Source organism: Vipera ursinii (genome assembly GCF_947247035.1).
Source record: "Vipera ursinii genome assembly, chromosome: 1".
NCBI lineage: Eukaryota > Metazoa > Chordata > Lepidosauria > Squamata > Viperidae > Vipera > Vipera ursinii.
Genome location: NC_139512.1, coordinates 157,179,557 through 157,251,645, shown reverse-complemented (window position 1 = coordinate 157,251,645; position 72,089 = coordinate 157,179,557). Strand labels below are relative to the sequence as shown.

At 43.2% G+C, this 72,089-nt stretch overlaps 1 protein-coding gene across 1 annotated transcript; it reads right to left on the bottom strand.

Annotated features, from left to right (window-relative positions):
• Positions 1-12,096: 12,096 nt before the first annotated feature.
• On the bottom strand, positions 12,097-69,819 carry GAD1 (glutamate decarboxylase 1; the record flags this gene model as incomplete). The annotated part of the gene is made up of 16 exons (XM_083379502.1): positions 69,729-69,819; positions 65,422-65,484; positions 52,703-52,861; positions 45,233-45,475; positions 37,799-37,889; positions 29,540-29,652; positions 22,676-22,791; positions 22,414-22,493; positions 22,170-22,224; positions 19,755-19,871; positions 18,584-18,648; positions 16,490-16,568; positions 15,693-15,842; positions 15,011-15,118; positions 14,199-14,288; positions 12,097-12,270 (listed from the first exon to the last, which is right to left on the bottom strand). Exons 1-16 carry the CDS (start codon positions 69,796-69,798, stop codon positions 12,097-12,099), a joined length of 1,773 nt encoding a protein of 590 aa, XP_083235628.1. The 5' UTR covers positions 69,799-69,819.
• Between the last annotated feature and the right edge of the window lie 2,270 nt (positions 69,820-72,089).

The window sequence follows — 72,089 nt, the reverse complement described above, 5'->3', positions numbered from 1 at the left end:
TAACATTCTTTTTTTTTTTGAAGAATCAGAAAGAAGCAACTGGGAACAAGGAATCAGTTTGAGTGCTGTAAATGTTAGAAGGTCCTCTGTGTTCCTTTTAAAACTGAGAATCAGGCAAAAATAAAAGTTTTGAGGGGGTTTTGGTGTTTTTGGGGGGGGAGGGTTACTTTGTTTTTTGATGCAGTGGTGAGCCTAATGCAGACATGTCAAACACAAGGCCCAGGGGCCGGATCCGGCCCGCGAAGTGGTTTCATGTGGCCCGCGAAGCCATCCTGGAAACAGTGAGGGAACGGCCCCCACTGCCTTGGCTCTGGCCCAGAGACTCTCCTTCTGCCAGAGACCCCCAGATCTGTCCCACTCCTGCCCAGGCCCTCATAGGCACCCTTGATGCGAATGATGTAGAGCTGGCCACGCCCACCCAGTAGGCCATACGCACTCTAGCCACGCCCACCCAGTAGGCCACGCCCACTCTGGCCATACCCACCCGGCCCCTTGAGGGCAACCGCAATGCTGATGCGGCCCTCAATGAAATTGAGTTTGACACCCCTGGCCTAATGGCAATAGCAACCTGTACAAAGAGGAATATGTGTCTTGGGCATGATAGAATTGTGTGATTCATTTCATTGGATGAATGCCAATGGGATAGAAAGAGTTGATGGGAGAGAGGGATGTTTTAGCAGTCTGTACCTTTGTGCATCTCTGCATGCAAAAGAGATAGTTTGATCTTGGAGGGGCTTTGAATCTTTACCTTTCTCTCTAAAAATGGCACACTGGAACTGGAAGTGGCTTGTGTCTAAGGAAAAACCAGGCATCTTTGAAAAGTGGCCTTCCATTATATCAGAAAAATATGTTTCATATTTTAAAAAAAATTGGAGAATTCTCTCCTGCTGATATGACAACAAAATTTGCAGATAGAAGTAGAAGTAGAGAAATAGAGATAGAGATGAAATAGAGGAGATATGGATACACACACACCAGTCTAAAGGACTGAAATAACTTGAATTTTTCCCCCCTTTTGGATAGTCTTTGGAATAAGACAAGAAGAGGGCCATGTTCTCAAATGTACTTCAAGGAGTGAAGCAACTAGAACTAAGGAGAAACTTCCTGACAGTTAGAACAATTAACCAGTGGAACAACCTGTCTCCAGAGGCGGTGAATGCTCCAACACTGGAGGTTTTTAAGAAGAGACTGGGCAGCCATTTGTCTGAAATGGTATAACGTTTCCTGCCTGAGCAGGGGGTTGGACTAGATGACCTCCAAGGTCCCTTCCAACATTATTATTATTATTATTATTATTATTATTATTATTATTATTATTATTATTATTATTATTATTGTTGTTGTTGTTGTTGTTGTTGTTGTTGTTGTTTGTTGTTGTTGTTGTTTTGTTGTTGTTATTGCTGTTGTTGTTGTTATTATTATTATTATTATTAATATTATTATTATTATTATTATTAAGGATCCAGGTTTTTTTAAAAAAATCTTTTTGTGATCATCCTGCTGGGGCTTTGGGATATAACTAAAGACATTTGTTGTCAGCAAGTTCCATCAATCTGCACTAAAGCTCTCAGAGTAGAGATATAGTTTTATTTATGTCAGGGGTCTTCAAACGTGGCCCTTTTATGATTTGTGGACTTCAGTTCCCAGAATTCCTCAGCCAGCGTGCCTGGGAGTTGAAGTCCACAAGTCATAAAAGGGCCAGGTTTGAAGACCCCTGATTTACGTCATGCTGCTTGTAAAATAAATTCTGCCCATCCAGGAGGGACGGTGGAAGTCATATAAAACCGTATACATGGAGAATAAGATCTATACCTCTGCTTTGAGAACTTAAGGGAAGACTGGCTGCCTGTGCCATCTACAGTAAATGTCCCTTATTGTTCCCAATAGTTGTCACTTAGTGAGCATGTGTTCACACTGAGTTACAATGTCAGTCCCAGGTGGTGTTAAGTGAATCACCCACAGTCATTAAACGTGATAACACATGACAGTGACTTCCTGCTGGATTCCTTATTAACTTTTCATGTCAGAAGCTGGTTGTGAAACTCGCAAATGGTGATCAAGCGATTGCAGGATGTTGCAATAACTGCATCTTTGGGGACCAGTTGGAAATCTTTTTCCCCCAGTGCTGTTGTAACTTCAATCACTGAATGAGTGGTTGGTAAGTGAGGACTACCTGTATAATCATCAAAAGCATGAAGGTCTATGAGTTCAATTCCCAGTAGAGGGTTTGAACCTTGTAGAACAACATCTAGCTAGCTGCATCTGAAGAATCTCAATTAAGAACAAAACTGGCTGTATGGCGCCTCCTGGTGGTCAATGTAACTGAAAAGTATTATCAGTTATCTTAATAAAACTTAACAATGGTACAATAATTTAGAGCCGGCCCACGGGCCGGACGCATCATCCGGAAGCCGCACCCATCCCATTGCCGGCAATGGCAAAACAGTCCGGATACGTCTTGCGATGTCACGTGACGTCACAAGTTTGACATCTCTGATTTAGAGTATTCAGAGTGCCTCACAAACATTTTCACAGTAGCGATGTATAGCTTCTATAGGTGTGTTCCAGCTCAATACTTTAGGAGTGAACTTAGGTGTGTGTAATGCTCTAGGCAGACCAGTCTCAAAAATATAAGAGATCATTCGCTGGATTTCTTATCTTGCTCTTGACAAGCTTTTACCCTGTCAAGACAACCAAAAATTCATATATGCCAGTTTCATGATTTGGAATTGTGGCCATTTTGACAAATGTCAAATGTGCAGCTGCCAGGGGGTTTCAAAGCAAATGACTCACAAAAATTGTTTTGTCTATTTCTTATGTATTCTATCTCATTCCCTTCATAAGTTACACCATAGGTTAAAACAAAAAAGCAGGGTTTTTCTGTCACTGTAATTTGTTGCTTCCTTTTTACAAAATTATCCAAATTCCCCACCAAAATCCCTGCAGTGTAATGCTTAGGGCAGCATTGTCAAACTGCTGGCCCACAGGCCGGTTTCATCAAACCAAAGCTGCACCCAGCCCATTGCCAGAAATGCAAAAAGAGTCACGATACGTCCTGCCACGTCATGTGGCGCGGTGTGGCAAATTTGACCCCCGTGGCTTAAGGGAAGTTGTGGGTTAATAATACCTTTTTGGTCCACTGCAGCCCCTATAGTTTGGAAGGGCTGGACTTTGGGGAAGGACTTTTGACAGAATTCTTTGCAACAAGAATTTAGACAGTTCATAAGCCTTTGTGTGTCACTTCGGTTCTTTGCAGTGCAGTTACTGTGTTCAGGGGATGATAGCAGAATTTACAGAGAGCTGAAAGACCAACAGGAACTTAACTGCTCTGATAAGCAAACACTCACTCACTGACACCCAGAGCAGATTCTCAGGTTTTTGGTTTTTTTTACATATGGTTGTCCTTTGACCCCTTGAGGAGTTTGGTACAGTACTGTCTCCTATAGTTTCCATATCTCCTGAAGCCAACAAGATAGCCCTGAACACAAACAAGCTCTCATCTAAACTTTCCATGGGACCCAAACATTTGCTATGATAGCAGCTGTGATAGCTAGATGCTTGACCAAACTTTGAAGATTGACGTTCTCATGATATTAACAGGGAGCCGGTTGGTATAGTACATGGGTAGGCAACCTTAGCTATGCTGACTCAGGAATTCTGGGAGTTGAAGTCCACGAGTCATAAAAGAGCCAAGGTTGTCTACCCCTGGTATAGTAGATAAGATCTGCCTTGAAAACTGGGAGATCATGAGTTCCAGTCCTCCCCTGGGCACCAAAGATGGCATGGTGACATTGTGCAAAGGCAGAATTTAACTCTAATAATAATTTAAAAATTACTGAGGAGCCATTTCTCACCTGCATTGTCAGCCATTATATATAGATTTAAATTTCATAACAAGAGTTTAACAACCAGGAAAAAGTATTGCTTATTGTACAGCAGAGCTAGGTTGTTTATCACAATAGTGAAATTTTGGGCACTTTTTGGATGAGGTGCTGAGAAATCACATTGTATGTGAAGTTTATGATGCTCTGTGGAGATTTTGGTCTGAATCAAAATAGACGTTGGCAGTGAAGCTGCACCAGGATAGTCCAGGATAATGAAGATTCCAGCTGTATCATATTCAGAATGTGTAAGAAGGATTGCTTACAACATTTGGTTTAAAACACAGCAGCCCCTCAACACAACAATTCATATGACAACATTTTCACCCATGTGTTTCATGTTACGAGTAATGGAAAGGGAAAAAAATCTTAGATACCTTAGTTCAAAGAATATTTAGATAGTTCTCACACCTTGGCAGCCCTTAAAAGTAATCATACATTTGCATTTTCAGCGTAAGGGATCCACAATATGGAACTAAAACCATAACATCTGGAAGGAATAAATAGAAATCCAAATGAGAGAAAACAGGAAAGAAGCTCATGTGGGACTTTGTTAAAAATTGGAAAATTAAAATGTCATCTCATCTGTATCATTTTAAAAGTTTTTTGTTCGCAAAATGTAGATTTCTGTATTTTGAGTCTATTTTACCATATTTGTCAGAATTCAATTTATGACTGATGTGGAAAAGGCTAGTGCAGGGGTAGGCAACCTTGGCTCTTTTATGACTCATGGACTTCAACTCCCAGAATTCCTGAGCCAGCCGGCTCAGGAATTCTGGGAGTTGAAGTCCATGAGTCATAAAAGAGCCGAGGTTGCCTACCCCTGGGCTAGTGCTTTTATCATTCAGGTTATGCTCTCTTCCCACAGGAAAAGGTGATCTAGGCTTTTCTCAAGAACCGCTCAGTGAGGCAAGAGCAACATTTGGGACAGCTGCCTCAAACTCCATTGTGCTGCCTCATGTTATCTCCTTTTCTAAAACAGCCAAAGAAGCAAAATAAGTGCAGATCAATGAACGTGTTCAGAATGGCCCCTCTCTATCTGAATTACTTTGAATTTGCTCTTCTCTTTAGTAGTTCGGTGTTGCACAATTATTAGTACCACTGATGTTTAGTTTAGCACAATTAGTTTAATGGCACAATTGTTAGCACAATTGATGATCAGGCACTCAGCGGCCTTGCCAAATTTCTTAGGCAAGGTAGGATGGTGGCAGAGCGTAAGGGAAAAGAAATTGATAGAAATTCACTCCCGAGAAAGACTTCCACTTTCATTTCATGATGGAAAAAAAATGTATCCTGAGTCCTAAAACAGGGCTTTTCAACCTTTTCACCCATTGTACCACTTTTAGGATATGGCAACATCCGAGTACCACCAGTCACCTAGCAAGGTGTCAAAAACTTGATGACCAACAAAAAAAGAAAAGAAAAAAGTGATGAAGTACAGGTAGTCCTCGACTTACAAAAGTGACTGTTCAAAGTTCCAATGGCTCTGAAAAAATGAATCAGTTGCCAAACATCTGGATGTAAATCACAAGACCCTGGAGATGCTGCAATATTCCAGCTGATTGGTGCTTCTTCTGGGCTCAGCAAAAGCGCCAGGATCAGCATTGAGCTCCAGTTGGAGCCAGGCGCTGATCCTGGCGCTTCCACTGAGCCCTGACAGCCCTGCAGCTCCAGCCATCTCTCGCTCAGGCTTGTGCGGTGCTGCCACCGATTCAGCTCATTCCCCTCCCCCACTACCACTTTTCTAGGATGGTCACGTACCACCTGCCAGGTGCCAGTGTACCACAGGTGGTACCCGTACCACTGGTTGAAAAGCCCTGTCCTAAAATATACTTAATTTAGATTACCACCCTGCCTCTTTAAATTACCAGGCAACAGGGAATTCTTTGGTTGGTTTCTGCCCCTTCTCTTCTTACATTGGCTGCTCCTGGGGGTGGGGTGGGGGCTCAAACAAATGTTGTACTTATTTGCATGGCCCCATTTTATAGGCAGTACATACAAGAGGTTTGCTATTCATGGCTCTGTTGAAAAATAATTTCTTCTGTCTTATCTTTCATTAAAAAAAATTATGGTGTAGAATAAGATTAAGAAAGCCTTTTCTATAGTGGAAAATAATTCAGTTGCTGTTGGTTCCTCTCAACCTAGATTTCTCATTTGAGACACAAACAACCAGGCTCAAATGATCCTACTTTAGACACATTATGCAAAGACTTAGATATTTGGGAAGAGTTCTAAAGCTGAGAAAAGTGGAAGGAACGATAAGGAAGGATGACAAGCAGTGATGTGAATGGGCTCAGTTACTGTGGTGATGGGTCCATCACTGGAATATCTGAAGCACCAAGTTAGAGACAGATCATCATGGAGAAAGTCTATTGATGTGATCACTAGGAATTGACACTGCCTTCATGGCACATAGCCAATCAATGTCATTACAGTCTATAATATCCAGATATTTATGTATGTGAAAAAACTGTTCTGCTCATATGAATCTGCCAACAGATTCTGATGCTAGCTTTATAAAATCACCAAAAAAAAAGAAAGAAGAAGAAGGTGGGAATACAGTATAAGCCAGGGCCTTTTCTGTGATGTCACTCCAACGATTGAACTTAAAATACAGTAATCCCACACTTGACAAATTTCAGGTGGAAAAGCATTTTTTGTTCTGTGTGGTTGCTAATGTCTGTTAGTATGATGCCTATATTTTTTTTAAAAAATCTCCTTTTTTGTGTTTGAGGGTAATGTCGTTTAATTTTTTAGAGGCTTTATATAGTATTTTGTTACGAAAAGTATTTCATCTGTTTTGGGTATCTTTCTGAGACTGAGCAGCTGTCAGAAATACTTTTAGAAATAATACCAGATCAGCTACATCCTAGACCTAAATGCAATCTAGATATGCTTTGTGCATATGAGAAATATATTCATACGAAGAGCAATGGGGGTGCCTTGTGCAGAGAGGTCATATTCCAGATAAACCCTTAAGGGAAAGATAAGAAATTTGGTTGAGAAAGTTATTGGAAAACACGAGAATTATAGTAAAAAGGTCTTTTCCCATGTAGGATTGAGGGTGTCTTGGTTTCGACGAGGTCCCACTCATCATCTTTAGGCTGGTGTCTTCGGTTTCGTGCTTGTGTGAGCGAAGCACAAAACTGAAGACACCAGCCTGAAGATAACGAGTGGGACCTTGTTGAAATGTCGCCAAGACACCCTCAATCCTACATATATATATATATATATATATATATATATATATATATATATATATATATATATATATATATGTTTTCTGAGGTTTTCGCGGGTGTTCGTATGTTAAACCCCTCCAAACCACACAATAAGCAAACTGACACCCACTATAAAAACATGGCACCACCACAAACACAAAGCCAAACAAAAGCAGCACAACTCACCAGCTCAGGTCTAAGGCTGGCAGCTGAGACCAGCCCATACACTCAAAACACACCTCCACCCAATCAGAACACACCCACCATTCAAAACACACTCCCACCCAATCAGAACACACTTAAACTCCCACCCAATCAGAGCACACCTCCACCCACGGAACACCCCCCCTCTGGCAGTTTAAAAAAGAGGAACAAACAGCCACATGCTTCTCCCAGAAGAAGGAAGCAGAAGCCACCAGCCTGATGATGACGGATGGGATTCCGTCGAAACGTCGCTCCTACACCTTTAGTATGGTGTGTGTGTGTGTGTACATATATATATATATATACACACACATATATGTATGTATGTATTTATACACACACACACATATATACACATTGCCTTGACCAATTTTTGGAATGGTGATTCTTCCCCACCTGTGTATGAGCGAGTGTTGTCATATAACCACCCAGAATACCAAAAGAGAAATTAATGCCATCACAAACATTGAGTGCTGGTGAGGGGAGGGCTTGGCATTTAAATCTCCTACAATTCCGTTGCGACAGTGTGATAAATTGAAAACATTCATTCATAACTGCTCACTGCTGCCCACCCCACCCCAGGAGCAGCCAATGTAGGAAGAGAGGGCTTCCCACTCAGCCTTGGTGCTCCACACACGCAAGAAAGATGATCTGCCCACAAATATAATGGTGAAGCCAGCAGTAAACATGAGTTGCTCTGTGGATAAAGTAACACGTAGAACAGTCTTGGGAATAGGAGCCTCCCTGATGATCCTGTTTTCCCTGATGAGAATTAGGTGTAAGAAACAAAGAGACTAATGAGCAGACTCTTACCAGCTCACTGTTGGCAAATAAAACTCTTTAATTTACCAGGCAATAGGGAATTCTTTGGTTGGTTTCTGCCCCTTCCTTGAAGGAACCATTGTCCCTGGGGCAGAAATATTTACAAAGGGAGTCAAAACCTGCAGCCCTCACACACGGGAAAGGAAGTCTAGCTGGAGTAAGAGGGACAGCTTCTGCACGGGCAAGATTTTGTTTAATTAAAAGGCACGTTGGCCCTGAGGAGGGAACAGTTCAAACCCAGGAAAGAGTCTTGAAATTCAGGCTGCATCCTTTGAGGCTGTCGCTCCAACTCTTTGGAGATGAATGGATGCTGAAAGCCCAAAGGACGGACAGTGTTCCAAGTTGGAGTGGTGTCTGTGGTTCTGGGGCAATTTATGACATCTTCAGAGCTTAAGAAAAAATCCAAAAACATTGCAGAATTTTTTAATTAAAAAAATATTTAAAACTTTAAAAAAATGTATTGGCCACTTTACTACAAACAAAGATCTAATTGGGGCACAGAAGGCTGGGTGGGTAGGAAAATAGAATAGAATAGAGCTGGAAGGGACCTTGGAGGTCTTCTAGTCCAGCCCTCTGCTCAAGCAGGAGGACCTATACTATTTTTGACAAGTGACCGTCTAGCCTCAAATAATTCTCAGCTTTTTAAAAACATTAATATCATTGGAATAATTCAGAAACAAGTTAGTTCTTCCACTATTTTTTTTAAAAGCCAGTTCTGTGAAAACGGTGCCATAAGAATTTTAAAAAATGTGTTATTATTTTTTTCTCATTCCATCCTTTCTTTAGTAGCTTAGAATAACTACTCCTACAGTTTAAGCTAGTGTGCAATTCTCCCAACATCTGACCAGCTTCATAGCTGACAGTTGGTTTTGGCCTCAGTGAAATGTGACATTCTAGTTTCTCATCAGTGATCTTTGGATCACTATTAATGTTTCTGTTTGGCGACCTCAGCAATTATAGAGCAAGTAATTGGTGGGAAGACCTTTGCTATGCTGCTTGATTTGCTAGCGAGCGAGCTGTCTTAATTTGGATGCCCTAATGATATTGAAAGAGTAAGCTGACATTTACAAGGTGGTATTCATGAAATAGTTATCAGCTTTGGGATGATATTTTGTCCATGGAATCATCCATTGCTGATATTAAGTAATCAATTGATCGGATACTAGTGCCAAGTATGGAAGGAAGGAAAGGAATCCCTGTGGATTTCACTCTGCTAGTCCTTGTGCATGGTCCATGACCACAAAAGATATTTAAACCGGGGGGGGGGGTCTGTGGTGAACAAAAGGTTGAGAATCACTGGGGTAGTACTTCTGACTTAGAAAGTCCTAGACCACTGCAATCATGGAAATTTCAGAGGAGGGGGAACCTACCGTCCCTCCAGATGTTGCTGTATTAAAATTCTCAACACTCCCAGCCCGCCTATGCAATATTTAAACGTACGTCTATCAACATCAGGAGCCTCAGCCACATGGCCTCAGCTAACGCTATGTGACCAATTGGCAACATAGCCTTATCTAAAGCTGGGATTCTAGAGCACAGCCTTGCACCCAGAAATAATAGGAATCTCCGATGGATCTTAGTTCTCCATTTCTAAATTGCGATCAGAGTTGATCAGTCAACAAAGAGAGGCTAGTCTTGTCCCTATGGCCTTGAATCAATTTTATAGAACGAATCATTTACTAAAAAAAGTGGTTTGGAGACTGGGAGGGACTGAAGGCTATGCAAAGAAAGATGTTTCTAGGCTGGGGGGCGGGGGGGGGGGGAAAGAAAGGCCCATGCCATAGTACATTTATAAAAATACAGATGTCACTCATTTTTTTATTTCCAAGAAAAAGCTTCAGTATTTGAACATCAGTTATAGATGGCAGATGTTAGACTCTTCTGAGCAGCTTCTCAATTGTTCCATCCACACAATGGTAAAATACCATATGGATACTTAATACATTGAAAATAGTTTAGTCACAGCACAATTCCAGTAGGGGTCATCACTTCAATACAAAAGAAAGAGCAAGTGAGTGAAGGGGATAGTAATATCAAGATAAAATCAGGTGGATTCTTAAAATAGACTCATTTCACACTTGGAAAAACCCTGGAACCAAAAGATGAAAAGCTACACCAACATTCATTAAAATATTGCTAATATTTTCAACAAAACACTGTTATAATAAAACCCAGGCAATAAAGAACATATATGGTTACCTGGGTTACAATTCTCTCTGATGTACACACATTCTATTTATCTCAGCGGACATGTGTGCAAATATGCATTAACTTAAAGTTTATTATGCATGAGAAATATAAAGCATTAAATGGAAGCTAAACAGCCACTGCAGGAAATTTAGGCTTTAGGTCAGCAGATGTCATTGGTTGGGGATCTTGCCACAGGATTCCTATAAACCAATGGCTGTGGATTATTCTGACATAGAGGGTCCTTTGCTTAAACATTCATGAATCGCTTAAAATGCATTCAGTGTGTAGTCAGATTGCCATATAATTAATAAAGTGACTTTTTTTTATTAAAGTGAAAGGAGTTCATTCGGCTTAAATCTAGATTAGATAGAGTATAGTATTAGAATGTAGTACTAGAATTTGATAAAGTAAAATTATCTGCTAAATTATTGTTTTAAGGGTGTATTATATAAATGTGCCGACTAATTTTTAATCTTCTCTTTGGCTCACAACTACACTGAATTACTAATAAACATTATTTAGAACTTTGATAATTATATAAATAGGCTACAATACAAATGGAAGAAAATACAAGACAGCTCTTTAGCATGGTAAATTCTTTGCATATAAAGAAGCAAATAGCACATATACCTAGAACTGAACAGTTATTTTGCTGGAAAACTATTACATTTAATTCCTTTCCCACCCCCATCCCATTTAACAGTAATGTACACAATCTACACAAGTGAATTTCTAAAAAATACATCAATATTATAATCTACTACAACAACTCAGCTACTACTATTCCCCTGATATGACAGCTAAAGAGGTATACATACAGGTAAATTACTTATTTGGATTTGCTTTCTTCTTTCTTTTTCATATATTAGAGAAGCATCAATAAATATTTTTAAATAACATTCACCATTTACTGTCATTCCTAAGAATCTACATTTTAAAAATGTTTTCTTCACCAGCAATACCAGGGATCTTTATCACCCGTAAACTGGTTGTTACGTTACTTACTTTTTGATAGAAAATACTTACTTCTTGATAGAAAGAATAGGCCTCTTACACTCCAGTCTGAAAAAAAACGCGAGAATCTAACATGCTGGATACGTTTATACTGATTTCAGTGGGACTTAAAAATATATCATATGGGGATGGCCATGTCCATTCAAATTAATACAGAGTAGAGATACAGACTCCAGTATTACTGCTGATGATATTTGAATAAAATCAGTAGAATCAATGCTTCAGTACTATACCTGAAATGGGAATGTCGGTCTATCATCTACCAAAGAGTGATCTAGTGAAGCCTCTTTGATATTAATAGAGCTTCAGAAGAGCAGTCCATGATAGGAAACACCTGGAATGCCTGCCATTGTTTATTTATATATTTTATTTATATACATATAAAGTGTTTGTTGTGTGTTTGTTCCGTTAAAATATGTCTACAAACACCATACATTATCACACTGTACATATAGTGGAGATTTCTTAGTTAGCTATCTTAATATAATTTGCTTTCGGGCAAACTAGAGTTACCAGGCCTAAATAGCTGAATGATAAATTTCAAAATAATATGTTTATCCTTTGGTAAAATAATATATATCAGTTCCTATATAGTTTTCAATAATCTATGGAAGCGGGCACTATTGTTTTTAAAGAGAGGGTCTCAGAAGAATCAAACACTTAAAAAGCAATCGTCTTAAAATGTATTCTACAGAACTGGTTAAAAAACAGCCAGTACTGGAAAAGAGTGCTTTAGAGAAAAACTGTGGTTCAACTCTTGCGGATTACAGATCTTGCCCCAATCGTTCTATTTCCTCAATCAAGAAGTCAATATCCGACTTGGAGGCCGCAGGATTTGAAATCACCATTCTGAAGAAGTTGACTTTCTCTCCCTGAGGCTGATATCCAACCATTGTGGTGCCTGTTTCCATCATCAGAGCTTTGATCTTGGGTGCCACCTTTAGATTCAGACAAGAAAGAAAAGAGGTTTGGGACTCAGGTCTTCCTGTGAGGGAGAAGACTAGCACATCAGCAATGAAGCAAGGCTTGATGTAGAGCAAATGCAGAATGGATGAAGAAGGCATCCGTATATCTGACGGGCAGTCTTTCAATGTTCTCCCGAAATTCTGGTATTTGCAGGGCCAACAGAACGGGAGAGCGCCAAGATATAGAAGACAGCGCTGATGGCACTTTGTTGCTTTTAATTTTTAATGTTTCTATAAAATATAGCCAAGTTACGAAGCTACACAAAACCACGTTGGACCATGTCGCATTATTTCCTCTCCTGACGAAAATCAGAACCAAGGAGGACCTCACCTCAAACACTGAGACAGTGTAAGATATTTTGGTACCTGGGATGGAAAATCCACCTAGCAGATTGGGTGGCGGTAAAAGTACATAAATAAATAAAAACAGCAATTTGCTGGTTTTTAATGGGTCTGACAAAAGCCTTGGCTATAAAATTAAGAAAATAGAGTCAGGGCAAAATAAGCAGACTCTCATCGCTAATATAGGTGAAATAGAGTAATTATTGGTTTGTAATTACAGAGCTAACTTTGTAATATCCATCCATTCCGTTTCTTAGTTATTTTTTTTAAAACAATATGTTGCATTTGGAGTTACATCTGAGGCATATTTAAAGCCAAGTAGAAAGAGATAGTTGAGGGGGGGGGTGTCTCTGATCAGGATCTGTAAATCAACAAAGAAAACCAAGCCAGCAGCACTGAGAGTTTGCAAAAGGGCAGAATCAGGAGGGGGGAAAAGAGAGGATCTTGCCACCCTGTCATTTCTTCAAGGTACTCCAGACAAGTAACCAATACCACGAGTACTATCTTTATTGCAAGGCTATAGTAAGAAAATCTTTCAAGTTTGAAAGCAGTTCTCCCCTCCCTTGCCTTCACTTTCCAGAAAACGAGACAAGTCGTTAACGGGTGTTATGTTTACAGCACCCAGTGCGTTCTTTTGTGTGAACCGCATTGGTGGTACTCCAAGTGAAACACAAGGTTCCTTCCAAGGTACTTCCTTAGCCTTCATTCCTTCTGTGGGCTGATATATCTGACCCCCAGGGGGAGAGCATTCTCAGTGGGTGCACCAATCCTTTGGAACCGCTTACCAGCTGAACTCCGGATGGCCCCCAACCTTCGCTCCTTCCGGCGTGATCTAAAAACTTATCTATTCGAACAAGCCGGCCTGGCCTGATGGGTTTGGGTTTTAAAATTATTTAACTAATGTATTCTTATTTTATTGCCCTGTACACCGCCCTGAGTCCTTCAGGAGAAGGGCGGTATATAAATCAAATAAATAAATAAATAAATAAATAAATATCTCTCTGGTCTGATCATTGGCCTGCCCGTGATTCTTCCATCTCCAATCTCCCAAGGTTATTCTCACAAATGATTACACGTCCCACAAACTCCAGGGCTTGTAAATGAACGAAGGGTGTTCCTATGTTATGAAGTTACAAGACAGTGGGAGGCAGGGCTTTTTTTCTCATAGAACGCTCAGAACGGAGTTCCGGCACCTTTTTTGGATGGAACCTTGTAGGGTAGGCAAGGCGGGTTGTATGACATGTGTGAGTTCCGGCACCTTTTTCTTTTACAAAAAAAGCACTGGTGGGAGGACATTTGGAAGGTGGGAAAAGTCTGGAAAAGTTCAGAAAAATCAGGAAATATGAATTTGAGAAGGAGGCGCAGGCTTGCCTCTGAATTGCTCAATTCACTTCCATATGGAGACTTTCAATCTTTTTTTCCCCCCTAGGTACTGTAAGGGTCTTAGTTTATATTTTCTGTTTTTGGAGCAATTATTATCTCACTTTGTTTTAGCTTTTTAATGTACATTGACTCAGAAAATCTTTTCGTAAGCGGTTTTACAAAAATAAATAAATTACCCTATGTAGTTTTTCTCTTCTTTCCTCAGAGTCTGGCATCCCTCTGAGACTTGGTGGAATGTACCAGAAACAAACATTTGTGTGTTCAGGCTATATATCATAAAACAAAATAAAGATTTATTTAAAAAAAAATCACAAAGACAGTTCATTAATATATTCATCCAAAGGATTAATTTCCCTTGCTTACACAGTTACTTTGTTTGCTATGCCTTCTGATTTTGTCCTTCAAAGCTTAGAAGAATGGAGCAAAATGCAAGTGAATGTGCCCGAAAGCACTTAGGACATCACTCACAGACAGCAGTTTGCACAGGAACAAATAGAGATGTTTTCCAATTCATCACCACCGCTTCACCTTTTTCTCCAGATTATTCTCATAATAAAAAAATTCTTGGGAAATATAAACAGCCCATTTGGAATGCCACCTTTTGATTGACAATCCTGTTCATGCCTGACCATAACCTCAAGACAGGGATCTCAAAATCCTGCAGAGGCTCAATCAAGCAGAAAGCCATTTCGGCTAGGATTCAAACCGTTGAACAGCATGTTTTCCTTTACTTAAATAACAAATAATAAGCAGGCCGCTAGAGTGGAACAAAATACATTTCAAGGCTGTAGTGATAACACCTTTTTAAGGGTTATGAATCAACTGAATTTCAGCATTATGTACCTCACTGATTTCAAAAGATTTCATATTCTTCACCTGTCTACCAGAGATCAAAAAGATAAAATAACAGTAACAGGGCTGGATGGAAAAATTTTCTATTGCATAAATGTATAATTTAATGGAAAGTGTTTTACGGTCTACAACTTACCTCTCCTTCAAAAACCATCTCAAAATCTTGCCTGTTTTTAATTTTATTATAGAGGTATTCTGCCAATTCAAGACATTTGTTGATCTGACTTTCGAATCCCACTGTACCCTGTTTTGAAAAGAGGGGGGAAGAAGTAATTCACTGTCATATTCTTTCTGCATCCTCTAAATAGTTTGGAGAGTAAATCTTTGAAATTTGGAGTCAGACTATGTATTTCTTTTGTTAACCAAAGCTGAACAGCAGTGGAAATATGGAATATTTGTAAATGTCGTATGCATGGAACAACTTCCTTTTAATGTTTTATTGTTGTCCATATTTTAAAAAGAAGTAGTTTGGCCTTTATGTGAGCAAAGTACCATTTTGCTACTCGTTAAAATTTCCCTTTTTTGTAGGCTTTTGCATACGCCCAGAAATGATATGGCAGGTAAAAATAGAGTTAAGGAATTATACATCAAATATTGGTAGAATAGGAATTAGGGCCCAAATTTCATGAATTGTTTTGCTTTGATATTTTGAAAACTGATTTCCCCTTTCTCCAAGCTTTTTCACCTGGGAGATATCAATATTTAAATCAACCATACGCGTATATGTTTTCTAAGAATTTAAAGCTGTGTTGAAAGGGTGGGAATTGATTTCTGGTTAAGCTTCTGCAGAAATGTTCTGCATGTTGCTGATCATTTACCTTAGCTTTCCACATCAGCCAGAATTTGAATATATCCACATGGCGTCCACATTGTATTGCTTTATCTCCAGTGTCATAGGTGATGTCATATTGCTTATCTTGTTGAAACAGATATCCTGCACACATCTGGTTGCAACCTTGAAGTATACCCTGTTGTAAAAAAAAACATGCCTGTTGAACATACGTCAAACAAGAGATAAATGCAGTGCTGCATGCATTAAACATTAGTGCATATGTGTCTTACTTAAGCTTCTAAAATTGGTGTTACCATTAAATCCTCTTATTTTTCTGAGTCAGTAGAAAGTCCCAGAGACAACAGACTCCACCCTGCAGCCCCATTTTTTTTCTCTCTGCTTCTTCTAGCAGAAAAAGAGATTCTGATTCTAATCAATCCCAGAGAAGCTCACAGCATGAAAAAAAAATCCAGCTGGGAAACACAGATGTCAGTTAGCCATTTGATATTTTACTCAGACCCCAAAATCTGCCATATAGTACTGAGAACGTATCCATGGCCACTTATTTCAGTCCACGCGTGTGGTAAGGGAACACTTCATGGTCAAATGCTAAAGACCCAACAGCTAAGAATGAAGACAAGAGGAACAACATTAATCTTTTCAGAATCTTTGCTACCCTCAAGATTGTGGACACAAACATCTACCTACCAGGAACCTCAGTTCCACTCACTGTAATTGACACTCAGGAGTGGCTAACAGGAAAGGAATTTTTTGCAGCTCATATATGGTAGATGTACTATTAAAAGAAATAAAGGGAGCGAGCATTCCATTTATGAAACAAACCTTTTCCCGAAGAAGAATGGCAGAACACTGCAGTAGGACTCCCATCATCTTGTGCGGATTCCATGTGACGGAGTTGGCTCTGCAAAAGAAAGGAACGTGTTTAGAAGCCATGGAATCCGAGGTGATGAATTCTTTTATCTGGCACCGGTGAGATCAGGGTAACCTCCCCACCCATAATGGAGATTATCCCATAGCTCAAACAGGTCAACCATTATCAAATTGACCAATTAAAATTCAATAACCCCATAATGAACACATTTGATAAGGTTAGATAACAGCCTCCTAAGCAGACCAAACAGAAAACATAACAAAATGAATTGATCCTACTTTATTGTAAGGCTATGGTTCGAAAGCATGCAAATGCAAGTAGATAAATAGGTACCACTTTGGTGGAAAGGTAACAGCATTCTGTGTGCCTTTGGCCTATAGTCATATTGGCCATATAACCATGGAAAATTTCTTCAGACAACACTAGCTCCCTTGGCCAAGAAACAGAGATGAGCACCTTGCCCCAGAGTCAGACATGACTGGACAGGGAAACCTTTACCTTACAGTAACAAAATCTTGCAAGTCTAAAAGGACAAATCTTCCATTATCCCCTACTACTATCTGATAAGTTAGAAAGAAGTTTCTTTCTCTGCCTGTTTTGCATCATGGCAAAACCGTGCCCACCCCATTGTCGGCGATGAGGAAAAAGTCGTGATACGTTGCGCAACGTCACGTGACGTTGCGAGTTTGACATGCTTGTCCTAACTGGCTTCCAACAAGCAAAGTTAATGGAGAAGCCAGCAGTGAAAGCTGCAAGTCGCTGTGACATGAGGTTTTTGCTTAACAATTGCAGCAAAAAGGGTTATGAAATCAGGCGCTCAATTAATGACCATACTGCCTAATGAGAAATGTATTGATCCCCATTGTGGTCGTAAGTTGAGGAGTACCTATATGAATAGGGGAAATATTCCAGGGGTAGGCAACCTTGGCTCTTTTATGACTCGTGGACTTCAACTCCCAGAATTCCTGAGCCAGCCATGCTGGCTCATGAATTCTGGGACTTGAAGTCCACGAGTCATAAAAGAACCAAGGTTTCCTACCCCTGCCTTAGACCTTCTTTGGGACTATCTGTCAACACTTCTATTAATTCTAGAGGATGAATATAGATAGTTGATATAAATGGGGTTTCCCCCCCAAGATTCAGCTGGAGGAACTACAGAATCAAAAGATGATTCCTTAGATTTTTCAAGAGGGAACTGTTGTGGATGCATTTCTAAATTTGGATATATTGTTTGCAAGAGATTCTGTGTGAAAATACAAGAACTGAAAAGCCAGGAGATAACACATTTACTGGCACTGTATCTTATAAGAATCTCGTTTAGGTATTTCTTAATAGTATAATGATTAAATATCACTTTGATCAGCTGGTGCTTTGAAGAAATGAAAATTGCCACACTGCTATTAGAACTGTGTCCATAAGAGGGCTCTCTCAAGAATTAAATTAGTGCATCAGCTTACCAGCAGAAAGCTGACAGTAATTAATTGGCATTCATTACACCAACAGCTTATCATTATTGTCTTTTAAATAGCAAAATTAATCCTAAAAGAACAGCTGCCCTGCATGTATTTCCATCCTTTGGGCAGCTTCTCATATTGCTCCCCCCACAAAATAAAACTATTTCAAGCCTCTGCCACTTTATAGGCAATCCTATCATGTTCATTTGTCAACATTTTGGTCTTAGTCCTGCAGCAACCTAGCACCAAGTAGGTTCCCAAATAATTCCAGTTAATTAGGACCTAGTGCAGGTTAAAGACATTCTCGCAGCCCATTTTTGCCAAGGTATGGATATCCCATTAAAATCATGGTTCACTGCACAATAGGCCATTGCACAATATTCACAATTACTATAGATTTTGCAAAGCAGATATAGCTGAATTATAACTTCCAACACTAAAAAGGTGGCTGAGAGGGGCAGGGCAGGGCTGGGACTTGTAATTCTAACAACATCTGGGAACTCTCTTCTTCCATCCTTGTTGGGGGAGAGGATACTTATGCTGATATATTTATGAAATATTTTTTTCCTGTAGAATTTTTAAATGATGTACCTTTCTATACCGTTCAGCTTGTGACGATGCTTTCTAGACATTAGTAACCCACCTCCCCAGGCAGCCTGGAAAAGATGAGAAAAATTGGTAAAGTCTTGGGAACTGGGAATTTTTTTAAAAAAGATACTTCATTTCAGCAGAAAACTCACTGTAATAATTCTCCCGAAAGAAGGAAGGTGTTAGACATGCAACTGGCAGAGCAACACAATAATTTATTTGCATTATAATGCTCTAACCAAGACATCACTACTCAAAAGCCTATCTCATTGGCTGAATTCTCATGACATATCTGATTTATGGGTAAATGACTTACATGATGATCCTGCAAGCAATCTAGGAAAATATAGTTTCCCTGGTCATACAGGTTAACTGCCTTAGACATCACTTTTTGCAGTGATTGGTAGGGTTTTTTTTTAATTTCCTGCTTTTTAAAAAAAATAAAAATAAACATGAGGGCAGTAACTGTTGTTGTTTTAATTTGGTAGGGTCACTAGACAGCTTAGCTTCCTCTCAACTGCCTTGTTTAAGCATGGCACACACCCAACATGAGTTAAAAGAAAAAAACAACAACACTGAGATATAATCTGACTGGCACAGACTTATCTGCAGAGCTGTTCTAGCCTCTCGTCTCTGTCTAGAACAGGGGTGTCAAACTCAATTTCATTGAGGGCCGCAACAGTATTGCGGTTGCCCTCAGGGGGCCGGGTGGGTATGGCCAGGGTGGGTGTGGCCTACTGGGCGGGCGTGGCTAGAGTGCATTTGGCCTACTGGGTGGGCGTGGCCAGCTCTACATCGTTCGCTTCAAGGGTGCCTATGGGGGCCTGGGCAGGAGTGGGACAGATCTGAGGGTCTCTGGCAGAAGGAGGGTCTCTGGGCCAGGGCCAAGGCAGTGGGGGCCGTTCCCTCACTGTTTCCAGGATGGCTTCGCGGGCCACATGAAACCGCGGGCCGGATCCGGCCCCCGAGCCTTGTGTTTGACATGTCTGGTCTAGAAGCTGAATAGTTAACACTGGCTAGTTTGGATATGATCCTATCTTGAAATAATTGGAACCTAACTTTGCACAATACAACTGATTTTGCTAAGAATGTCTTGCGGCCATAGCCATTGACTTTAATGGGGTTTATTCCAAGTAAAATGGGAAATTGGGATTATGCAGCCCTGGTTACTTACATCCACATGGAGCCAAAGATTATACTTATCACAGATGTCTGCTATCTCCTGAATAGGATCAAAGGCTCCATAAACTGTTGTACCTGCAGTTGCAGCCACATAAAGGGGAACGTATCCCTGTAAAGAAAAACAGGGAAGAAGCTCTAATGTGAAATACATTTTTTTTTCAGATGAGATTTACACTAATTTAAAGTACAACTAATCTCAAGTTCTTTTTAACTGCTGCATGTTCTTCCTTTGACTTCTCCCAAAAAAAACACTAAAGCAGACGATGGGGAAATACCTAGTAATTAACAATCAATTGTAAAAGCACTAATGCTCTGGAAACACACTGAATAATTGCAAGCACTGAAGAACACTTTTCACAGAATACATGTTATCATCCTTTTAGCAGAACACAAGATCTCCCTGCATTTGCTTCAAATTAAAACATACAAAGATTTGTTGCTTAACTCGAGTCTCTCTCGACTCCCTAGCTTCTTTTATATGACCCTTGCTCCTCTCCACCATTTTAGCATAAGAACATGAGAATTAAACGTAGCCATTTTAAGGCTACACAAGATGGGGAAAAATGCATTGGTGGGGAAGGAATCATCTGGGAAAAAAATTGATGGGTTGAACAAAAATTTGGAGGTTGGGCTTTACTTTGGATGACACAGCTTTTTTACTTTTACCATTATTTAAGGACTGCTCGAAGTTACAACAGCAGTGAAAAATAGTGACTTATGACTGATTTTTACACTTATGACCATTGCAGCATCCCCAAAGTCACGTGGTCATAATTTGGACACTTGGCAATCAGCACGTATTTATGATTAGTTGCACTGATCATTTTTAATCTTCCCAGTTGACTTCCAACAAGCAAAGTTGATAATGATGATGATATTGATTTGCTACCCATCTCATTTTGAAGCAACTCTGAGCGGCTTCCAGAAGTCAATGGGGGAAGCCAGATTTGCTTAACAACCCCATGATTCAGTTAACAATTGCAGTGTTTCACTTAAAAACTTTGGCAAAAAAGGGTATAAAATGGGACAAAACTCACTTAGCAATGGCTTGCTTAGCAATGGAAGTTTGGGGCTGAACTGTGGTCCTTAATAGAGGACTCCCTGTATTTATCTTGTTTACTGCACAATCCAGAATATCTGAATGTGACTTGCAATCCAATGTGTGCACTCAGGATGTAAAGCCGAGGAGTGCAACTTGTATCAACAGAGGGATCATACAGTATTTTTTTTTAATCCCATTTATATCCCGCCCTTCTCCGAAGACTCAGGGCGGCTTACAATCTAAGCACAAATCAATGTGCTTAGCAGTAGCCTTCATTCTATGTATATCCCTGCTTATTAGGGCTTTCGCCCCCCCCAAGCGGCATTTTTACAAAGTCAGCTTATTGCCCCCAACAATCTGGGTCCTCATTTTACCTACCTCGGAAGGATGGAAGGCTGAGTCAACCTTGAGCCTGGTGGGACTCGAACCTGCACTAATTGCAGGCAGCTGGTGTTACTTAAGGAGGCATTAGCCCACTGTTCCACCAAGGTTTCACATGGTGTTATATCGAAGACCCTGGGCTTGAGGCGGTTCAAGGGCACATCTAAAGGCTTCCAGCAGGACACAAGTGAGCCCTGACTACATTTTTGACACTCCTGAAGTAAATTGTAACCTTAAGAATGAGTTTGAGACCTATAGTAAATGCAGCTGCTCCTTTTTTTAAAACAACAACAACAACTAAAATTGGTGATGAATCTTAGTGGATGTTAGAAGTATTCAAGAGTTACTCTCGTGAATCTCACTATGAGACAACTGTAATAATGATACAGCTGGCAAAGAGAAAATAATCACACAAATCCAATGAAATATGCAAAGGAAAGGACATTACTTTGAGAACTCTTATCTTAGTTTAACAGTATTCTCCTAGGGCGAATTTGCTAAAAAAAAATTAGAGGTTCTAATCTTCAATGGTATGTAACAAAATTTCAAGAACCGCACGAGAACTTTGCTGAAGGATCAGGAGAATCTTTTCTAGAATTTGACTTCTAGCATGGAATAAGTTCCCCCTGGAACTTCCCATGTGGAAGGTGGAGAGGGCCATTTATGCTGCTTAGTGTCTACGGTCAATCATCTAGGTCATGATTGTCCAAAAGGTGATTTTTCCAAAAGGCAGTTGGACTGTCTTGTTTTCTTTTCCCTTGAAAACATTTCATGTCTCAACCAAGAAGCTTCATCAGTTCTAACTTATACTGTTGAGCCTATTAGTTTTTATTAACCTGCCTTTGAATAATGCAAACTGATACACATTTATTTAGAAGTAAGTGCTACTGTGTCCAAATGGTAAGTATATTCTAAATAAAATAAGAAAATTAAGTAAGAGATCTTTTCCTCTCTCTCTCTCTCTCTTTTTTTTTTAAAAAATACCTTTTGTTTGGCATCCAGGATTTTGGCTTCTAGATCAGCAGGTATTATTTTGCCCCTGCAATCAAAGTGAAATGTGAAAGCCAAATCTGACATACAAGAAAAAAGAATGAAAAAAGGACTAAACAGGAATGAAACAAGCCAAAACAGTAGGGCATTCACTGATGCTGTTATTAATGTCCTTATCATTGTTCCAGCCTAAATATAAACACAAAGACACCCAGGTAAAGATGTATAAATATCTCACCTTTCATTGCACTTTATTAAAATCACATTTTCAGTACCAAATCCAAGTGCAGCTCCAGCTTTCTTTATTGAATAGTGACTCTGAAACAACAATCAACAGATAATTAACCTCAGTTTGCTATGATTGTCTTTGAATTCCAAAATGCTAAGGAGAAAGAAGGGAAATGAATCAAAATAGACATAGTCTCTCCAGAACAAGGCTGATGACAAAAATCACAATATCCAGTAATTAAAATCATGATAATTGAACTTATCGAGCTCACATGTTCTGAGGTAAAAAGGACCAGTTTAGGCACTGCAGCCATGCCTTTGGTTTTGACTTCTGGGAAATATTTATAGCGCGCAGCCATGATGCTATACATATTGGATACAGCGCCACCTATAATGAGAGGACCCAACAATAAAGTATTAGAAAAGTTAAAATAAGAAATCTGACACAGTAATATGACAAAGGCATTCATGAAATAAGGTGCGAATGTAGCCAAAAAAGCATAAATATCCAATGAACCAATAGATAAAGGTTAATGATAATCACCTCTGTTTTACTCAAGGCTAACTCCAATTTTATGAATATTACCTTTTCTTAAGGTGGTTTGCAAAAATTCCTTCAAATTCAACCATGTTCTTCAGGAAGGGGTGAACTAGATATGATTTCCTGAAATCTCTGCTTAAATATTGAAACCCAGAAATTCTATTGGGCCCAATAATTTTGTGTTGGTTTGGATATCATCACGGTTACATGGAAGCAAAATATATGTTTGCATTTCTGTTAAAAGAGAAGCCTACTAAGATTTTAGCTAATGTGGTATTTTTAGACTACCTTAAGCCACGTAGTCAGGAAAGTTTAGGAAAGTTAACTTTGCTAATATTGAGGATTGCAATAATTAAAATGAGCAATATTAAAGCATGGAAAATCCATCACCATAAATCAGTATGTAATGTAAGCCCCGCTCAACACAAGTAAGAAGGTGAAAAACCTAAAATTTATGTAAATTCTAAAATAGGAGAATGTTCTTTGTTTGGCCTCTGAAGGAAAGCAATTTAGAGACTATAGCTCAAATCAAAAGGATCTAGTAACACCTTTTCAGAGTAACCAAGCTGAATCAAAAAGCATAACCTTTTGTGAACTAAAGTCCGCTTGAATTGATACCATGGAGTGCTTCTCTAGAAAAAAAGGCTTCCAAAGCACATTCTGAAGATGATAATAATAATAATAATAATAATAATAATAATAATAATAATAATAATAATAATAATAATAATAATAATAATAATTTAATTTCTATACCGCCCTTCTCCCGAAGGACTCAGGGTGGTGTACAGGGCAATAAATACAATAAAAATACAATGTACAAAAGTTAAGAAAGAATTAAATAATGTAGCCCAATTACAATAAAAATTAATAAAATTAATGTTAAAATACCCCAAACCCATCAGACCAGGCTGGCTTGTCTGTAAGTTTTTAGGTCGCGGCGGAAGGAGCGAAGGTCAAGATCTGCCCAGCCTTTCAGGAATGGGCTTCTAGTTTTGGTTTTTTCCTTTCATTTTCTGCCCTATTGTTTCCTCTCTAAATGATGGCTTTTAGCGTTCCGCAGAGAGCCATTCCTACAGTTCCTTCACAATCATCATGGAGCTTAGCTGTTCTAGGCACCAACACATGAGACAGGCAGATAGTGTTCTGGATTCATTACTTCGGCCATTCTCCAGACAGTTCTGTAAAGATGGGCAGGACTTTATCTCACACTACACTACAAGTCTGAATCAATTGGTGAGTGATGTGGTTAAGAGCACCTGCTGAGTTTTTGTTAGAAGTGACATTCGAATCCAGAAAGAAGTAGTGGAAGGAAAAACGGCATATTTGGCCCTCTGTAGTTTTTCTTCTAACATTAGTGACCACTCATTGTCTTCCATACTAACAGAAATACTAGCAAAAGCAAAGGACCTATTTTTTTTTATCTGAACACTAAGATTTTCATATTCTTTGTGGATTGTATCTAATGAAGGTAATTTCATTCACAGCACTTTTGAGTTGCATTTATGCCCAAACTAAATACTTTCTCCAAAGTTGGAAAATACTTCCCCAAATTCCCATGATGACTGAGAACTCTTGGTTTGAAATCCAACACAGTCTGGGGGAGGCTACTTAAGAGTAACTCTTTGCATTCAACAGAACAAAATAATAAAAATTGAAAATCTCACAGGAATGTTTGTGATATGGATTACTTGGCACATAACATTCAGTCTGTTAGAGAAATATTATTTAGAGGGAGCACTGTAGGTACAAAAAAACCCCCACGCCACCTCCATTTCTGCCCACAATTCAGAAAATCAAGTTGGTTTTATTTATATATTTATTTGCAAAAATGATTTCTTAATTATATTTTTCTTTGAGATTGCAGGACTGCCTGTGAATTTGCTGCAGTAAATGTGATATTCAGCTTGACTGATTCAAAGAAATCAATTTTCATAAGGCTTAATCATAGGGAATATCTTTGATTATGGAAGCAGTGGCTGATTGGATCTTTGGTGGAGGAGCTTGAACATTTATGTGAAGGCAGCCATTTGAGTAGAAGACATCAAAAGTAAAAAAGAAAATATTTACTTTATATTACTTGAGATCAGCACCGTCTTCGAAAGTCTGAATTCTCAGTAAGTTCAATCTGAGAACACCTTGGCTATTCAGTAATTAGCTCAAACATAAATTTGGTTCCCATAGAACTCTCAGTTTCCCACTCTGGCGTGTTACATGGATCTAGAAGCCATCTTGCAATAATGTTGGCTGTTACTTCTGAATGCTTGCCAAAGTTCTCCATTTGAAAGGATTCAACTACAAGTCCCAGAAACTGCTGGCCTGAACTTTTTTTGTTTTTGCTGAGCTCATGCGCCCTTTGTGAAAAACAATGAAAAGGAAGATTGTGCCACTTACTCACTTCTCCATCAGCCTCTGAGTGGAAGTATGGACTAGACCCCGGAGGACATGAGGTGGTTGCGAAAGGAAGCAAGAGACAGTCCACTCAGGAAAACAGGCCCATTAAGGCCATCTTGCTCCAAGGCTCCCTTAAACCTCTAGCTAGCACTGCTCTTAACTATAATGCAACCATAATTTCAACTACAGGTAAAAAAAATTTTTTAAATGCATTCTCTAAGACAGGGCTTTTCAACCAGTGGTATGGGTACCACCTCTGGTACATTGGCACCTGGTAGGTGGTACGCGACCATCCTAGAAAAGTGGAAGTGGGGGAGGGGAATGAGCTGAACCAGTGGCAGCACCGCCCAAGCCTGAGCGAGAGATGGCTGGAGCTGCAGGGCTGTCAGGGCTCAGCGGAAGCGCCAGGATCAGGGCCAGGCTCCAGCTGGAGCTCAATGCTGATCCTGGCACTTCTGCTGAGCCCAGAAGAAGCGCCGATCAGCTGGAATGTTGCAGCATCTCCAGGGTCTTGTGATTTGCATTCAAATTTAATTTAATTTAATTTAATAATATTTCTATACCGCCCTTCTCCCTGAGGACTCAGGGCGGTTCACAGGGCAAAAGTGAAATACAAAATACAAACATTAAAAAGAGATTAAATGATTGCCCAAGTTAAAACAATTGATATACAATTATAAAACCCCAAAGATAAAATTAAGAATACAAAAAATAAAAAACCCCACCAATCCCCATCAGGTTAGGCCGGCTTGTACAAACAAAAACGTCTTGAGATCGCGACGAAAGGAGCGAAGATCGGGCGCCATCCGGAGCTCTACCGGTAACTGATTCCACAGCTCCGGAGCGCCCACAGAGAAGGATCTCCCCCTGGGGGCCACCAATCGACATTCTCTGATCGGTGGCACCCTGAGGAGGCCCTCTCTGTGGGAACGCACAGGGCGCAGGGAGCTTGATGCCGGCAGCAGATGTTCCCTGAGGTACTCCGGCCCCATGCCATGGAGGGCTTTGAACACCATTACCAGTACCTTGAATCTCACCCGGAAGGCAACTGGCAACCAATGCAGCTCACGGAGCAAAGGTGTAACGTGGGAGTATCGGGAGACTCCCAACACAACTCTCGCGGCTGCATTCTGTACCAGTTGGAGCTTCCGGGTGGTCCTCAAGGGCAGCCCCATGTAGAGAGCGTTGCAGTAGTCCAGACGAGAGGCCACGAGCGCATGAGTGACCGTGCATAAATCATCCCGACTAAGATAGGGCCGCAACTGGCGCACCAGGCGAACCTGGGCGAAAGCCCCCCTAGTCACAGCTCCTATATGGTCTTCCAAGGTGAGCCGTGAATCTAGGAGGACTCCCAAGTTGCGAGCCCTATCTACGGGGGGTAATAGTTCACCCCCCATAGCAAGAGGTGGAATGTCCGAATAAACCCGGGATGAAGATATGCAAAGCCACTCAGTCTTGTCGGGGTTGAGTTGAAGTCTGTTCCTCCCCATCCAGATCCGAACCGCCTCCAGGCAACGGGACATCACGTTGAGGGCATCACTGGGGTGGTTTGGGGTCGAAAGGAAAAGTTGGGTATCATCAGCGTACTGATGATACCCAACTCCAAAACCACGAATGATCTCACCCAGCGGTTTCATGTAGATGTTGAACAGGAGAGGCGAGAGGACCGACCCCTGAGGAACTCCACAAACGAGAGACCTCGCGGTCGACCTCTGCCCTCCTGCCAACACCGACTGCGAACGTCCCTGGAGATAGGAGGAGAACCACTGTAAGACTGTGCCTCCCACTCCCAGTCCACTGAGACGCCGCAGCAAGATACCATGGTCGATGGTATCGAAAGCCGCCGAGAGGTCTAATAGGACTAGAACAGAGGAATATCCCCTGTCCCGAGCCCTCCAGAGATCATTCACCAGCGCGACCAATGCCGTCTCCGTGCTGTGCCCGGGCCTGAAACCCGATTGGTACGGGTCTAGATAATCCGCTTCATCCAGGACTAGAGGGAGCTGATGCGCCACCACACGCTCAACAACCTTCGCAAGAAAGCGAAGGTTGGAGACAGGACGAAGGTTGTTCAATACAGCTGGGTCCAAGGCAGGCTTCTTGAGGAGAGGCCTCACCACCGCCTCTTTCAAGATGGCGGGGAAGCTACCCTCACTCAGAGAAGCCGATATAACTGCCTGGAACCAGCTGCGTGTCCTCTCCCGGGCTGCATAGACCAGCCAGGAAGGGCACGGGTCCAATAAACATGTGGTGGTGCTCAGCCTCCCCATGATCCTGTCCACTTCCTCCGGAGTCACAGAATCAAACTCATCCCAGGTGGTATCGACAAGACCGCCCGTGTCCTGATCGCCAGACTCTGCCCAGTCAGAGTCCAGACCGGTCCGAATCCGAGCGATTTTGTCCGACAGATGCTGGTTAAACTCCTCGGCACGACCCTGCAAGGGATCCTCCCTCACCTCCTGATTTAGGAGGGAGCGAGTCACCCTGAACAGGGCGGCCGGGCGATTATCTGCGGACGTGATAAGGGTGGCGAAGTGGTTAGACCTCGCCTCCCTTATTGCAGCGAGATAAGACCTAATGTGGGCTCTTAGTCGCAATCGGTCGGATTCGGATCGGCTGGATCTCCAACCGCTCTCTAGGCCCCGTCTCCGACGCTTCATCTCCCGGAGCTCCGCAGAGAACCATGGAGCTCGACGGGATCTGCACCGGGTCAGGGGCCGCAGGGGTACAACTCGGTCAAGAGCCTCAGTGGCCGTCCTTTCCCAGGCTTCCACTAAGGCATCTGCCGAGCTGTGAGCAAGGGAGGCAGGTGGGGACCCCAGCGCCGCCTGGAACCTCTGGGGATCCATTAAGCGTCTGGGGCGGTACCATTTAATTGGTTCCATACACCCACGGCGGGGGGTGGCAAAACGGAAGACCAGCCGCAGGAGATGATGATCGGTCCATGACAGGGGCATAATAATTGGAGAGCCCCCACCAAGATCATCTAACCACCGTCTAGATAAGAAAACTAAGTCAAGGGTGTGGCCTCCCTCATGAGTCGGTCCCAAAATTACTTGCGTCAGGTCCATGGCCGTCATGGAAACCATGAACTCCCGAGCCAACTCAGATGATCCTCCCAGCGATGGTAGATTGAAGTCCCCCAAAACTATAAGTTTCGGGAACTCAATCACCAGCCCAGAGAGGACATCGAGCAGCTCAGGCAGGGCTGCTGCTGCGTGACTAGGCGAAAGGTACACCAGCAGCAAGCCCAACTGCGCACCAGGGCCGCATCTCAGAAAGAGAGACTCACACCCGACTATCTGGGGAACGGTGGCCTCCCGCGGACACAAGGTCTCCCTCATAACAACAGCCACACCCCCACCCCTACCCTGAGCCCGAGGCCGGTGCAGCACCCGGAAACCTGGTGGGCAAAGGTCAACCAGAGGAATCCCGCCCTCTGGGCCCAACCAAGTCTCCGTGATGCAAGCCAGGTCCGCCTGCTCACCCTCGACCAAGTCGCGGACGAGAGGAGCCTTATTAGAGACAGACCTGGCATTCAAATACACCAGCCGGAGCTCGGGAGGCTGCACACCCTCACTCCCGGGACCTTGGGGCAGAGCCAGAGGGTCGGAGTGCCCCACCGCTTGTAAGCAGCGGAGAGGCCTTCCCTGAGATCGATACGGACCTCTGCTCCTACATCTGCTGCCATTCCCTGATGCTTCGCAACTGATTCATACTTATGACGGTCAGTGTCCCAGGGTCATGTGAAGTGGCCAAAACCTGCTGCGACCACCCAGCAGATGGGGGGAATAAAAACCAAACACCCCCCATCCCAACCCCACTGCCAATCCTCAACAGAAATTCTCACAAAAATGAAAACCTCGGACAGGAGGAAGAGCACCAACGGGCAGGCATTCATGCATTTATAATCACTATCAAAAAGACCCTTTTTTTCTTTTCTCTTTCTGTTTTTTTTCTTACATTCACTATCCTTTTGAATTCCTTTGTTTGTTTCCTAATATTTGTCTTGGCTTTATTTGTTCAATAAAAATTATATATATATATATATATATATATATATATATATATATATATATATATATATATATATATATATATATACATACATACATACATATATATACATATATATACATATATATACACATATACATATACATGTGTGTGTGTGTCTGTGTGTATGTGTAATGAAACCTACCAGGTGAGAATATTCCATCTCCATCTTTATTAGACCATCCAATAATCTCTCTCATTTTTCGAAGTGTTAATTGCTCCATGAGTACAAAAACAGGTGCAATTTCATATGTAAACCTGTGTAAACAAACATAAATAAATATGTAATTATGAACAAATACCTAACACATATCTCACAACAATGCACATAAACTGGATAAACTTTCAATAGGTACTTTTGAGGTTAGTCTCATATGAGACCTCCAGTTATACTCTTACACTAATCTTGGAATAAGCCTTCAATGGGCCTTATTTCTGGTTTACATGTAGAACATGTAGAATCATATTACAGCTAGAATACCAGTCTATTCCAGCAAGACAGGGGGGGGGAAAGAGAGTTGTGGAACCATTACTTGGGAAGAAAAGTAATATCCAATAGCAGTAACAGATCTTTCCTTACAATACTGATTATATTCAGATATGTGCAGATTATATCTGCATTGACTGGATGCCATGACTGCACAATGGGCAGGCAATTGTTTCTAAATGGCCCATTCACCCTCAAAGCAATATCAGAGCGTGTTTTTCTGTTCCAGTTCCAAAATAGCAATAGCACTTATATGCCGCTTCACAGTGCTTTACAGCCCTCTCTAAGCAGTTTACTGAGTCAGCATATTGCCCCCAACAATCTGGGTCCTCATTTTACCGACCTCGGAAGGATGGAAGGCTGAGTCAACCTTGAGCCTCATTAGGATTGAGCCTGCAATACTGCATTCTAACCACTGTGCCACCATGGCTCTCAAAATACATATTTCCATATTACATTACTTTAAATGCTCCTATCTGTTTGGGACACAGTACTTCAGTTTGTTGCAAGCTAACCTCAGCAGCTGATTTGCTAGTTTGCAGAGGATAAAACACCCCTTCAACTGAGTCTTTACTTACTATAGACTATAATTTCTTTTAGACATACCCTGTCCATGAGTGCTACAATAGCACTCTCGCTAGAAATCTTTCCTTGCAAATAGAAAATTGCTTATTTGAAACCTGGAAGAATTTATTTTAATTACCTGTTTTTCTTTCTTTGGACATCCTGCTTTTCCTTAGGCTTTTAAAACATTTTATTTCCAAATAATCAAGCCATTTGAAAACTGGGGGGAGGGATAAAGCCAGTGGTGGGATTCAGCCAGTTCGCACCACTTCAGCAGAACCGGTAGCTAATTTTTTGTTGTCCAGGCCCAGAATGGACTTCCAGAAGCGGCATCCACACAGAGAACCGGTTGTTCACATATTTGAACCCCACCACTGGGTAAAGCCTCAGATAACTGGCAAAATGGTAAAATATTTTGGTTGTTGTCTTAAGCAAGGGGAAAAATAGAAAAAAATCAAGGAAATGAAATTATTAATTTTAAGGTTACTATTGGATTTCAAGCCAGCTGCCTTCTATTTTAAAGCAAGAGTTTAACCTTTAACCTTTAGCCTTTGCACTATTGTAGCAATCATAGTAAAGTAGCACTCAAGAGTCATTAGAAAGAAACAGGACAGTAAGAAAAAAAGTTTCAAAAGCAGCTTGTAGTGCCTACGGAATAACAAAACATAGTTGGAAGGGACCTTGGAAGTCTTCTAGTTCAACTCCTTGGCCAAACAGAAGACCCTACACCATTCCAGACAAATGGCTGTCCAGTCTCTTCTTAAAAAACCTCCAGTGTTGGAGCACCCACAACTTCTGGAAGCAAATTGTTCCACTGGTTAATTGTTCTAACTGTCAGGACTTTCTCCTTAGTTCTAGGTTGCTTCTCTCCTGAATTAGTTTCCATCCGTTGCTTCTTGTCCTGCCTTCTGGTGCTTTGGAAGATAAATTGAACCCCTTTTCTTTGTGGCAGCCCCTCAAATATGAGAACACTGCTATCATGTCTCCCCTGGTCCTTCTTTTCACTAGACTAGACATACCCTATTCCTGCAACCGTTCTTCATATGTCTTAATCTCCAGCCTCCTATCATCTTTGTTGCTCTTCTCTGTACTCTTTCCAGAGTCTCAACATATTTTTTAAATTGTGGTGACCAGAACTGGATGCAGTATTCCAAATGTAGTCTTACCAAGGCATTATAAAGCGGTATTAACACTTCACGTGATCTTGATTCTATTCCTCTGTTAATGCAGCCTAGAATTGCATTGGCTTTTTTGGCAGCTGCAACATATGGATATGTATTTTGATACTTTAATGTGTAAGTGTGTATTCAATTAAACTTCATGTATATTATTCCAGATAGGAGAGCACAGAAGGAGGAGAATTGTCCAAGAGCAGGACATGGTATTCTGCTGTCAAGAATGAATATACAAGGTATTGCCAAAGTGTCTTAGCTCAAACAAGATTTTCTTAAGTCTGCTTAGACTCAAACAAGCATGAGCCTAAGACTGGAGCATCTTAAAAAAAGCAAATATCTCTATGCTATAAAAGTAAATCATTATTATTATAGCTGTACTGTATTGCTACTCAGTCCCAGGAAATAATAGACAATAAATATTTTTACTTGGCAGACTGCTGGCTTTCTGTTTCCCAAACAAAATTATTAACCTAACATAGAGAGTTAGGAAAACAGCATCCTAACAACATCAAAAGGCTACTCCGAAAGAAAATTAGAAATACTAACCCTGCAGTTTTAAAAAAAAGTGTTTACAGAGATGTATTTGACTTAGACTCTTCAACAAGTGCTAATTATAAACACCACGCTATCAATACCTCTCAGCAGTAATTAAAAAGGGTGATATTCTAATCACCAATTACAGGTAACAAAAGGGCAATTCACTGTTTTGTCCATTTAGTACAAAACATACCCATAGCTTATAGTTTAATGTATTTGTCTATTTCCCGCCCCCCATGTACCAACATTCCCATATAAGCCATTTTGTTCTCTTTGAGGAACAAGAAAAGGCTGAAGAAGAATTACTTTGGATATCGAGTGGAAAGTTTTCTTTCATTAAGGTTGTAGCAGAAGGCTATTACGTCTCACTTAAACTACACTGGAAATAAACCAAAGAGAAGCTAATTGCGGTAATATAATTCTTCCACTCTATTGGGTAACAAAGATTGCAACTAAGTCCTGTCAGCTGTTACGGCAGGACAGTAGATGATTATGCCTCAACAATTAAAACAGTATGCTACATTGGGGGGAGCTGCCAGATTTCAAGGCTCATAACATTGGAAGAGACCATTTAAGGCATGCAGTTCAACACTTACTTGCAGCCAGAATATAAACAAGAACACTTCCAAAGAGGATGCTCATGAACCTACGGATACAACTCATTCTGAATGTACATCGACAGGCCAATCACAACTTTCTGGGCAAATGTATTTGATACAGTTTCTATGAAATACAAAACATTGTGCATTCCTATGGTATTAACACATTGGATTTACATTAATGTTCAATAATGAATCGGTTAATTGCCTTCTTTCCGCTTACCCCAAAGCAAGCAACCATTGCAACAATAAAGCAATAAAAGGAACACACTGCTGTGGCACATCTGATGATTTCAAAAGTCAGCAGTTGTAAGTAAGCAACATAATATGAAAAGGTAGAGTGAAGCAGACGGAACGAATCCTGAAAATCCAGCAAGGTGGCCCTCCTGATACTGCAACCTCCAGAAAAAGGGCGGGATTTATTCTGTGTTGGGTATCTACCATTAGTAACACAATGCTAGGACAGATTCCATGTTTCCCCAAAAGTAAGACTTACCCCGAAAATAAGCCTTAGGTTGATTTTGGGGGATGGGCCTAAAATAAGCCATACCCCAAAAGTATGCCCTAGTTTTAGGGCAAGGCACACATCTAAAAATCAAGCTAGGGTGGGGGTAAGGGGGGTGAAGCTGCCCCCACGTGCCCTGCACCCATTTACCTTCCAGCCAGGCCTCTCCTTGCTGGCCCACTTCTTCTGCAGTGTCCCCAGGCCTGCATTTCGCAGACAGGCCTTTCCAGAAGGCCTCTGCAGCCAAGAACTAAGCTATGGATTCAATTCAAAGTATAAGGCCTTGGAAATCAACGCTGAAAATCCTGCATATTTTGTACTTCATTCAATCCATAGCTCGGTTCTCGGCTGCATAGGCCTTCCAGAAAGGCCTTTGACTGCAAAATGCAGGCCAGAGCTCCATTCTGAGCTGCAAAATGAAGCTGCTCCTTCAGCCACAGAAGGGGGCAGGCTGGGTGGGACTGTCGGTGGTGAAGGTGAGTGAAAAAGACACACACACCCCAAAAATAAGACCTGGTGCCTCTTTTGGAGGCAATAAATAATTAAGACCCGGTCTTATTTTTGGGGAAAGTATAAGGCCTTGGAAATCAACGCTGAAAATCCTGCATATTTTGTACTTCATTCAACAATATCTGGTGCATTTTCTATTCCCTTGGCATTTCATTTACTTAGGGATCCTTCCCCCCCTCCCCCCACCTGCTTTGGATGGTTTTTGTTTTTTTCTGTTTCTTTTTCCATTCTCCATGGTTACTGCAAAAGCCGAGGAGACATCAACAGCTCCTCCCAGTGGGCACCATTTTAACTTTCCCAGAAAGCTCTGCTAGTACAAAAAAAAAAAAAAGATCAGGCTTGGTGAATGAGTTGGTTCAGCTTCCATTCTGCAGAAGTAGAAGGGAGGAACTAACAGCCACCAAAGAGAGTTAACATAGCTATAGCACTTAGACTTATATACGGCTTCACAGTGCTTTACAGCTCTCTCTAATCAGCATATTGGCCCCAACAATCTGGGTCCTCATTTTACCAACCTCGGAAGGATGGAAGGCTAAGTCAACCTTGACCCTGTCAGGATCGAACTGCCAAACTGCTGGCAGCTGGCAGTCAGCAGAAGTAGCCTGCAGTACTGCATTATAACCACTGCGTCACCAGATCAATATAAAAACCCTCCTCCTTTTTCTTGGGGCAGTGGGGGGGGGCACAGAAGTTCTTTTCACTAGCAGTGACAAGGAAATGCACTTGATGGTTGCTCCTGTTCATTTCCCAAGCTCATCCCTACCATTGCATTGTTTGGAGATGTTCCAGGGGAAGGAAAGAGATGGGTAGAATGCATTTGCCAGTAACAGCTGCCATTTTTATTTTTATTCCTTGGATAACAGTGCAATGGTTGGGGCTGGCCTTAGGGGGCAGATGCGGCAAGCAGTGAATGGCAACCCCCAGGCTGTCAGAAGAAAGAGTGACATACTCCAGACAAACCATCCTGGGACCTCTGAAGTTGCCTGTCCTGGCAGGGATGGTAGGAGGCCTTGTTCCACCTTTGTCTTGAGCCTGCCCTGATTTTCTTTTCCAGCCATATGCTGGAATTATGTAATGTTTATCTGGGAAGAAAACGGTAACCACAAAACAGTCTGCTAATGTTTGTTCCGCTGCTGCCGTCACTGCAGGCAACAGGGAATAAGAATAAAAAGCAGGACCACAAAGGGAGAAACGCTCTCCAAAGAAAACCAAGTACTGAATAGCCTTTTCACAAAGAAATGAAGCTTCCAGCAAAAAGCAAATTAAATTTATCCAGGGAACCAACATCGTTTCAGAGAACAAACATGTCCATTCTATTATATACGCCAAGTGTATCGTGTTTCTAAAAGGCCATGGTAGAACGTTTAACTTATTTAATAACGGGCTGGTTCCAGAAACGCCCTTCTATCATCAGCAGGCTTTTTCTCTGGGCAAAAGGTCATGGAGATTTGCATACAATACATTCCAGGAATGAATGAAGAATTAACAGAAAAGCACAAAATGGCAAGCTATGGCATCCAGAAGGCTACCTGGCCAATATTATGGCAACATTATGTGCATTTACGTTTTGCTAAAGTGCACAAACATTGCTGAAGTGCTACAATAGGTAATACACAATTTCAGGTAGGTAAATGTTAAATAAAGGAATTAATGCCTGGGGGAGCCTGGGGTGGGGGTAGGAATTGACAAGTAATAAAATAGGCACTGCAATGCAAGGTATGCTTGTTAGCAATTGTGTTGCAAGGTCACACATAAGCATGGAACTGGCAGCGCTTGTTAGAGATGGCATAGTGCATTAGGAATTTCTTGCCTATTCTGTGCCATACCCCACCAGACTACGGTCAGCTGTTTAGATGCACTATGCTTACACATAGCTCTAGCAATCTTCCAGAGGAGCTCTCCCCCTATCTAGAACAATACCACAGGAGCAGTGACAAAAAGTGGGTTGGGTGATGTGGCAGGAATGTCCATAATGCTGCACTGCAAATGTCTGTCAGCTGTTCAGCTAGGCCATTTTTACACATCCTGGAGCAATTTTTGGTAGGCGACAAAGTTCCCGGTTTAGATATTTATGAGAAGTTTGCAAGCTTCTTCCCTCCATAAGGAGAGCGATTGGTGATGTTTTCTCTCCCCGTGAAATTTAGTGGAAGGAAAAGAAAAAAAGAAAAAAAGAAAAAAAAATCCTTTCCTCCATGTGTCTGTTTGCAGTAAAGAAGGACGGTACCATTTGCTGACAGCATGGCTTTGGCAGAGTAGGAATTGGCAAAGGAAGCAAGAAATGTCATGTTAATTTGGTTTTCTGGTAGGTCAGTGATGGGAAAGTCACCCTTTAACTTGGTCATGTGGAGAAGCCTTAAGACATAAATCTTTAATGCACGTTTCAGTCATTCTTGTGGGGAAAAAAATAGGAATGTTATGTGTACCACCTTGAGCTCCTGAATGAAACACAGGCAATAAATCTAATAATTAGACATACATTTCACTGGAGGATAATGATAAAAAATACTTCATCTCAGTGAATTCCATGGAATATAAATTTTAATAACTTTGTCTGGACTGGGTACCAATTTTTCTAGGATACTGTGGAACATAAATCAGTTTAACTAAAAATAGGTCCCTTTGCTGCTTTGAATAGTAGCATTGAATGGAAAAATCAAAAGCAGAAGAAATAATATACAGACTATTGTACACTAAAATAGAAGAGGAAGCTTCTGTCAGGTCAAACATCTTGCAGAATTCAACAGAAGGACATATATGGCAATTCATCAAGCCTTATGGCTCAATAGAACCTCCTTAGTGGAAAATTAGACATTTCCTTTTCAATTTGCAAGTGAAATGCCACCATCTTATAACAGACAACTTTTCTGTCTTGTTGCATTTTCAACCACTTACGAATACAGCCATCATACAGGGACACAAAATATATTAAAACAAGATTCTAAATTCACTTTTGACTGGGATAAATGCAGCCCTATCATTCTTTCTAAAGCTCTTACAGATCACTCCAGAGTCCCCATGTTGGGGTTAGGCTGTGCCTAATGAGAATGAGAATAGGCAGAATCTGGCCCTTTGTAGAAATTTTTTTTGCCAACTTCTGCTCTGGTTGGTTGCTTTGTACACTGAGAGCCTATGCACTGGAGAGAAATTCCTTGTGCGTCCAAGCATACTTGGCCAATAAAGTATTCTATTCTATTCTATTCTATTCTATTCTATTCTATTCTATTCTATTCTATTCTATTCTATTCTATTCTATTCTATTCTATTCTATTCTATTCTATTCTATTCTATTCTATTCTATTCCTATTCCATTCAGGGTGAAGTTTCGTTCTCCAAGCTTGTGGGTTGGTTTCCGAATGTTTCATTACCAGGCTGGGTAATATCTTCCTTCAGTGGAGTTTAGGGGGTGTCAGTTAGAACACTGACATTGAGATCCCCTAAACTCTGCTGAAGATGTTACCCAGTCTGGTAACGAAACGTTCAGAAACCAACCCGCAAGCCCGGAGAATGAACCTTCACCTTTATCCTATACCCGAGCTACAAATATTTGCCACGATTGCATTCCATTTCATTCTTTGGCTGTTTCTCCTTTCCTCTGACATACAAACCCATAAATGCCCCCCCATAAACGCCACAGGACAACATAGCCCCAGAGCTGCCTTAGTGTTTCCAATATTTCCTAGCTACAATTGTACCCTAACCTGTACTGAATTCATCTAAGCATATGTCATTATCTCTCTGCCTATAAGAGAGGAGCTTGGACACAGGTGAAAGCAAGTAAAGAGAGCTAAGGAAACAGATTTCCTTCTCTTCTTGTTCACGCTTTTGTAAAATTCACATCGACGTAAGTCTGAAGGTTTACTGCTTGTTTAAAAAGATTTGACTGCTGGCATTTAATTGCCTTGGAGCTTAGCAATTCTCCTTAACTAGGGCTTTCCTGAAGGGCTGGCATACAACTCAACTTTGCCCACCATCCCCTCGGATTTGAATCTGAATTCTGGGTAACAAAGAAAAGCAAGACTGTGCTTACATGTTTGTATTAGCTGTAGATGTCAGCCATTCTCCAGCCAAGCCAACGATATCAAGCCCTGTAGAAAGCTGGTTGAAAAAGCGAGGATGACCTAGAAAAAAAAATACAGCAGCTTGAATATCATAGCTATCAGTCCATCCATATTTATATCCGTTATAGAGAAAATAGAGAAGGGAAAGGAGGGAAGGGACAAATAATTCTACATATTTATCAGCAACATTGTAGAGAAATTATGAGTTCAGAGGACCTTCCTTCTTAACTTTACGACTAGGGAAAAAATACAGTAATTTTTGTATTTTTTTTAGTAGAACCATTCGTTTAGCAACCGTTCAAAATGATAATGGCACTGAAAAAGTGACTTACAGTTAATCCTTGCACTTAACAACCATTCCATCCCCATGGTCACGTGTGATGAAACTTTAGGCACTTGGCAACTGGCATGTATTTACTGCAGTTGCACTAACCCCAGGGCCATGTCATTTGTAACCTTCCCGGCTGGCTTCAACAAGCAAAGTCAATGGAGGAAGCTGGATTCACTTAATAACGTGTGACTCACTTTACAACTGCAGCGATTCACTTAATCGTGGCAAGAGTCGCAAAACTGGATGGAATTCACTTAATCGCCTTGTTTAGTAATGGCAGTTCTGATCCCAATTGTGATCCTATACTGTATGTGTGTGTACACACACACACACACACACACACACACGTTCTGTTCACTTTTGCTGTCTTACAAATGGCATTTCATTCCTAGAATTCCACAGCCCACATGGCACAGCACAGCATGCTGGGTTGGAGAATGGCAGGTTGGTGATACCTAATCTAGACAATAAATTAGAAAGTTGGAGGCATAGCTTTGAAACATCCTATCTTTCATTTGAAGGTGACTGAAAGGGAAATAATTCTGTCACAACTGTCGGAGAATGTATTCAGCATCAGTAATGACATTTTGTTTTAACTTCGAGCCCTTCCATTTGAGCTGACTGATTATGTATATGTATAGCAAGTTTTTAGATGAGAGCCAATCCCACGCACGTTATATAGAAAATCCTTTAAAAATATGTTTCCTTGTTTCTTCAAGCTACACCAGACTGATCCATCAAAACAATCTCTGGAGAGTTGGGGAAGTTCTGACAGCAATAGAGACCACCACCACCTCATATCCAGATGGGAACATCCCACAGCTGCTGTTTTGGCGTAGTGTTCTATTGTCTGCTGCCTGCTACTCATTCTGATTTTTCCGTATTAGCTATCATCGGCAGCATTACAGGACTAGCAGTAGATCTCTCTATTTAATGAATATAGTTCTTAAAAATACATTTTTATCTACGTATTTCACGACTCTAATGCAGAATTTATCCATGTACATATAAAATGATTGGTTGCCAAATATGTACTGTATTTAGTCGTGCAATATGAACAGTTTATATTATTGTTTCAGTGGTTGCTTTTATAGTGATTTGCCCGTTAAAGGCATAACCCAACCTGGATTTCACATGATAGCCCTTGCCTGCTACTAATGCGAATCTTATTCTCTTTGTCATTTGGAGATGCCAGGAACTGCCCTTAGCAGCAGGGAGAAAAGAAATCCATCCTTCCTTCCTTCCTTCCTTCCTTCCTTCCTTCCTTCCTTCCTTCCTTCCTTCTGCCTTCCTTCCTTCAGCCTTCCTTCCTTCCTTCCTTCCGCCTTCCTTCCTTCCGCCTTCCTTCCTTCCTTCCTTCCTTCCTTCCTTCCTTCCTTCCTTCCTTCCTTCCTTCTGCCTTCCTTCCTTCCTTCCGCCTTCCTTCCTTCCTTCCTTCCTTCCTTCTGCCTTCCTTCCTTCCTTCCGCCTTCCTTCCTTCCTTCCTTTCTTCCGCCTTCCTTCCTTCCTTCCTTCCTTCCTTCCTTCCTTCCTTCCGCCTTCCTTCCTTCCTTCAGCCTTCCTTCCTTCCTTCCTTCCTTCCTTCCTTCCTTCCTTCCTTCCTTCAGCCTTCCTTCCTTCCTTCCTTCCTTCCTTCCTTCCTTCCTTCAGCCAGCCTTCCTTCCCTTCCTTCCTTCCTTCCTTCCTTCCTTCCTTCCTTCCTTCCTTCCTTCCTTCCTTCCTTCCTTCCTTCCATCTTTTGTCATCTTATTTTGAAAACAAAACATAATCCATTCAAACTTAGTCATACCTAACTTCCATTGAAATAATGTGGAGAATGAAGTCAAACTCATATGTATGAAGAAAAGTCTATTTTGGTATTTGTGCCAGAACAATTATATTAAAACAGTTTATCATACTGAAGACTTCATCCCTATGCACATCTACTAGTAGTAAGCACTTTTGAGACTTAATTCTAAAATAAATTACAGATTGCCCTGTAAATGTGAAATAAGCATGTTATTTGTTTTAAAGTGTTTTGGGGTTTTAAGGATTGATATCAAATACTATCTCGTTATTTTAAATGAAAGAAACATATCCTAGCTTCAACGTTAGAAAACAGATTTAACTTGCAGAGGGATCTAGCTCTGGAGGAAGACAGTAGATCCTTTTCTCATGAAAGTAGTAGTGCCATTTGCCTATATCTTTCTGTTGTTTTGGAGACTGAACAATCTTTTCCAATCTGCTAGATCTCAACTCAAAATAGTCAAAATACCATGCTGGCTGGAGTTCATCCAACACCTCTGCAAAACACCAGCTTAAGTAAGGCTGATTCCAAAGATGATATTTGTAGGCAAAGAGTATATTTAGGATCAGCCTTACTTAAGCTGGCATTTTTCAGAGGTGTAGGACTAAGTCCCATAATCTGTAGAAGAAGCATATTTTGCCAATTTTTATCTGTATATCTGCTAGTTCCTACATTCCAAGGCAGGAACAATGCTAGGAGTGACATATACTGATTTAGTTTTAGTAGCATTTTACACTGTATACCCTTTCTAGCTACTATGCTTAGTACAGTAGCCAAATGTTTGGTGAGTAGCTAGTTGTACAGAATCAGGACGTGCTTGATAAACACTCTTCTCTTATGACATCTCATGTTCACATTTATCATGCCAAATTCCGACTATCTTGTCGTGCTGCAGCAATACATCTGACCAAACTTGGAGAATGATGAAAAGTGATCTCCAATCCAAAGGTTATATTTGTGTTTGTTGTGCCTTGCAGACACTGATTTTTTCTGACAATGATTCAAAGTCCTAGGCAGGAACTCGGTTGCATTTTTCAACAGGCACAAGAATGACATTTGCTTTTTTCCACCAGACCTCATATGAACAGGGTTTTTAAAGGCAAGCTTCTGAAGTATTTTTTTTTATTTTAATTCCATTTATATCCCGCCCTTCTCCGAAGACTCAGGGCGGCTTACAAGCTTAGCAGTAGCCTTCATTCTATGTAAATGCCTGCTTATTAGGGCTTTCACACACACACCCAAGCGGCATTATTACAAAGTCAGCTTATTGCCCCCAACAATCTGGGTCCTCATTTTACCTACCTCGGAAGGATGGAAGGCTGAGTCAACCTTGAGCCTGGTGGGAGTCGAACCTGCACTAATTGCAGACAGCTGGTGTTACTTAAGGAGGCATTAGCCCACTGCGCCACCAAGGCTCTTAATAAAAGTAGTAAAGTAAAGTAAAGTAGTACATTACAGTCTTGCCACCTTCCAGATGTGGATTTACACAGGAACATCTCATCAGAAGATCTATTTGTAGGCCACACTCCAAAGCCAAAAACCTACATACTTGAGAATTCAATCTACCTCAGTTGGAATGTCCCACTCCTACTGCAATCCCAGCAGCAGTAATTACATGGTTAGCATTGACACTTTACTAGAGTCCAGAATGGGACCTGGGCTAACACCATTACATTCTTCAGGCAGAAGGAAGCTGTAGAAATTTAAGAATCTTGCTAATGAAGAAGCAATCTTTAAGTGTAATCGAAATCAGGGTCCCTTAAAAATATTGGACACATTGCGAAAAACCTCCATGGCTTTTTCCTAGTCCCTAGGAGAGCCCCCTTGGTCTTCATAATTACAATGCTGGACAGTTCCCTTGAAAATCAGGGCCGTGTCTCCTACTTTCATCAAACCACCACAGAACTTCGCTGGTCTCTTTGGATGGCCAATTTACCATTCTCTGAGATTGAAAAGCAGGATTAATGGTCCGAGGCAAATTAGAGAGTAAACCAACCAAATATGAGAACCCTTTTCTCTTGCACAAAGGAAAATGTTCTGCTCACAGATAGGAATTTCCCCATTATGCAGTAAGGAATCTCCCTGCTTATAAAGGAATAAGTAAAGGTAAAGGTTCCCCCGCACATGCGTGCTAGTCGTTTCCAACTCTAGGGGCCGGTGCTCATCTCCGTTTCAAAGCCGAAGCCAGCGCTTGTCTGAGGACGTCTCCGTGGTCATGTGGCCGGCATGACTAGACACCAAAGGCGCACGGAACGCTGTTACCTTCCCACTGTAGTGGTCCCTATTTTTCTACTTGCATTTTTACGTGCTTTCGAACTGCTAGGTTGGCAGAAGCTGGGACGAGTAACAGGCGCTCACTCTGTTATGCGGCACTCGGGATTTGACCCGCCAAACTGCCGACCTTCTGATCGACAAGCTCAGCGTCCTAAAGGCTACTGCATGGCAATTAGCAGGGTTTTTAAAAAATAAAAATAAAAATACCATGGTTTTCCTAATGATGTAAAAGTACATCCTTGATTTGCTTTTTAAACCCCCAAACATTTCTTCTGCACAAAGTCCCCCAAAAGAGGCCAAGCTATAGAGATTTCTATAATTGCAGGGCTAGGAGACCTGGATCGTGTATTTCCAACCTTTGTCCCAAGGCAGCTCTTTTAATGAAGCATCCCATACCTATGTGGCAAATTCTTTTTTTTTTCCTTCTCTCCTGTTCTTGCGGGATCAGACTAAAGGTCCATTTCACCCATTCTTTTCGTGAATGGCCAAAGATGCTTCTGGAAGCTTAGAAGGAGGACATAATGGCCACAGTCTTTCTCTGTGGTTTGCCCTCGCCACTTGGTATCCTGAGAGATTACTGCTGAATAGGGAAGATCCTTCATTAGGATTTTTCCTGCATAACTATCCAGAGGAAGAGAGCATTTATTAAATGGAGCAAATGTGTGTCATGCCCCCGAAGGGTGAGCTTAACGATGGCTTAAATAGGCACTGCCAGTTGGGCAGTTTTGGCTGCCTCTCCTCCACTTGGATTTACTGATAATTGAATTTGGATGAAAAAGATCTGCCAAGAATTTCTAGCTCCCCATTGGATTAATACCTTACTGAAATAATATTCAGTAACCCTAGCTCACCACCCCAATTCTTTCGTATAGGAAAAGGAGGAGGTGACTGCTCTCTTAACTGCTAATCTTTGTAAAAAAAAATAAAATAAGTTCCTCTCCAGAGTTTATTAGTAGTTGATTTCTGTTCCCCTTGCAATGTGGATTAAAAGCATTTCAAGCAATCACTTCCCCTTTGAAACAGATTGTTCTTCAAATACTCTTAATTTCTTAAAGAAATCTGAAGTAATTCAAAAATGACTGGAAGCAAGAAATTTCCCTGGGGTAGGATACGTTATAGGTAAAGTTGGAAGTATTAATGACTGAAGAATCCACACCCCGCTTCTTCCCTCCCCACCCCTCTTTTTTGTATGAAATGTCTATGGAACATAAAGACAAAAAAGGACAAATTCATTTATGCCCTCATTTACCTAATGATATTGATCCCTTGGGACACAAGCATCTTGCATTTCATCGGGTAAAAGCAATTAGGATTTTTCATTGTGCCTTTATGTAAGCTGGCTATAGCCAGTGTTGTAAAATGCAAAATATGAGTGACAAATGAATCAGCCAGCAGTCTCCCTATGATAGCAACAAGCAAGGAGCCTTAGCATATGTGTGTACACAGAATACATGCACTGCAGGGTGACTGGCTGGAGTAATAAGTCAATTCTTTAAATGAGAAGAAGGAAATTGAATTTAAAATAAATTTCCTGCTCATGCTTTTTCACATAGGTCTTAAATAAAAGGTCCAAACCTAACCTCTAAATCCATATGATTTACAATTAAATAGAGTCTTATTTACACCGGTTATTTCTTACTTACAACCAGGTTCTTATAAACCCATTTTATATTACAATAGGCCAAATTGATTGGTTGTACTATATTTTTAAAAATATAAAAGATATGCCTTTACAATATTTCCAGTCAGGGTCTGTCTAATGGCCAATTTCCATGAGGTTTTGTAAAGTCAAATATGGGTGTAGAGACACATAGTTGCTTTCTATTCTTTGTCCAACATCCTTTTCACCTTCACTCTCTATTGATCCCACCCATTCTCAAACAGAAATGAGATGCCTACTATCAAAATCAGGTCACTGGTGGATAAACAAGAACAATTCATCTTCATAAAATAGTGAAAATGTTATACTGTACTTAACAGTCTGAAGTATAAATAACCAATTAGGCCACTACCAAAGATGAGAGAGCTTTATTTAATTTAGCAATGATTTCCCCACCATTATGCTAAATTTAAGCCATATTGTGATCTGTTTGGATCTGGTTTAGTCTGTAGGGTAAACTTAACCAATTATGGTTAATTCAATAAACTCTGTTTAAATAAAGTGTGGATTGCATTGGTTGATGCATGTCCGTGCAGCTGGAAAATTTATTGAAAGATTAATTGTAGGGCCCAAACAATAATACTGAGATGCTATCCTATTAACCTATACATTTTTTTTCATAAAAACACCAAATGGTTTTGGCCTTTGCTACTAAAGAATTCAGACAGAGAATTATACATAAAGAAATCTTTTGTTGCTGTTATTTTTGGAAGTAGGAAGAGATTCCTTGAGCCAAGATCAGAGGAAACACGTTCCCTATCACTCTTCTCCCTTCTGTACTATCAGGCTGAGTGGTCAAACTTGACAGACTTATGAGAACAAAAAAAAGTATTTGGGGGAGATTTAATAGACTATTCTGAATCTAATGTAATGAAAATAATATGGTGGCAGAATATGCCAATTTGTTGGCACTAGGAAATCTCTTTTCCCATCGAGCTGTGTGGCTACAGATGTCCAGATTCAGAACCCTTATCTGGATGCTAGGCTGTATTCTGTCATACCAGATTCTTCAGCTGTAAAGATATACTTACAGTTCTTTTTCCATCAAGAAATAAATTAGTTTCTGAAGTAGTCTCCCTACTAGGTATTGACCAGACTGAAACTTGCTTAGGCTGTAATAAAGTTTGTGCATCAGGTACATTCACAAACAGGCAGATAACAAAACTTCTCAACAATCTAATCCTTGGTTTCTCAACCTTGGTAGCTTGAAGGTGTGTGGATCTCAATTCCCAAAATTCATACTGGCTGAGGAATTCTGGGAGTTGAAGTCCACACATCTTCAAGTTCTCAAGGTTGAGAAACGCTGCTCTATATTCTTTACTTCATGAATAACCCAACACAGTCTCTCTCACCTGTCCTCACTCCATATTTCAGAGTGTCTCTGCAGTCCACTAGAATCTGTTCAAGGGATTCTGGATTGTCGGAGAGTTCAAGGTTGAAGCCTTCCATGCCTTCCAGTAACTGATGAGGGTGATGGAAATCCAGCACTTTGGTGGACCTATCAAAGGTCTTCTTCACATAGGTCAGGAGAATATCCACCACTTCCAGAAGGAACTGAACTGTTTGCTCCTCACCATTCTTGGCTGGCAGTAGATCTGAACAAGGGAAGAATAAATAACTAACCCAGTTACGGATGGAAAAGACTCTCCCAGCTCCTCATCTACACTTTATACTCCAATGATAAAATACCCTTCAAAGTAAAATTCTAATTCAAGAAGATGATAAGTCCCACAGATGATGCATAGGTGACATATGGATGACATATCCTTCCCAAGAATTTAATCCTTTCTTTTCCTGTAAGCCCCAATATAATATTTAATGGTTTTAGTTTTCCATGACCATCACCATCACCTTAGGCCAAGAGATGAACCACTCAAAATCTATGACAAACATTATGAGGCTTGTTGTTAATTATATGCATGTATGATATTTATTACTTTTTTTAAAAAATCTAAAAATATTTTCTGCTACTTTTGGTGCACCCTAAGATAATAACAGTTTGGTAGACCAAACTTTCCCTGACTCTTGTTGAATTCCATTCCTGGTCTTAGGTATCGATTTATTTCTTAAGTAAGTTTTTTGTTCTGCTTTCCCCCAAAATAACAAAAATAATAACCCATCCAGTTACTGCCAGAATATGCTTGGAAAACAATTAAGGCTGAAACTGTCAGCATGGTCTATAATCATCCAGTGAATTTTTTTTTGACCACATAAGAATTTGAAGCTGAATAGCTTCAGTCCATCATTTAATCAATGCTCAGCAGTGCCTCTCCTATATACCCATAAATTAATCCAGCAAAATTACTGTAATTTTCATTACCCAATATTCCTATTCTGAACATTAAATATAGATTAGTTAAGCTTCATGCCGCTTAGCTCACACCAGGGGAAATGTGTGGCCCTTTAGATGTTGTTGGATTACAGTCTTTATCATTGGCTATTCTGACATGAAATGCTGGATATGGAATTTAGGAATATCTGATGAGCAGCTCTATTTAAAAGCCTGCTCTCTCTGTTTGGAAGTGAAAGTTGGACTCTAAAGAAGTAAGACAGAAAGAGTATTGATACTTTTGGACTTTGGCACTGGAGATGACTCCTGAGAACACCATAGCTAGCCAAGAAGACAAGCAAATGGAAAAATCAAGAAAAGGCAAGGTTCAAATTATCCTTCTTCCCTGAAATCAAATGTTGCTTGCTAAAGTGTTGCTTTTGGCAAAATTACTAATTTGGCAAGAGGTGACAGCAGCACCATTTTCTACAGTAGGAAAGTACCAAGTAGACTTTTCCCCTTGAAATAAGATTCCCTGGTTCACTATTTTCCTCACTGTACTCAGCCAAAGACAGCCTAGAATCCTGGAGTTGGAAGAACAGAATTTCTGTCACTGAGTGTCTCTGCACTCTGCAGGCATCCAAATTAACCCTTCCTGGACAGATGCTATCTGGCTTCCGCTCGAACACAACAGCCCTTGATCTGTTGCTAGGCAGTTGGTTCTACCATCAGATAATTCTTATGGTTAGGAACTTAGGAGCATTTGATGCAAAACGGCCCATGAAGCTTAGATTGCAATGGATCTGTTTGTTTCTAAAGGTACCAGATCAGATTTTTCCTAAATTGGGTATTTAGAATAGAATAGAGTAGAGTAGAGTAGAGTAGAGTAGAGTAGAGTAGAGTAGAGTAGAGTAGAGTAGGGTAGGGTAGGGTAGGGTAGGGTAGAGTAGAGTAGAGTAGAGTAGAGTAGAGCTGGAAGGGACCTTGGAGGTCTTCTGCTCAAGCAGGAGAACCTATACCATCCCAGACAGTGAATGTCTAGTGTCTTCTTAAAAACCTCCAGTGATGGAGCGCCCACGATTTCTGAAGGCAAGCTGTTCCACTGGTTGATTGTCCTCACTGTCAGGAAGTTTCTCCTTAATTCCAGGTTGCTTCTCTCTTTGATCAGTTTCTTTGACAGGCATATACTTTTGACCATATACCGTGTTCCATTCACAACTAACTCCTTTTCCAAAACAAATCACTTCCTTCTACACGCAGTCAATGAAATTTATTAACTTTAGATATGATATAATTTGTTCCCTGCAGAAACTATATGGTGGCTACAGTCCATTCTGCTTGACTCCACCAAGGAGAAGCCTTGTACCAATGCAGGCTCAGCAGTGCAAGCCCAGAGCTCTTCCTAGTGCAAATCATTTGCAGCCATTCATCGGGATCCATCCTTAGGTGAATTAAAACAATTTCCTCAATCCAGTGCTCTCGAGTTGTGTTGAGCTGCCAATTTCCATAATCTCCTACTATCATCAAGGTTCAAATCTCAGCTTGGAAAAGAGAAGACTAAACTAACAGCAGCATGTCCCTCCAATTTTCTCCTGGATTCTTGGAGCCGTTCTAATCTATATGGGCATCCAGAATCTGGGGATAATCTGCATCTCACTTGGCCTCACCAAGAAGCTACGTCTTAGGTGAGAAACCTCATCTCTAGAAATGACAGAAAATATTTGTAGCTTGGGTGGTAGATGTTGGCGGCGGTTTGTTCTCCGAGCTTGCTATTTAGCTTCTGAACATTTTGTCACTAGGTTAGGTGACATCCTCAGCAGGATTTCGGTTGAAGCTGGTCTGACTGTTTGTATTGGTTTGTGTTTTCACTGTGTGTTATATATCGACGTTTGATATATAAACACAACCTGTTTTCCTTGTCACCTTCTGGGAGGAGGCTTTGTGGTATCCATAGGAGAACATCCAGATTCAGCCACAGTTTCATTCCATACAGCCTTGTGAACTCTCAGGCTTCCTTCTTCCGTTATATATTCAAGATGGACAGTATTTAATATTTATTTGTTATGTATATTTAGGGGTGTGGGTCCATATGTATGTTGTATCTAGTATGTTTAGGTGTGTGTCATGTATGTGTTTCACTTTGAGAGCGGGCAACCAGATTTCATTTTTGATGTGTGCCGTTGTGCCCACAGTAAAAAAATAAAAACCGACAATCAAGGTTATCTTATCTTATCTTATCTTATTTTATCCCTGTTAGGCATATTATATCACCTAGCAAGGGGCTGAGTGAGAAGCAGATAATCTTTTTCCCTTTCCCTTCTGCATCGGAAGCAGGCTCCAAAGATTTCAGCCTGGCTGCCTCTAAGGAAAAAGATACGGCCCAGTCTTCCCCATTTAGGTGAATTCACATTATTTCCAGGCAGTGCCTCATTAACTGAGGATAATGGAGGTTATCACACCACAGAGTGAGAAGGCATCTCCCGAACTATCATATAAGCAATCGTATAACCTAACTGGCTAAAGCCAAAGAGATTTGATTTACAGCTCTTCCCCAGGACTCAGTGAACATCTTCTCCACCAGGCATCTGTAGTGGACACGCTGACCCTGTGGCCAGTTCCATTTGCCTCCCTTCTAGGTTGAAGAAGCCGGAGGCTGATCTCCTCATATCCCTTGGAGGGAAGGCTGCCTTCCCCTTTCCTTTCCCCACATCAGCAGCTGATGGGAGAACCATCTGCCAATCCCAGGAGGGCCATTATTGGTCCTGATGTATGGCTAGGATTGAACTACAGTATCTGTCTGAACTCGTCCCTCCTCAGCTGCCAGCTCTCCAAGCCTGCAGATCTGTTGCCGAGGTTGAAAAAGACAGGAGGCAAAGGAAGAGAAGAGATTCTTTACCGTCCAGGCCTTTGAGCTGATCCTCTGCTTGAGGATCTAGATGAGCCCAAGAGATGACAGCCTGAATCATAGCTGACAGATCGGAGAGAGGCATTGTGTGAGCCATCTCTCTCCCCCCCCCTCTCAGAATGCAAGATGTCAATTTTTGTTTCAGGTACTTTTGAACATGGGTTTATTCCGTTCATGGAACATAGTAAATTTGAGTTCAAAAGCAGCTCCACCCTCACAACCGCCCACACGTGTGCAGGGCTTGCTTTATCATACAGACCCACAGCTGGCAGGTGCAATAGGAGAGGATTGTATCATGAAATAGCAAATCTCTCTCTCTCTGTTGCCCCCTCCCCTGCTCCTTATCCCCCCCCTCTCTCTCCCTCCCTCTCTCTCCCTTTCCCTCTCTCTCTCCCTTCCTCCCTCCTTTCCCCTCGCTCTCCCTCTCTTTCTCTCCCTCACTTTCCCTCTCTCCCTCTCTCCCCCTCTCCCTCCCTCTTTCTCTCCCCTCCCTCTCCCTCTCTTTCTCTCTCTTGCCCTCCCTTTCCCTCTCCCTCCCTCCCTCCCTCCCTCCCTCCTCCCTCCCTCCCTCCCCTCCTTCTACTTCATTATACAGGCTACCACCCATACACACAGAGCTGGGAATAGGCAAGCTTGCCAATGGCAATGACATGTACAGCCTGGTTTCAAAGAATGGCTGTCCTGTTGCCCAAAGCCGAGTAGTCCTAGGGGGATGCTGTGCAGGGACCAGAGAGGGAGATGCCCTGTGGGTGCTGGACTGATCCTCCTGCCTTGGGATTCATCCGACTTCACCATGGACCAATGGTTGGTGAAATGTCTCAGGGTGAACCCATTTGTGCAGGCATCCACAGCTAGCCACAATGGTGCCCAAATTATGGGATCTGCTTTGTGACATCACAGGCAAGCTCCAGCCTTTCCAAGGTGTGCTACAACTTTGCACTCCTAAAAGGAGGCATTGGCAATACCTATTTCATCACTTGCCCTCCTCCCTTCTCCATGGACACCTATGCCCATCTGGTGTGACTTTAGCTAACTGTTTGCTTAAAGGAAAAGAAGAGCCACTTTAACAAAATAACTGCTAAGGGCCATTTTAAACAGCTCTGGAGTTGGGGGGGAACAGAAAGAATGCAAGGTTGGGATTCCCTAATTAAAAAGAAAGTGGGGAACAGTCTTCAGGGATCCGTCTCAATCATTGCTGGTTAGTCTCCGAAAGATTGAAACGAAACAGGCTTCTAACGAAGATGCTGTGCAAAACCACAGCAGCGACAACAACTGAATTAAAAAGACCCTCACCAATTGGTCTTGAATAGGAAAGGATAATCAAAATACCACAGACCGACTAAGTCAGGGACTAAACAACCTGACGATTTTTCAGCTCTTTTGGACTCAGCTCCAGGCAAGATGGGGAAAGGACAGACAACATGGGAGCTGCAGTGCTAAACACCTGTGCTAATCAAAGCCAATGAAAAGTGAGAGAGGGCGAAAGATTTATACGATCTGAAGAGAAACCAGAGTAGCAGCACGGTTACTGGTGGGACAATATTGGAAGAAGGATAGTTTGCCCACTATAGAAGAATGGGTGTTTAAAGTTTTGAATCTTGCAGAAATGTCTAAGATTTCTGCTTACTTGAAAGATCATTCACAGGAAAGATATATTTCAGTTTGGAGGAGATGGATAGATTATATTCAGAACAAATATGGGACTAAAAAGTTCCATTTAGCTTATGAGTAGATTTTAGTGGGATATTGTTATTGGTACTTTGTAGTTATGTTAAAGGGGAGTTAAAGCACATTATGAATTTGGTTAATTGTATATTATGCCTAATTTTTATTTAGAATATGATTATTATAACTCTAATCCTGTATTTAGCTCTGGGAAGTAGGGGGGGAAGTGGGCGGGTTTGGGGTGGGGGGGATTTGGGGATATATTGTAAAATCTTGTTTTTGTAAAACTCTTTAATAAAAAAAAGAAAAGAAAAGTGAGAGAGGAGTTAGCAGAAGCTCTTTGGCTGAGGCAAGCGGAGCGTATCGAGCACTTTAGCGCAGGCGGGAGAGAAGTCTGCCAGAAGAATGGCACGCCCCAGACCCGGGATTACCTCTCCAGTCCGGCACAAGACATCCTGACCAGGGACAGCTCATAAATCAAGCAGGGGAGTAATAAATAACTTGTTGCTTGTTGGATCCTAACAGCTGCACGTAAACCGAGAAGGCGGGAGAGGGAAAGGAAGGGGGGCCTGTCACAAAAGTCTAGTGTTATTATCTCCTGCAGATTAAGAGGATGAGCCTAAAATTAAGCACGGCGAAAGTTTGCTCACCAAATGTACGAATCTTTTTTTTAAAGAGAGAGAATCCGTACAACAGAGCATTTCCCCCACTTTGATATTTCACTTATGAGAGTGGACAGCTAGAAGCCCATAAAGAAGAAGTGAGCCACCCAGAAAACCCCAGAATGGGTGGGGTCTCAGGTTCCCTGTGGTCAGGGCTGGACTTGCGGAAGGAATTTGGGGAATTTTGTTTTGTCTTGAAATTGCACCAGAGGCTGATTATCGTTTTCATGTGTTTCTGCCCATAAAAGGAGGGAGAGCTGGGCAATTAGTTTTCAAGCATCAGGATTGGCCTGGCATCCTTTGATTCTATATCTGTTTGGGGGTTTTGTTGTTGTTATTGAAAAAAAGCTCAAGTTGCATGTCTCCCTGGGACCTTTCTTTTGCGCCGGGCATTTAAAGGTATACTGCTTCTGTAAATGAAGGTTCTATTTAGCTGCGGTGACCAATCCTGGGGTAGGCAAACTCGGCTCTTTTACGACTCATGGACTTCGACTCCGGGAGTTGAAGTCCATGAGTCATAAAAGAGCCGAGGTTGCCTTGGTGGAGCAGTGGGCTAATGCCTCCTTAAGTAACACCAGCTGCCTGCAATTAGTGCAGGTTCGCATCCCACCAGGCTCAAGGTTGACTCAGCCTTCCATCCTTCCCAGGTAGGTAAAATGAGGACCCAGATTGTTGGGGGCAATAAGCTGACTTTGTAATAATGCCACTTGGGGGGGCCCCGAAAGCCCTAATAAGCAGGCATATCCATAGAATGAAGGCTATTGTGCCTTAGATTGTAAGCCGCCCTGAGTCTTCGGAGAAGGGCGGGATATAAATGGGATTAAAATAAAATAAATAAAAAATACCCCCGGACTAATCCTTTAGGAGCATTGGAATAACTCTCCACTTTGAAGCCCAATTGCGGCATAAGCCCTACCCGCTTCCCTTTGCTTGTCCCGGATAACATCCCTTTCGGGCTTCTGAACGGCGAGACACCCTCACCGGACTATCCCTCTAGAGATGACCCAAACTGCACCTATGTTCGGGCTTTGCATAACAGGAGAAGCATTTGGCTAGCTTGCAGGTGGCGTGCCCGGGGCGGGGACAACCCTGAAATGACGCCCAGATGCCAGCAGCAGCAGCAGAGGGACCTCCCAGGATAAGGAAAGCCTCTTCCAGCTGCCTGGCGCCGGGCAAAGTATTACCCACCCCCCAGAGCCCCCACCCCGCCCCTTTCCTAGGAAGGGAAGCCTTGGCGGGTCCGGGGCTTTTGCGAGCGAAGGAAGGGAACGTGGGGACGGGGCAGCGGGCGAGGGCCAGAGCGAGAGGATCGGGACTTTACCCCGGGCGTAGAGGTTGGAGAAGTCGGTCTCGGTCTTCTGGAAGCGGCCTTCCTTCTCGCTGTTCTCGCAAGCCAGCAGGTTCCGGGTGCTCTGCCTTTCCTTGAGCGCGCTCACCAGCCGGCTCTTGTCTTCCAGGCTGTTGTTCCTTTGCAGGAAGCCTGCAGGGTTAGGACAAGAGGGGCAGGTCAGCGGAGACGCCTCGACCGCGCTTCCCATGGTCGACCCTAACCCTAACCCCTGCACCCCTTGGAAAGGGAGACCCGAGCCGCTCCCTCGGGCGCCCAGCTCTGCCCCGCACGCCTCTCGCTCCCCGCCGTCCTGGAGGTGGATTTATAGGGGGAGAGAAGGCGCCCGCAGGCAGGAGAACTCAAGAGACCCCCACGACTGCAGAAAGGCAAGGGGCGGGGGGGGGAGAGGGGAGAGGGGAGGGGAGGACAGCGGAGGATCGCCCATCCCTTCTCGCCTTTGGCTTGGGGGTCATCTTTGGTCACCAAAGGGCACCTTCGGGACGAGGCAGGGTGGCTTTTCGCCCCACAGACTGAAATGGGGAGGGTGTGTGTGTGTGTGTGTGTGTGTGTGTGTGTGTGTGTGCCTTCCGGGCAGTTTTCGGGGAGGGGCAGTCATCAGAGCAAACGCTTTGGGAAAACAAGAACGACGCCTCCTCCAAGCCCCCCCCCCCTCTCCCCCCGCCGGGAGGATTGGGAAGGGCGCAGAACCCAAGACTAATACACGCAGGGTGGGCAGCCTCCTCCAGATGTTGCTGAACTGCACCGTCCCAGAAGTCCAGCATTGGATTTGTAGTTCGGTCACGTGGGAAAGCCACCGGTGACTCGTCCCTCTTTCAAAGAAAGTGCAGAACGCCTCTACACATCTGAGGCCTTAACGGATGCCCACCGTTCTGTGTTTTGAGTGACGTAATCCCAAACATCAGTCTGCGGCCGCGGTCCCCAAACATATGAGACTACAGCGGTTTGTACTCTGTCCTATGATAATGATTCATCACAATCACACACACAAACACACACACACACACATTAAGCCGAACTGAATACAGTGTCCCAGGCTGAATGCAAAGAGAAAGCACGTCGAAAAACGCCAACTTCGAAGTAAGGAAGGAAGAAAAAAAACCTCAAAAAAGGCTTGAGAAAATTAAAATGGAAATATAACTCGCTTTGCATACTTGTTTTCTATCCCCGATCATTCACCAGACCTCGATGAAGCCACGGGAGAAAGTGGGGGAAGGAAGTAAACAGTTCAAAGTTAGACGCACCTTGACCCGGGAGCGTCTTCCTAATAGCAGCATAACGGAGTTGGAAGGCTTCTTGGAGGTCTTCTAGTCCAACCCCCTGCTCAGGCAGGAAACCCTATACCAGGGGTCTTCAAACGTGGCCCTTTTATGACTTGTGGACTTCAACTCCCAGAATTCCTCAGCCAGGACCTCTGCGAGTTGAGGTCCACAAGTCATAAAAGGGCCAAGTTTGAAGACCTGCCTTATACCATTTCGGACAAATGGTTGTCCAGTCTCTTCTTTAAAACACCCTGTGTTGGGGCACTCACAACTTCTGGAGGCAAGACGTTCCACTGATCAATTGTTCTAACTCAGGGGTCTTCAAACTTGGCCCTTTTATGACTTGTGGACTTCAACTCCCAGAATTCCTCAGCCAGCTTTGCTTTGCTGGCTGAGGAATTCTGGGAGTTGAAGTCCACAAGTCATAAAAGGGCCAAGTTTGAAGACCCGTGTTCTAACTGTTGGGAAATCTCTCCTGGGTTCTAGGTTGCTTCTTTCATAGAAGATCACAACATTGTACAGTGGAAGGAAGGATGGTAGATTTGTAGAGTTGGAAGGTACCATAAGGCAGGGGTCTGCAACCTTGACAACTTTAAGACTTGTGGACTTCAGCTATGCTGGCTGAGGAATTCTGGGAGCTGAAGTCCACAAGTTTTAAAGTTGTCAAGGTTGCAGACCCTTGCCATAAGGCTATCTGGCCCAACCCAGGGCAACAACGTGCAGGTAAACCAATCAAATCACACACGAGCGTTCGTTGTCCAGCCTCTTTTTAAAAGCCCCAAGAGGTGGAGGGTCCCACAACCGCCATACCGAGGCCGTTCCACCTGTTGGACAAATCCTACAGTGAGGAAGATCATTTTCCCCTTACTTAATTTCCCTGGGAGCCGCTCTAGCCAGGAAGGCCGGAGAGAGGGAAGAGCCAAGTGGGGAAATGCATTTATTTTTAGGCAGGAGTATTTGTGTGTGTGTGCGTCTGTGTGTGTGTGTGTGTGTCCCAGTCGTCACTGTCTTTAAATCGTTGCCTGACAGCAAGAACTGAACTCCGACATCTCGACCTCTTCTGGCAAGGCTTTCGATAGGGATCGTTTCCTTTCCTTTCCGGAGAAATAAGTGCACCATTTAGCACAAAGGGGCCCGCCCCTCCCTCACGGGCGCAGCCTTATCCAGTCTGGCCGCGTTTATTTTTCCCAAGCCTGGAAGGACCGGGAAGGTCGAGAGCAAGCGGGACCATGTACAGAAAGCAAGTCGGCCTTTACAGATTGGGGTTTTCCTACGCTCTTTTGGAGATGGGACTGGGAGCTTCCAAAGGTTAAGCAGATCTTAACCGATCTTAGGGTTTCCCTTTGAATAAAGCCATTCACTGCCTGGCTGAGAAGACGCTTTCCCCAGAGGAGAGCATCTATTAGCATGGGGAGATGGGGGAGGAGGGAGGGGAGGGAGGGAAGGAAGGAAGGAAGGAAGGAAGGAAGGAAGGAAGGAAGGAAGGAAGGAAGGAAGGAATCCCCTTTGAATCAGCGTTGAACTGTTGATTTTCGTTTTCGTTTTGTGTTTCTTTCCTTCTTTCTTTTTTCTTTCTTTCTTCTTTCTTTCCTTTCTTCTTTCGTTCTTTCCTCTTCTTTCTTTCTTTCCTTTCTTTTCTTCTTTCACCTTCAAATCAGTGTTGACCTCTGTCTCCCTCTCTCTGTCTTTCACCTTTGAATCATTGTTGATCCTTCCTTCCTTCTGAATCGTCTTTCTTTCTTTCTTTCTTTCTTTCTTTCTTTCTTTCTTTCTTTCTTTCTTTTTCTTTTCTTTCTTTCTTTCTTTCTTTCTTTCTTTCTTTCTTTCTTTCTTTCTTTCTTTCTTTCTTTCTTTCTTTCTTTCTTTCTTTCTCTTTGACCTCTCTCTCTTTCTCTCTCTCTTTTTCTCCTTATAATCACTGTTGATTCCTAGCAACTGCCTGGACAAGTCCCTGCAATTTTCTTGATAAGGTTTTTTCTGAAGTGATCTGCCGCTGCCTCCTTCTTAGGATCCAGTGTGAGTTTCTGGCCCAAGGCAACCCAGATAGCCTCATGCTTAAGGAGGACCCAAACAGAGAAGCCGCTGCTTTTCTTGGGATAAGTTCAAGTCTCCTTCTCCAACCTGGCGCCCCTCGGATATACGGTACTGAATCTTCAAAGCCAGCAAGGCCTTTGACCAGGAACACTGCAATTCCAACACAGTCGAGAAAGGCTGATTTGGCAGGTCTGGAAAAGAAATCCACTAGACACGAACTCTGTCTTAACCTACTACGGGAAACGATGGCAACCACGTGGAAGATACTTTCAAGCGTTTGAAATTGCGGGTGTTGCGGGACAGAGTCTTTGAAATGCCAAATGAAGCCAGGTCTTGGAGATGGAACTGCTTTTCACCTGGATGCGAAGCAATTGACCGAAGTAATATGGGAGAAATGAAGGGAGGGAGGAAGGGAGGAATCCAATAGATCAGGGTTCTTCAAACTTAGCCCTTTTATGACTTGTAGACTTCAACTCCCAGAATTCCTCAGCCAGCGTGCCTGGCTGAGGAATTCTGGGAGTTGAAGTCCACAAGTCATAAAAGGGCTAAGTTTGAAGACCCCTGCAATAGATGAACCCCGCCCCCGCGCAAGGGAGATAAAGTGTCGGAGGAAGGGAGGCGCCTCTGCTCACTCTTTTGCCCACCGCGAAGCTTTTGCTGGGGGAGGAAGTGAAAGGAAGGAGAGGCGTGGTCCTTAGAAGCGCTCCCGTCGGCGCTAAGCTCGGCTGCCCACAACAGCAACTCCTGTTCTGAATCAGGTTGTTTTTTCCCCCTCCCCCTCCGTGGTGACGCTTTTCTACCAGCTGGGGCAGCTGATGTAGGAGAAGCGCAGGCCGAGCTGAGAGGCGGAGTTAAGCCTGCCATCAGTTTAGAGCCGTTTTGAGTTCTGTTGACCCTTATCTGGTGCCGATTTAGCATCGAACGTTACTTGAGCAGATTCTTGCGTATTAGGCTTGAGCCTTGGTGGAGCAGTGGGCTAATAATGCCGCTTGGGGTGTGTGTGTGAAAGCCCTAATAAGCAGGCATATACATAGAATGAAGGCTACTGCTAAGCTTGTAAGCTGCCCTGAGTCTTCGGAGAAGGGCGGGATATAAATGGAATTAAAATAAAAAATAAATAAATAAATAAATTTTCTATGCTGCAATCTTATGAATGGCTCTGATTCTTTGCACCTGACAGCTAGGCTGGCAAAATTGTGGCCATTATCCAGGTGTGGTTTTTTTTGTTTTTTGTTTTTAAAAAGGTCCAAGTTAAACTATCACTGCAAAGTCCAGAGTTTTGCTTATTTGAAACGCTGGCCTTTCCCCAAGGTACTAAGGAGACCTGGTTCAGTTCTTGTCTATTTAAGTGATTCTGTGCCACCATCCAAGTAACAGCTTGTGAGGTGGACCAGGTTGGGAAGGAGTGGCCAGGTTTTTCAATCCCTGACTGGTTCAGAATCCTTACAATTACATTTCATGGTTGATGAGATCTGTAGCTCTTCATCCTTTGGTGGGCAAAATTAAGGCTAACCAGACCAAATTCTCTCAACTGTGGGATTCAGACATTCCAGGCTATAATTTTATCATCTGGCTTTAGCCTACCTCAATATGTGAAGCCAGTCAATTGTACCTTACTTATGGACAACCATTTAACCAAGGCAGTAAGGCCTAGCAGTTAGGGTGCTGAGATAAAGAGATCGCATTGTACTCTGTCTTGAATTTCTAAGTAAAAGGTGGAATATCAATCTGATGGCATAAAATAAACAAAAATTGGAATTGGTGTAATGTGTGAAATTAGTTAATAGCTAGGCTCAGACTACGGTATAAGCTTAATCAAAATTAAGCTGGCTTGTTTGGGGTTTGTGTGCTCTCTGAACTTAGCCAGCCCTGATTTATTCAGTAAAACATGGTTATGAAAGCTTGGTGTAGCATATTGAGTTAACACGGCCATTGAATAAGAAGACCAAACTGGACCTTTTCTATTTTCTGTACTAAGCATTAAACACAAAATTTAGCTTATTATTTAGTTAAAAGATGTACAAATTCAGGTGCCATTGTTCAGAATATCAATACAGCCATATCTCCGTATGCCAGGTTAGATATTTATGTTTTATGCCAGGTTAGAGATTATCCTCTTCTGGAATTAAAACAGACCTTCATTAGATGTGAAGGAAAAACTAAGCAGGTCTCCATCTTGAAGCAAAATCTCCCCAACGGATGTTAGAATAGGATATGAATTAAACAATAACTAAGCTTTTAAACTTGTTTAAAACATCAGCTTATGGGACTTGCCATTGCCTACCTCTTCTTCTCTGGAGTTGCAAATCCCATCAGCTTTAGCCAAGAGGGCCTTTGGCCATGGCTACTGGGATTAATGTCAAGGAAACAATACACAGTCTAGCCCTGGGGTAGGCAACCTCGGCTCTTTTATGACTCGTGGACTTCAACTCCCAGAATTCCTGAGCCAGCCATGCTGAAGTTAAAGTCCATGAGTCATAAAAGAGCTGAGGTTGCCTACCCCTGGGCTTGCCCAGAGTTAAGCAGGTCTGCACTGAACTTTAGAAAGCAAATCACTCTTGCTGCCTTCCGCTCTTCAACAAACACCTGACTCCACGAGGCTAACCTTGCCTTGGCTCAGAAGTTAAGCAACTTGAACCTGGTTATTACTTGGATGACCACTAGGAAAAGCCAGACTTGAAGACAAGACACGGATATCAAAAAAACAACTACAAAACAACAACAACATCCTAGAAGATAGCAGTGGGCAACCACTTCAACGCTGTGTGTGTTTGTGTGTGTGTGTGGGAACCCTACATGGATGAGTGATTTGAAAGAGATTTTATCTCTTTTTATCTTCTAGGGATGGGAGATATGCAAGTGACCAAAATATGAGGCTACTTAATTTGGGTTTTCTATCTTTCTTGGCCAGGCTAATTGAAAACCATCACTGAGCTATCTGGTAATTATTTCTTTTCTTCAATGCAACCAGAAAAAAAAAACAGATTTTAAAAGAAAACTGAATTAAACCAAAACTAGAGATTTTGCCCACAGCCAGTTAGGGCTGCCCTCTACTCCTTGTTTAAAGGGGAACCTACTTATTGTCATTCTAGAAACTAAGCCAGGCTTCTATGAAGATGAAACATCAGGAAATCTTCCACTAATACATTAACCAAGTGGCTGCATCTTCATGAGGTTAAAGTAATAAGTACAGATTAGGCAATTACTTTACAATAGATTGCCTATCTATCCCTTTCCTTTCCTTTCCTGGAGGGTAATGAGATTTGATTGGCTTTGTCTCTGTAAAACTCTTTTTTTAAAAAAAAAACACACGAGGGAAAGCAATTTTATTCAAAGCAGGTTTTAAAGGACTTGGAGCCAAGGAGGAAGGAAATAATATTAGCTAATGAGATGCATATTTATAAAATGGCAACTTCTCTCCATGTATAAACTGAGAGAGAAAGGGAGAAATCCTGTGTGCATGGCTCATTTGTTTTAGCTTCAAATGCTGAGCCCTATGAATTAAAAAAGGGGGAGAAAATTGTCCATGATTAAAAAGGAGGTTTTCAATTTGAAACACGAGACAATGCCTCTTTTGGATTATAGAGTCGGATTGCTGAGAAGGCTGGAATAGAACACAGGAAAGAAAAAGGATTTCCTGGCTTCAGTTGATGGCATAGAGATCCTTTTACTCAAATATATTTTGGGGTTCTCTCTGAGACAGCCAATACTTTGTACGCTGAATGAAAAGTAGGTTTTCTTAAAGCCTGTGGAATGAATTTCTGAATCACCATCCTCTAACCACATTTAGACAATATTTTTAATAGGCCACCGGGTTTACAAAAGAATCACAAGCATTTGAGTTTCCAAGAGCTCATGGGGAAAAAAGTCAGAAGAGGAGGCTGTACTAGCAAGCTGCATCTGCACCAAAGTAAAATCTTAGCTGGATTGCTGGGAAAGTCTGCAAATAAATAATTTGGCTTTCTTGGAGGGTTTCACACAAAGTGCTAAATCAAAAACCCGGATTTTGACATACAGTTGCCGCACTCATGAAGGTTACATCAGAACAAATAAACAGGCCATATTATGACTTAAATGATTCACAGAAAATGTTAGGTATAGATAGTGGCTGGGGTCCCAAAGCCTGAGAAACCATAAACTACTCATTCCTGTTTTCACTTAGTCTAGTAGTTAGTATATCATGCAAACCTAAAGTATAATGCATAGAGTTTTCTACTGTTTTCCTTATTAGCGATTGAGAACACTCCTTCTGTTCCTTACTTTGGGGCCAGGATTTTCCCAAAGACCCATCACTCAGCAGGGGTAATGCCAAGACTCAAGTTCTGAAAACTATATATCACAAAACAGAATTTCTGAGCAGACGCAAAATATTTTCACCTCATCACTACTATATAATCACAGATGCCAATGAGACAAGTTTAGAACAAGAGCACTGATCTCTGATCAAGTCTCTGACAGATTAGATTTGGCCCGCTCATTTTATAAATTAAACCTCCATTTTGAGAAATCTGACAAATATAAAACTTCTTTCTACCATGATCCCACACATACTTTCTTGTTCAATTTCTTTTTCCAAATAGCTTGAATTTATGTCGGATGATTTCATCTTGATTTATTGCAGAAGACCTGAGGTCAATTGCATTCTAAGAGTCAAGGTAAATGTTACAAACCTCAGGGAGCTACCCAGAAGCCTAAATTTCCTTTTCTTTGAAAACTTGTATAGAATTTTGGGATACTCTCTAAAACTTCATTGGAGAAAGCCTTGTGCTACCTAAGGGAGAGCATGGCCAATTAGGAAAGCTATGTAGATGATGTACACTTGATTACTTTCTAATTGGCCAGGCAGGGATTTTTTTAAAAAAACATCCCTGTTCATTTGTCGACTACAAATCAAGAAATGTGTTTCTTGACTCTGGGTTCCTTGGATGGAGATGTAAATGCGAGAGAGAGAGGGAGGGAGGGAGGGAGGGAAGAAGGAAAGAAGGGAGAGAGAGAGAGAGGTTGTAGTGGTGATGGAGGAGAAGATGGTATTTGGTTATGCTTGGGAAAGGCATCATGAGCATAAATTACACCTCAACTCTTGTTTATCTCAAGCAAAAAGAGTCTTTCCTAATCACTGACACATCTGAACAGAAATCAAAATGGACATTATTTTTCTTGTTGGTGTGGGGAAAAAAATGCCCACAAACAGGGGTCAAACAGAAAACTGAAGCATCTGAGCCCATGGTGGATAATACCATTCACATCAAAGGAGGGACATTAAACCGTTGTGTTTCTTCATGCTGATAATTATCTGTTCTTTCCTGGTTTCTTAGGGAGGTGATATTTAATCACTCAAGGGAAACTAGCCTGTTAGTACAATTTGAAAGCTATTTTATTTGGGTTTATTTGCATTTTGAACATCCTCCCTCAATTTTATGTTACCTGAAACAATCCCATTTGCGTAATAGATTTGTTTTTAGGATCGAGCTTGGATTAGTTTTTATTACTGAGTTCGATTATGATGTTTCAAGTGATTTAAACCTCCCCTGAACCACAGAGCTCATAGCCTTTGTCAGTTATCATCCAGTTAAAATATTGCTCAGCCTCCTGAGAAATATTTTGGGGAAGGAGGGGGCACAGAACAATTCCTAACTCTGCTTTCTTTGTGCATTTCTTTAATGTATAAGTAAATCCAGCATGTTTCCTCCCTAAAAATCCAGAGAGGATCGATGTATCTAGATAGTCAGCTTGTTAAAAAAAAGTAAATTGGATTATTCCCAGCAACGTTTACTTTCAACAGAATGTGCTTGTACTTGGATAGAACCACCTCAGTCCTAGAAATGGCTACTCAAAAACTACCCCACTGAAGTCAATTACAGCTCAGCGAACAAGTTTGCATCCAAAGTGACTCGCAGCCCCGCAGCCCCCAAGGGGACCTGCCTTCCTGCTTGTTGAGTCCAAGACCCAGAAGGCTGAAATCCACCGAGATGAAGGGCAGTTGCACAGCTAGAATTCCCCTTGCCTTTTCCAGACCCCCCCCCCCCCTCTCTCTCTCTCTTCCTACTGGAGAACAATAATCTGCCAAGCTTCTAGTTCTCAAGACAAAAATTATTTATATATCAATAACTTGGAAACCTAACCCGAAAGCTGAAAAACAAGGGTAATATTCTGATAGTACTCTAAGTTCGTCAGAGTTCATCGAACATTGGTTTTAAGCGATTGGTTTTAAGTGACCTTCACAGATAGAAAAATGGCAATCAATCACTGCAGTAAATTAAAAACAACAACAACAATAAGCACTCACTCAGATTACTGAACGGGATAGCATTTATCTCCCCCTCCCTCTTCCAAAAGAAAAAAAAGGGGGGGGGAAAGGCAAGGAAAAAATAACGGCGTTGAATATTTCTTAAATTAAAAGTTTTGGTTCCTCCCTGAGCACAATTTTTTTTTTGGTAGTCCGGCCTGCGTTTTCCCAGAATTGCCTCTATGACATAGTTCAGTCCTGGGCGCCTTCAGAATCGGAGCGAGGTTTTTTGCAAAGCCGAAGACCAAGAGTGCAGCTCCGGGACTTGGGGGTTGTTTTTCCTCGTGGAAGCCGGCCCGCGCCTCGCTTGCCTTGAGATGCCGCCCTTCCGGCAGGCTGTCCGGCCCACCGATGGGGCTGGAACGGCGCGCTCCTTCGGTAATGACTTGGGAGGGCAGGACTCAACCCACTGAAAAATCACCCACCTCCGCGTCTCAGCTGCTTGAAGTTTAGGCGGGCCTTTAGGGGGCAAGTTGCAGTGTCCCTTCCCACAGCCCCGAGGAGACCATCTTCCTCTGCGTGGGCAGGGGTCGCCTGCCGCTCTCATTTTGCAAAGCGGCCTCAGGGCGGGAAGCAAAGCAAATCCAGTCCCGAGTCGCCCGAGGACCGTCCAGGGATCTGGCGGAGGCACAAGGGAATCGGAAGAGAGCTGGAAGGTACCTTGGAGGTCTTCTAGTCCAGCCCCCTGCTCTGGATTGGGCGCCCTCGTTTCATTTTTTTTTTTTTAAAACGCGGCGTTGTTTGTCGTGAGAAGTGGCCACTTTCCGCCGGGGATGGACACCCAGCTTTCCAGCGAGACAGCAGGCCTCGCTCCGAGAGTCCCTGGGGCCCCTTCAAGCAGAGCCCCCCTCCCACCAGCTCGCTCCCCAGAAGCACCGGAAAGACATCCTTCCCAAGTCAGACGAGTTGGTCGTCCGGCTGTTGAGACGGGTAATAATCCAGATTGAAAGAAGCTCCTGGTGCCGCCGCCTCGACGGCACTTGTAATTCTTGCATCCAGCTGTGCCCCTTCCCAAGCAGGCAGCGCGCGCGCCTAAGTGGGAGTCCAGCTTCTTGGGCTCGGAGAAGGCACCGCTGGTTTGGAAACTCTTTAATAAGCGTAGCAATCCGAATCAGCGGGATCAATGGAATCTCCCTTCATCTGTTCTGCTGAGCTGGATTAAAATATGGGGAAATGCTGGGCGGCGGCCTGTGTGTGTGTGTGTGTGTGTGTGGTGGGGGGGGGAACCCTCCAGGTAGCACTCTTCAGCCATTGAAGGGACTGGCCGGCAAACGATCTAAACTAAAGCCTACAAAAGGCTATTGGTGAAAGAGAAAGAGGCTGAAGGGCCCCAAGGCAACTTGGACCGATTCCAAATGAGCTCTGTGGGGTTTCTTCGCCCCCTTTCTAACCTACCGAAACTACTTAGGAAGGGAACCTCGATGGCTGCGCTGCTGCTTAGGAGTCTTGAAACCTCTCGGTTTGCCCAGAAACAAATCCGGCCCAAGCTGGAAGGCAAATTTATGTACCGGTAAGTATCCGAAGGAGAAGCGGGCCTAGTCTGGTGAGTTTGGCCCCACCACACGCAGGAAGGTTTCATTCCGAGCAGATACCGGGATGGCCCAGAAGGGCTTCGTAATTTACATCGTTAAACGAAGACACCTGGGGGGGTGTCTCTCTCGCTTTGGCCCGTCCCCCTCTGCAATGGCGGGAAGGAGGCGTCGGAGCGAAATTTCAGCCCGGGCAGAGATAGACGCCACGCAACCCTCTCCGGAATGAATCTCCTGCCTGGAGCGGATGCAATCTGACGGCATTCATATATTCCGCTCCCTTTCCTTCCTCCTCCCGGGCGGCCGGGACGCGGAGTGGCTGCCAGTCCCTATCTCCAGGCGCAGCAGCCTGACGAATGGCCCTTTAATCAGGCCCTCGTTAATCTTCCTCCCTCAGGAGGTCTGTATTTTCCGCGCCGATAAGGTGGAAAACGTTTCAGACAGAGCGCTGCGCCGCAGGGCCCCGCCGCCCTGGCACTTCCAGCCAGGCTCTCCTCCGCCTCGGCCACGCTCCCCATTCCCAGCCGGCGGAGGGCCGTCGGCGGCGCGGGGGCTTCCTGGCGGGGACGGGACCTCGCGAGTTGCCTTGACAAACAAGCAACAGGAGCCGGGAATGACTCCTGGGGGGGGGGGAAATAAAATAAAATCCAGCCCTGTGAAGCCAAACCAGCAGGGCAGCTGCTCGCGCACCTTAAGGCGCGCACACGCCCCTTTCTGCCCCCAACCCAGTTTCCCCACTTGTTCCATCCACCTGGCCCCTCTTTCTGTTTCAAAGACGATTCCCATTTCTATGCTGCGCATAAGCGCCTCCCGCACCCCCCGACTTCCTGCCCATCATCCTCCCCTCGCCATCTTAGCAACTTCTGGGTCGAAAAAATTGTCTGTCTGTCTCCCTCTCTCGCGCGCGCGCGCGCCTGCCCCCCCTCTCTCCCTCCCTCCCTCCCCCTCCCCCTCCCTCTCTCCCCCCCTCCTCTGGCTGCCGTGAAAGCCTCTTTGCAAGTCAATCTCGCTCGAATCGATGGTATATAGGAAAATCGGCGGGCCCGCCCGCGGTGTCCACCTTTTTTGGGGGGCTCACGTTGACCAGTAGGTGGCGCAAGAGTCTACATTACAGCTCCCGATTCCTACCGATGAGGAAAAGCAAAAGGGATTCTCCCTCCTGTTCCTCCCCCCTACCCCGCCCCTCGCGCACACACACACACACACACACACACCCTTCTCTTCTAAAAGAAGAGGCTACCTAGCGGCTGCCTTGTTAAACTTCTACGTGGGAGGAAAAAGGAGGAGCACCTTTTGGCAGCTTCATTCCGCCTCTGCCTTGTCTCCAGATAAAAGAGGCAGTCTACTTTCTTTGCCAGCCAACCTAGTTCCTTCAGGACTCCCGGGCGGAAAACCCCCCCCACCCACCCACAACCGTGCTTTTATGAAAGATTAACAGCTGCGTGAGTGATTGCAGACTCAAGACAATGCGTAAGGGAGGAAGCGGTGTGTCTTGTTCTGTGTATGTAGGTGTGTGTGAGAGAGAGACTTGGGCAAGAAAAGTGTGAATATCCTCTCTCTTTTTTGCCTCTTTTCACTTACCGCATATCTTGAGTCCGATTTTCTTCGTGCAGCCATGAGCTACACCACACCAGGTATCATAGGCTAAAGGGAATAGAAACCAAAAAAAATTACTTCCTACAGAAGCGAATGGGTACCTCACAGTGCTGTATTGCAATTCCTACCTGGCAAATCAGCAAAATCTACATGCAAGATTTCACAAAACCAACACAATGTTTAGGTGTGGAAAAAAGTCTGATTCAACCTAGAAATCTTTCTTTCTTTCTTTCTTTCTTTCTTTCTTTCTTTCTTTCTTTCTTTCTTTCTTTCTTTCTTTCTTTCTTTCTTTCTTTCTTTCTTTCTTTCTTTCTTTCCTTTCTTTCTCTTTTCCTTTCCTTATTTCATTTCATTTCATTTCATTTCACTTCATTTCATTTCTCTTTTTGATGTAGTGGACACCAATGGCATACAAATCGATCTCTATCTCTGCCTCCCCCATCCCCCCACCATGAATTAAGACGATTTTAATCAACCATAAATGGAGCTCTAATAGCTCCATTATACGGTGTCCTGGGATTGAGGCTATGTAAGGCATCAGAGCTTGGTGTGACTCGTGTGGGAGAGCAGCTGTTTGTTTTTCTCTTTTCCAGTTTATTTCTTTGCAATCCTGGAATCATAGCAGAGGAGACAGGAAACGGGAGACTTGATTGACGGGACGCACGTGTGGACAAGCGGGAGTCTGGTGACTTCAAGGCTCAGTGGCAAAAGAGGTCCTATCAGGAAGAAACAGGCAGCTGGGAGAGATCCGATCTCCTAATAATTTGCTGGCAGGCTTCCATGAAAGTGGCAGCTTAAAATAAACTAGCATGAAATGGGGTCAGGGAAGAGTTCAAGAATTAATTGGGTGAACAATAGTATTTGACTAGATGATCAGACTTGCATGACTAGGCTGCAGCCGACTGACGAGTCAGGGTGCACATTAAAAGGCTTGTCACGTCTGCTTGGTCCCCCTTTTTCGAGACACCCCTTTTTCTTTTCATCTGGCTTGCTCTCTTCGCCCCCTCCCACCGACCTCCTTCCTCTGCCCCACTCCAGGCGGTTGAAGCGCGCGTCGCGCTGTCCATTCCTGGAGGTGCTGAAAGCAAGGGAGGAGGTGATAGCCTTCATGCAGCCCACTTCCTTGTTCTTTTTTTCCCCTTTTTTCATGAGAATCACGACTTTGCCAGAAATGTGGGCTACACACAACAGCAAGTGTAACTTATCCAGCAGAAAAATTAAAAGACTTTTTCTGCTAGGAATGGATGCCTCCTCCTATTTTATTTATTTATTTATTTATTTGATTTATATAGCGCCCTTCTCCTGAAGGACTCAGGGCAATAAAAATAAGAATACAGGTTACAAGATTTAAAGTTAAATGATTCTGCCCAATGTTGTAGGTTAGTTTTCAATTTTAGTTAGTTAGTTTTTCAATTTTCCAGTACCTCACAGGGCCCAGGATAAGAAGTGAAGGAAAAATAGCAAGAGGATGATAAGTAAACGACCTAAACTGGATTAAAGAAAGAAATATATAAAGAACATGGAACGGGTATAAGAAAAACAAATTACTGATGCCTTGGAAACTCCACTGGACCAAAAAAGTGCCCAATAAATAAAAATATTAAAAGGGCCACTAAAACGAGGTTAGTGAGATGCTACTTTCATTGAACCCATTTGGCAGGAGGGCTTTCAGAGGAGCATTTCTGCCTTTGTGAAAGGGACCACAGAGCAGGATCCTAAAAGGAAGAGGATGATGTGATTAAAATATACAGTATTATTTTATTACAGGACTTAAAACTTGAAGAGAGACCCAGATAGGTTTTACATGACACTGGGAAGTTTTCCCCAAATAAATTTAAGGCGAGATCCATTTAAAATATCATTGCAAAGGCCTCATGGAAGAATTCTAATACGTTTGACATTTGTAACTCAATCATAACCTACCCTAGTCTTGAAGGATTTCAGGCATTTTGAGAGTAGTTACTAAATGACACTATTGGCTCATATTTCCCTGTAAATCTGATAGATTCCGCAATTCCAAAACAGCATTTAAGAAGATAGGAACAGCCAAGGACTAAAAGGCTACTTCTCATTGCTTCTTGGGAAATGAACAGAAAGAGGCAGGGCTCTGAAGGGGAGGTCCTGGACTTTGGCTCCACCCACCCTCCGCCTTCAGTCCCCGCTCTTGCTTTCAATCCCCGCAAGCTTTTCCTGTTCTTTGGATCACATATAGGGGCAGCACCGATGGGCAAAGACAAAGAGCCGCCTGTTGCAGTCTTCTCCAACCTGGGCCCGCCAGATGTATTGGACTCCAACATCTGGATTCCCAGGCTGGGAACTGAACTTCATCAAGGAGGCATCCTTTCTGGACAGAATGATCTAGATTCTAGACAATTGATGGCTAGCAGAAAAAGAGTGTGGCTGGAAGAGGGAGGTCTTCTGAAAACTAGAGAGAGGATAGAAAAATAAAGAGGAGAAAGGAAGGGCAGAGGAAACAAGCCAGGCCGGAAAGAAAGGGAAGCAGTGTGTGTGTGTGTTTGTGTGTAACCCATATCCAATTTGGACAGTTGGTTGATATAGCAGACTCGACACTGAATCACGATAAACAAACTAGGGTTGCTGACTAAGAGAGCCGCGAAGGGGCTGTCAAGGACCAAAGGCAATGAGGGGGGCTGCCTCAAGTAAAAGGAGGGGCCAAGAAGGACACCGGGAGGGCGGGGAAGGGAGCCAAAGGGAAGTGCGGGCAAAAGAATGGCAGGCGATGAAAACCCCTCTGACAGGACTCCAAAACAGCCTCGCTCCCCGCCCGAGGCAGCCAGAGAGGCGAAGTGGGGCCCGGCAGGGAGAGGAGGGCAATCAAACAAGCCCCGCTCCCACCCACGCGCAGCACCCTCCGCGCGCCTCCCCGCCGGACCTCGGAGGCAGCCGTGGAAGCGCCCGCGAGCCGTCGGGAAACAATAGGAAATGGCTGCGGGAGCGCGGGCGGGAATGGCGCGCCCGGCACAATTGCCAGCCGGGGGCGCCTGGCAGGAGGCGCATTCCTTTGAATGGCGGGCAGGAGGCGGGCAGGCTTGCCGACGGGAACACGCGAGCGCGCGCGCACACTCACACTCACACTCAGACACACAAACCCTCTTCCTTTTGTCAAGTCCAGAAAGAAAGCCAAGCAATGCACAGTATGAACGAGCATCCCTAACCCGGTGTGTCATTTGACAAATTTGGGAGTTAGGCAGCTTTGCAGTCGGGAGGGGTGGGGTGGGGTGGGGAAGAAAAGACAGAAAACTCTTGTCCATCGTAAAGGAAGGATTTTTGTTTGGTTTTCCCCCCCTTCCTCCTCCTCCTCCTCCTCCTCCTCCTCCTCCTCCTCCTCCTCCTCCTCCTCCTCCTCCTCCTCCTCCTCCCCCCCCCTCCACTCTTCCTTGCAATCACCGGCTATTCACAGCGACGTCTGGGTGTTCATGCTTCATAACCCCGAAAGCCCTTCTAGGGCAAATACCATTCCCTGCTTGGCGGGGTTCGCCAGGCTTCGTTTCCTTCCCTTTCGATCACCCCAACCCCTCCTCGCTTTGTCTCTGGCGATTATGTCAAGCAGCCTGATTCCACCTCGGTTTCTTCTATGGGAACTGGATGGCTGTCTGAACGCGCTATGGCAAATCCTTCCTTCCTTCCTTCCTTCCTTCCTTCCTTCCTTCCTTCCTTCCTTCCTTCCTTCCTTCCTTCCTTCCTTCCTTCCTTCCTTCCTTCCTTCCTTCCTTCCTTCCCGCCACCTGCAGCATCACTCGCTTGGTCATTGGCCCCTGCCGATGTCCTCGCCAATTCGGGCCAGCGAGCTTTTCCGCGGGGCTGCTTTTCCGGGCGCCCTCAGGAAGGGCTGCTGAAGCGGAAGAAACGGGGAAGGACGCTTTGAGACCCGAGGCGTCCACCAAGGGCCATGAGCGCTTGCAGAACCTTCCGCCCTTTCCTCTAGCATCAAGTCAATGGCGGGAGGGGGGTGGGGGGTGGGTGGGAGGTGGCGGCAAGACCAGATCTTCCACCTTCCCTTCCTCGCCTTTCGCTAGGAACAGCATCAGGTTTCTTTGTTTTCAAGCAGAAAGAAAAACTACGCACTACCACCCTCCCAGCTTCTTTTTCGTCACCCTCTCGGTTTTAGCGGAGGTAGAGGAGGGGGATCCAAGAAGGCTTCCATGTTGGTCTTTTTTTTGGGGGGGGGGGAAGTGGGGTTTGTGCGTCTCGACTGTTTTTTCTCGAAGCCCCTGCTTTCAAGGAGGACGCATGCACGGGCGAGGTTTGCAAAACGAAAACCCGAGACCTACTTGTGGGTCGTAAATTAGTTGGATTGGGATCCTGAGCGGTGTTGGAGGAGGAGGGATCCGAGGTGGCCATGAGGTTCAGAGGCGCAGCCCTTGGGTCCCAGGAGTCTTCTTTCGGTCTTTCTCCGACTGCCCCCGCCGAAAGGACGGGCTGCAATGGAAGAGAAAAGCGGGTTTAGAAACCTGTTCCTCGGAAGAGCCTGGATCGCGGTCTCCCTCTCCCACTTTCTTCGGGGAACTGGGAGGCGATCCAGAAGCGAGTCTGCAGCCAACAATAAGCTATTAAACTCCTCAGGAAGTAGCTGTTGTCTGAGGAGGGGTGGGGATGGCGCGCGGGTGTCTGTGTGTGCAGAGAGAAGCCTGCACAAAAGGAAGGTGTGGGTACACACCGCGGACAAGGAGTCCTTATTCCCGCTTCCCGAAGCCCCGCAGCGACCGCGGCGATCTTGCTCTCAGACAAAGCGAGTTGGAGGGAGAAATGGCTGGAGGTGACGACACCTAGTCGGATTTTAGAAGGCAGCGCTGGCTGCTAAGCGAGACGAGGGGGAAGGTGTATGGACGGGGCTCAGAAACTGAAAAAGCCATTCCTTTGGCTCCTGGCAGGGATGGGGGGAAATAACTGGCGTGTCGCCGGCGGTGGAGAGAAGGACGGATCCAGCTGACCGGAACGTCTAGGGCAGCTCTATTAAAGGCCGATGAGGAGGCTAATTATGATTCATGCCAAATGGGGAACCAACTTCCAGTAAGCATGCTCAGAACACACACACACAGAGAGAGAGAGAGAGAGAGAGAGAGAGAGAGAGAGAGAGAGAGAGAGAGAGAGAGAGAGAGAGAGAGAGGGATTGTAACAGTCCGAAAGACCTAACAATCTTAGGTAGGTATGCGATTTTTGCGGCAATCTCCTTCCTTCCGATCTTATTTCCGTTTCAGATAAAATAATATAGAAAGCAATGCCGTTTGCTTAGTTGTGGAAAAAAACAATGCGGCTAAAAGAAACCCGGTAACCCTACATATTCGGCCGGCACAGCAATTTGCAGGCGCGAACACCCAAAGGCTTTGGGGGAAGGCAAATACAGGTGCGCCATAGAGCGGGGATAACTACTCGCCCTTCGAGACCAATGGCCTTAAAATGGGCAAAATTCGGCTTTGTAATTTCATAAACATAACCCGGCGTTCGGTTGAGGGGAGCTGCTCGGCCTTTGCACTGCTCTGCCAAGATTTTTCATTCGATCTCCGGGTTCCAAGATTCCTGGGATGGGGACCTGCGGATCAACCCATTTCCCCCCTTTTCTTCCTTCCACTGGCCGTGTCGGAATTGTTAATTTAATTGCTAATTTAAATATTTAAAAAAATCAAGCTGGCAACAAATGTACAAAGGGTTTTTTATCTCGATGGAAACCACCTCTGTCAGGGTTGCCTTTTTCAATACGAAAGTTTTTGTTCAAGCATTCATTCTTGCCAAATATAAAGACAGACGGCTGGATTTTTTTTAAAAAAATCCGTACCAAATCAAATTCCCATGCACATGAACTCCGAGAGCCGAGAATGACGGCTGCCCTGAGCCGAGCTTGGAAGTGAAGTAACAGGTTATGACCAACGCCATCCACTCCCAAATATTTCCCCAATATCCTTTATTCGAATTGATTAAGAGGAAGACATAGAAACCGTGTTATGGAGAGAGAACGATATCAAATTCCAGCTGAACAAAAAAACCCGAGATGGGCAGAGGTGGCAATAAAGGAGATACGAAAAACAAATAGCAAACACTTACCAATGAGAAACAGAGGACGCGAGAATAAAGTCCGAGAGTCCAAAAAGCATCGGATCGAGAAATCCGAGTTTTAGAAGGACTTGGTCCTTTATAAGGTTCCCCACAAACGACGGCGGAATATCAATGGCGCTCTGGAATTTAATTCGAACTGACCTCCCCTCCCGGGCTGCAAAGTGCCTGGGCTTTGCTTTTTTAAAAAACCAGAAGCCTCAACTGATTTGTTGCAAACGCTGACAGAAGTCACCACGCTTCTTCCAGCCCAGCGGAGGGGGAGGAAGGCGTGAGGATGTTAACTGGGGCGGGGGAGGGGGGGGTGTTGAATCACGCGCGTTATCAAGCTAATGTGATTGACTTGCAGGTGTTCTGGCTTCCAAAAGGAGGACCGTAGGGGAAGGGCACGTGACGGCTGTTTTGAACCCATTCGGAGCCAGATCACGACAGGGGTTCGTCTTGCAAATAACGGAGCGCTCCTTCACAGCGCATTTAGGAAAGGTCCTTCCCAGTTATTCAGACTAAGCTTCCAAAACTCCAAACCTTAGGAATTCAGGCCAGATTACCTCTTTTTGCAATATAAGCGTTTGTAGAATAGAAGG